The sequence below is a fragment of the Quercus robur genome, chromosome 4 (genome assembly GCF_932294415.1).
Source record: "Quercus robur chromosome 4, dhQueRobu3.1, whole genome shotgun sequence".
NCBI classification, from domain to species: Eukaryota; Viridiplantae; Streptophyta; class Magnoliopsida; order Fagales; family Fagaceae; genus Quercus; species Quercus robur.
In genome coordinates, this window is record NC_065537.1 from 65,034,569 (window position 1) to 65,106,136 (window position 71,568).

The window sequence follows — 71,568 nt, forward strand, 5'->3', positions numbered from 1 at the left end:
TCATTTTCTTTGGCCTGACGTCCTTACCTTTACTTGGAGCAGTGGCAGCACTTATTGTCTCCATTGCACCTTTCTTGATGGGCACTCCAGAAGAAGCGCCAATAATGAGACTATCACCCAACCAAGTCTCAGGAAAGTCCTGTCCATAAGCCACCCAACCTCCCCTGGAGGCATGCCACTCTGCGAACCCAGTCTTGCTGCTTGCAGTAGCAAAAACAATCCCAGCAGTAGGAAGGGATAAACGTCTATTGGATGTCGGAGCAGAAACAATGCTAGGATTCGGGGCTTCCCAAACTGTACTAGAGCCAACATAATCAACAAAAGACTTTTGTACTCTTCTCCAATAACTGGTATAGCCGCTAGAAGCAAAGACTCCTCTCTGGGAGTTAGGCACTGCAAATTGGGGGCTCCTCCGCGACCAATAAGAAAAGGCCTGCAGCCTCAGGAAAGGATCCAAGGAAGGAAGGGATGGCACCACGTCCTTAAAGACGGGAGGGATGTCTTGGTCAAAACCAAATTGTCGGAGCACCCGGTGTGCTGAATAGTGAGTATATTTTGCGCCACTTGAAGAAGGCACAGGAAGCCAGGAGGGGCTAATGCAGGCAAGATAAGCCAGACTGCCCTCATCACCACGGCGCAGGTCAAAGGTATTACCTGTAGAAGATAAAAAAGAAGACAACACAGAATCACACGCGAAGCCAGGACCAAATTCACGAGGGGATCTCCAATGTAAGCTCCCTGCTTGATCAAACAACTCCACAAGATTAAGGCCACCGCCTTTCAAGCTAATCCAACGAAAAATGATGGGAAAGGCATCAGTAGAATTGCCACAAAGACCCTTCACTATGTCAGGGGATCCTTGGAACTTGTCCTTTACAAATTTCAAATTCCTGCACTTGGCCAAAGTAGCTGCAGAACGGTCCCACATGAAAATCTGAAGAATGGCACAGTGAAGAGATGAAGTGATCACGTAACAAGAATCACCCTCAGTCTCATCTCCATGAAGCTGGTCCAACTGAGAGTAAACATGACCCAAAAACAGAGGGGCCAAAGGATACTGGGTGCCTTGAGCCAACTTGATTGCCAACGGAAAAAACGAAGACTTAACTCCATACCCAGGGAATTCACTAAACAAAAACTTACTAAGCCAAAAAGCCAGAAAACCGGCCCACCTCACTTCTTTATCCTTCTCACGAGAAAGGGTCATCACCCATCTCCCCATCCTAGATGGCTTACCACCAGAAGAGGCAGCGCGACCACCAAAATGACCAAACAATTTATCCTCTACCACGAGATCCTCACCAGAAAGGCTAATATCAAACGGGCTCTCTTCACCAAACACCGGGAGTAGGAAATTATTAACCACATCTTCCAAGGTGATCGTCAATTCACCAGCAGAAAAGAAAAAAGTATGAAGAGAAGGGCACCAACGACGTACCAGATGCCTGAGCCCTTTGGCGTCTCTGAAGCCCTCAAGGTTTCTGGAAATAGCCACTACCTTCAGGATACCGGCGCGCTCCAAGCGACCCACAAACTCAGCATCAGACAGTTCCTTGTCTACCCATATAGGCCAACCCTGAATCTTTCCTGGAACAAAATCAAAGAAAATAGGAACCGCTTCTCGGATTCCTTGCCTAATCTGGAGATCGAAAATCTCTCTAGGGTCAGGAACCTGGGCGGAACCAGCGAAACCCGCTTGGCCAGAAAACATCCAGACATGAGGGGATGGAGGAGCCTCACCATGAGATATATGAGGGAAAAACAAACTGGGAGAATACCAAGGATCTCGTAAAGGGAAGGCCGGACGTTCGGTAACCTCGTGAGAATCACTCGAAGCAAAACCAGAAGAACCTTCACCCTCAGAAGGACTGGGAGTACGCTCTCTCCTCTTTCGGGAAGAAGAAGAAGCCATCGGAACAACACGTACAATGAGAAGAAAGGAGATTGAAAGTGCGAAAAAGGGAAGACTAGAGTAACAGAGAAGAAGAGAAACTTAAAGAATGAAAAAAGCTCAGAGAAGCAAAGTGATAAGATGAAACGGCTACAATAAAGGCGCAAGTAGCAGTTGGGGAAAACAGTTTATGGAAAGACGCACCAGTTGCAAAAAATTTAATTTGAAGAAGGGATTAATCAGTAGTTATTAATGAGAAGCAATGGGAAACGAGAAAAGTAGGTAAAGGAGTTTTACCTCAAATACTCAACTGACACGTCCCGTGTAAAGAGGAAGCTGCAAAAAGTAATAATTATAAGAGAACGCAACACGCAAAAAGGAGGTGACCAAAAGCAGCAGAAAAGGGCCGGGATCCCGAGTAAAAAGGAAAGGGAACCAATAGAAGTAGAGAAAAGGGGGATCCCACGAAAATCTTAGGAAACCTAAATCACTCACGCGTGGGCTTCAGGCAACCCACGAGCTCAGGGGGCTAAATGTTGAGGTCCGAAAAATCATAGTAAAAATAAGCCCAAAAAAAGAATAAGTTAAGCCCAGCCCGGAAGGAAAATTCAAACTAAGCCTAAAGTAATTATACAGGAGAACCATGAGGGAATAAAAGAAAGGCCAAGAGGATCCCGAAGCCCAGAAAAGAGAAGCATCCAAAGAAAAAAAAGAGAGAGAAGACCACGGCAAAGTATAAAGGATCCTCAGGAACCATCAATAGGCGTGGATCCCTTCAGGCACAAAGAAAAGAGGAAGACTGAGACAGCTCGATGGAAAAAAAGACAGAAAAAAGAAAACAAGAAAATGAAAGAAGAAAAAGAGCGCGAGCGACCTCTCATGGCACAGACAGAAGAGGCCTCGGGGAACCAAGACAGGGAAGAAGAATGATAACAAACGATCTTTAAAAAGGCAGAACAGGTATCCGCCAAAATAGGAAAGATAGAAGGCGCCAGAAGTGAGAATGCCGAGAAGGGCATACCTCAGCACTCCCAAAGAAGATGGCCAACCAGAAGCTTTCAAAGGAATCAGAACTGAGAGAAGGAAAGAATGAGAAGAAACGGAAAAGGGACTTACCGAGACAACAGGGACAAGACATACTCTGTTCGCAAAAGAACAAAACAGGGGAACCAATGGTTCCCCGGGAAGCCCAGAAAACTCCATTATAAAAGGAGGGGATGGGTTGCGAAGAAGGGGGCAGCGAAATAGTGAGAAAGAAAGAAGAAATTCTCTAGAAAAAGAACTATCAGAGAAAATCAAGAGTGAAGAGAAAATATTAAGGGAAAACAAAATATTGCTTCCCGGTATCCTGTAAGAGCCACTATTGCATATACTCGGATTCAACGAGAATCAGACTTTGCAAGTTTTGAAGGCTGATATAGTCATTCAAGACTGCAATTTTTGAGCTTGATTGAACCTTGTAGCACGTCCTAGTGAGCTTTCTGTAATCAAACAGACAACGTATTAATGAAAATTTGCTTCATATTTCCCAGGATCCCCACAGCACTAATTTTTTATCGCTTAGTTAATCCTGTTTCTTTCCTCCTGAATCTGCCTTGTTAATTTTTGGCATTCTACGATATCCTTGCTTGTTATCTTGTTTGTATTTTCAAGAGTATTCTCTGTATTTCACTTGATTCTTAAACAGCTCATTAGCTGCGGTGAGTCAAGGCCCGGTCCGCCAAATCCTCCTTTTCATTTAGGCCTAGGATCCTTGGGCCTAAGTGTCATGAAAAAGGGACCCTCACAACTTGATTATCCAAAAATCGAGTTTTAAACCATAACTCGATTTTTAGAAAGTCGAGTTTCAAAAGAGAGGCATTTCCCTAATTAGTTTGGGATATGAGACAAAACGCTGGATTGTTTTTTAAAAAAGGGCAGAAGCCAATTTTCTCCCTTGTTTGTTCAACTTTTTCCCTTTAAGCTTTCTCCAAAATCCTCAAATTATTCTTAAGTTTCCACACTTTCATCCACTACTAAAAGCTTTAGAAGAGAATTGCTTGTCCATAATCAGTAACGTGTAAAAGGTAATTGCAATGAGCTTTCTATATATGGTAGTCATAGTTTTGATTTTTGCACAATAAAGATTATAAACATTGGTGAGTGACATCCAATCAAACAAAACTTTATTTCCTTTTCTAGGTACTTGGGCCTGTATATGGATATTATGTTTTTTTTTCTTTATTTTTTAATAATTTCAAATTAAATTGATCAAATACAATATCATATATGATTCTATTAGTGTAATGTTTAATAATTATTTGTTTCTCAGCAAATTAAATAATAATAATTATTATTTGTAATTGATTGCATTCTATGATTGCTTTTTTTTTTTTCCTTCTTCTTAATAATCTTCAACTCATAAGTTTTATGTGTTTAATTCTGTTAATTATTTTTTGATAAATTATGTAGAGATATGTTTTATTTATTCAAATAAACTAGCTTATAACCATGTATATGCAAAAATGATAGACTCTTTGTGATCTTGGTTATCTATATAAACATTTAATTATTTGTTTAATTGCATTTCATGATTGCTTTTGAAAAAATTAGGCACATAAATTTATGGATTGAAGATTGATAAATGTTTGTTTTATTTATTCAAATAAATTAGCTTATAATCTTTGTATACGTAGATGTCCAGTACACATACATATGAGTAATAGATTCTTTGTGATCTCGGTCGTTTTGGCTATATCTATAAGAAGAAGGAAAAAAATAATAATAATTATCACAATTTTTTGTTTAATACAAAAAATTGCTGGCACTGCTATGTAAGTTGTGCGTTTAATACAATACGGCCAAATCAATTAAACCTTCCTAACATCATCATATTCAAATAACTATGTGTTAATACTAAATCTATGAATGAACAGTATCTGGATTTTAATAATGTAATGTATACAAGTACAAAAAATGGAAAAAATAATATTTAATTTCCCTTCCTTTTAAATCATTTGGATTTTCTAGCTCCAAATCAAATGGGATATATATTCCTGACAAACCCATGAGTTCTGAGTTATTCAAAAATTATATTCATTCTTGGATCCCAAAAACTCTTTGGCTCATTGTACTTGTAAGAAAATTTTGTAGAAAGAAAATGAGTTAAAGGAGATCGATAATATATCATACCAATGCTAGAGCAATGTTACCAGCTAACTCAGTTAACCCCCACATTATTATACATTTATTCTTCTTTGTCTCAAGCACGATATGCCAAAATAAAATATAAATCCCACCTAAGTTTTGCGATTTCCAAAGGATTCTCCATCACTCAAAAAGACAGCTGGTAACACTCAAACTATACTTTTCATGTTTCTCAAAAAAAAAAAAAAAACTATACTTTTCATCATTATTGCAGCAAGCACCCCACTAGTGGGTTTTGTAGCTCAAGACCAGCTTGAGCTATTAAAGCCTAAAGCTATCTCTTTTTCACTCTCAACTTTAGAACTTTATTATGATACCCATCCCTAACCTTTTTATTATTAAAGAACCATCACTGAGCTTTGTTCTAAAAGTATCTAGCAACCCATCACTTGGTTTCATTTGGTGATCACATGCCACTCCAACTTGAGTTAACAGATAAGTTATTATTATTTTGATAATAAAAAAAAAGGGACTTCTATGTGTGGTCAATATCCTCGCACCACTTAAACTCTGGCATTGCGTTGTGGTGTGGAATTGCCTAAATACTAGGCTTGCAATTACTCAAAAGTCGAATCCATAACTCTCAGACTCATAAGTGTGATGGGCCATAAGGGTTTCCTAACACTAGATTACCTTTTCACAAGGTAACGAAAAAGTTATCTCATGTATTATTTATATATGCATTTTCATTTTCATTTTCATTGCGTATAAGTTTTACAATCATGTGAAATACATAGTGACGAGAAAAATACATATATTTGATATATTAGTTGGTAGTTTGTACAATGCACGCGGAAAATTTAATATAATATAATGTTTTCCTCTTTCATTTTTTTGTTTAAATATGAAATTTAATAGTTATAATAATTAATGACAGATGTTTATTGTAATCATTTATGTCTAAATTTGAAATTTGATAATTATATTAACAAGTAACCACCACTAAGCCTCGTTCTAAAAGTGTCTAAGACCTATCATTCGGCTTCATTTATTGCTCACATGCCTCAACCGCATTTTAGAAAACCCCAACAAAAGATAATCGAGAAGTGGTCTCAAATATCATATTGGCATATTCATTTTCATCCCATCATGTAAGTCCTACAATTGTGTAAAATATTCCAAGCATTGCAACATGAAAGATTTGTATATTTGATAGAAAGAAGTTAACGGATGCTCTAAAAGCATTGACTTAGGAAATATTTTTAAAATCTTTTTATGGGAATAAATAAATACAACTAATTTTTATGATAGTTTTTTTATACTTTTCATGAAAGTTGTATCAAAATTATATATAAAATAATTATTTGGAGTTAACTAACCAAAAAAAGAAGAAGACATTCTTCAAGTAATTTCTCACCGATTATCTCACGTGATCACTCTCTCTCTCTCTCTCTCTCTCTCTACCTTTTTACAAAATGACTAGAGACATAAAAACACAAATTACTACAACTACACACATACATTTCAGGCATTCTTCTCGGAATATTTTGTAAGTTCTCTCTTTCTCTCTCGCTATTTTTGTCTCAACAACTTGGTAAACTCGCTCTCCACACTTTCTGCGCAATTCTTACCCTTACTGTTTTTCTTTATTTTCTTTTGTTCTTTCTTGATGAATACTACGTTGAAGGAAGGCTGAATCTTTGATTCTGGAGAAGAAATCATGGTTTTGGAGAACATGTTCAATTTACAAGGTGCAATACGTAAGTTATAGTAAATTCATTTTTCCCAGGAAAACAAGTTCCACGCAGAGAAAACACACACAACACATGTACAACACAAAACACAAGCATGAGAAAAAGAGAGTATGATCACATATGCTTTGTTATAAAATTCTTGCTTTTATGGTTGAAATCATCATATTTTTATTGTTTTACACAGCTGAAGATGCAAACATGAAAATATGATCTTTGTTACCTTTTAATTTCCTCTATTTCAACGTATTAAGTGAGGAAGGAGGAATTTGAACCCGAATATTCCTTACGAGAGAACTGGAAAGTGCCATTTATTAGTTGTAAAAGTAATCATGTTGATCTTAAACACTTTAGTTTATAGTGTAAATGGTTTAATCAAAATCATTTTTCTTAAAGTAAAGACTAAAGAGATAAGAAAAATCCCACAAACAAACGGTTTGTTCTTTGTAGTTTGGTAGAGTTTCTTTTATTTTTTAGTTTTCTTAACTCTTTAGTCTTTAGCAACTTTGCCGAAGGCTCAAATTTTAACTTCTGTTTTGTTTTGTTTCTAAAGCAAATTGTTTTAGTTTATTATCTCATATGTGGTGACAACTAGCCAGAATCTTTTTAACTCTCTCCTACCCTCCTCCTAGGTCGATACTGTCTAAGCTAATACTTGTCTTGTATGTATGAATGAAGAATGTAAATTGTAAAATATGCACTTCTACTAAAAAATTGATTGGACTTGTTCAAGTCTTTGTCTATATGATTAAAATGACTAAAGGCGGCATTGCCTTTTTAATTGAGTCTTTGTCTATGTATATGATTAATCTGACTAATTCATTAACTTTTCGCAAGTCTTTGTCTCTATATGATTAATTTGACTAAGTGCATTACCTTGTAATTTCCATAGACATTTTAATTATTAAAAAAAAAAAAAAAAAAACATTTTGTTGGTTTTACCAATCACCACCTACCTCTCTTCCTAGAAGGAGAGGAGAGGGAGACAAATTTAATTATGTGGACCTGTGCATGCATGGACAAATGAGTCTTTTCACAGTCACAAGATGCTTTCGTATTTATGTGGCACCTGCATGGAATTATCTACTGTCTATAATAATTAGCCTGGAAGAGTTTTGTTTGATCAGGCTTTATTGGTGAACTAAAACACATTGTTTGTATCTGGGGATTTTTGTCATGGGTGAGTATTTTTTTTTTTTGGTTGAAAACGGTGTGTTTGGATTTTGGGTGAGAAAAACAAATTTTATATGAACGGGTAATGAAGAGGGATAAAAGAATATTTGTTTATGCAGATCAGAGCCAAGAGAGAGAGATAGAGAAAGAGATGAACGTAGGTGAGAGGGAAGAAGGGAGAGGACGAAAATGACAAGAGCATAAATGGCTTTTTATCTGTTTCTACTTAAGAGAGAGAGAGGGAGAGAGTGGTGACAAAATTTTTCCTGATATGTGAAGAAAACAGCAGTATTTTCTGTAGGGTAACACTTGTTGCACGTAAACAGTATGTGTATGTATATACTTACAGTCCAACATAACTAAAATCGTGACTTTAAGTTACGATTTCAGTTATTTCGGGCAGTGTGAGTGTGTGATGCATGTTGTGTGCAATAAACATTGCCCTTCTGTGTAAGGGTTGCAAAGAACATCTCTTTTAAATGGGGTGTTCCATATTTGTTGAGTTGATCACTCTCCTACGAGAGGGATGTATGCAATCGTTGCACAAAATAATAAACCGTGGAGAAGAGGTTGAATGTATTTGCAAGGTTGGGAAGGGGAAATGTGTCAAAATTAATTCTTATTAGTACTAAGTGAGAAGGGTGCAGTTAAAAAATAGAATTTTCTGTCTTTTAGGCACAAATCATATCTAGCAAGTAGCAACAAAAGGATGCCCCATGTTGGTAAATAAAAAATGGTTAACCCAGGTTTAGTTGTCAAAATTTCCCAGTATAGTTGTTATTCAGCGTTGTGGGTCAAGAAGAAGAGGTGTCCATATCGTTTTTATGTTTGGATTCTTTGGAATAGTTTTTGGAGTACTTTTTAGAAGTAAGTATAATTTATAGGAATCTTTTTAAAAAAGAAATTTTATGTCAATGAAAAGTTACATGTTACATATATACAAACCTCAATGAATGAAGTTTCCTTTCATAAACTGTTTAGGGGAAGTGTCATTTTAGAAAACCTCAAGGAGGTTGGTGTTAGAGTTTAATTAACTAAGTTTATTACTATAGGGATGTAAATATGTAAAAAGTAATTATTTATACTAACATATTTTAGAAGAGATTTCAAATTAAACCTTATAATATAAAATTAAACACTGAATTTTAAAAACTGTTATAAATTAGAGATAGACTTCCTGAAGACCATAAAAAGGGAAGAACTTGGAGGAAAAAAATAAAAAGAAAGAGGAAGAACTTAGGACCCAAACTAGTAATCTCATATTGAAACTTTAAAGGCTCTTTAGAGGATGTGAATATAAGCACAACTCAGAATTGCTCATTTTACCAACTTTTGTTACCATCAGGTTTCTCACAAAATGCCCACATAATGGTAACCATCCTAGAGTGTAACCCAAAGTCATTTATAAGATGCACTAGCACTGAACAACTACTTCTATCTTCCTAATAGGAACATACCCTACCAAAAAATTAAGCAAATACTAGTCAACTGCCATCTGCTACTAAGCTGGGGTAAATTATTCTGCATAGCATGACAAAACAATAAATTTTATTCTCATTGATGAAACTGTTGTAGACTTCACATATAATCTTTATCATTCTACCCAAGTTTGATATTAGCCATTGCCATGAGTCTTAGCATACCAGTGGAAGAATTTGAGATTCCCTCTCTTGAAAGTTGAGAGGGAATTTGCAGACTAGTATAGTGAGGAGAAAGAATATCATAAGTTAACATGCGGTTGAAAGAAAATTGCAAACTAGCATCTCAATTTCAGTCTAAAACTCGAGGGTTAAAAACTCAATTCCCAGTTGATGAGTTGAAATATGATGCCAAATAGATCTCGAGTCTAACAGACTCGAGTTCTAAAAAGTAAAACCGAGTCTCTAAGACTCGAGTTTTAGACACTTGAGATACTAGTTTCCCACATTGTTTTGAAACATGACAACTAACTAAATGGTTTGATATTTAAGGTTATTTGGAAAAAAAATTCTGAAATTTGAAACCTGTTTCATGACATTTGACAGAAAAGATTCTTCAATTTTGGACAGAATGGCTGCAACTAGACTCGCCTTGTTTGTGGGAGCATGCCAGCATCGTTGTGCAACTCGGTTTCTATGCAATAATTTTAGTACATCTAGCACGAAATTTTCCAGGCCTGATATGCAAAAACAGAAGAAAGGTTATGGATAGAGGCATAGACAAGTACCTCATCAGAATAAAAGTCAGCACTGCATATATAGCCAGCATAATTTGTTCCTGTTTACTACTGGGAATTCACTTCTTAATGCTAATGATGCTGCTAAATGGTAGTGGAACTCAATGCAACTCTAAAGCTCGAGCTTTTTCCTCAGAAATTATGCAAGTGCTATCATGGGCAATCACACTTGTTACTGTATACATAATCCCCAATAAAAAGAACATCAAGTTCCCCTGGTTACTAAGAGCATGGTGGCTTTGCAGCTTCCTGTTGTCCATTATTTGCACAGCTCTTGATACCCATTTCAGAGTTATAAACCATGGCAAACTTGGAGTACGAGATTATGCAGACTTCCTTGGCCTGCTTGCTTCTACATGCCTCTTAGTCATTTCAATCCGAGGGAAGACAGGTATCATCTTCAGTGTCCCCAATGGCATTGCCGAACCACTTCTCAATGGAAAAACTGATGAACATTCAGAATACAAGAGGATATCTTTATATGGCAAAGCTACTCTTGTCCAACTTGTTACCTTCTCTTGGATGAATCCACTTTTTGCTGTTGGGTTTAAGAAACCCCTCGAACAGGAGGAAATTCCCGATGTTGATATCAAGGACTCAGCAAGATTTCTCTCCCATTCCTTCAACGAGAGTCTAAAACAAGTTAAGGAGAGAGATGGGACTACAAATCCATCCATCTATAAGGCAATTTATTTGTATACCAGGAAGAAAGCAGCAATCAATGCATTATTTGCAGTGATAAGCGCTGCAGCATCCTATGTTGGCCCATACCTCATTAATGACTTTGTACGTTTCTTAACTGAGAGGAGCACCAGGAGTTTAGAGAGTGGGTACCTTCTGGCCCTAGGCTTTTTAGGTGCCAAAACCGTTGAGACAATCACACAAAGGCAATGGATTTTTGGGGCACGCCTGCTAGGCCTTCACCTTAGAGTTGCTCTTATATCTCGCATATACAAAAAAGGCTTACTCCTGTCAAGTCAATCCCGCCAGAACCACACTAGTGGAGAGATCATCAACTATATGAGTGTAGATATCCAAAGAATCACAGACTTCATTTGGTACTTAAACATAATATGGATGTTGCCTGTACAAATATCCTTAGCAATCTACATTCTACATACAAATCTAGGTTTGGGGTCATTCGCTGCATTAGCTGCAACTTTAATAGTCATGGGTTGCAATATACCCCTTACAAGAGTCCAGAAGAGATATCAATCTAAGATCATGGAAGCCAAGGACAATAGGATGAAATCCACTTCAGAAGTTCTTCGAAACATGAAGGCTCTTAAACTTCAAGCTTGGGACATTGAATTCCTTCAAAGGTTAGAAAGCTTGAGGAAAATAGAGTATGGTTGGTTATGGAAATCACTAAGGCTGTCAGCACTTTCAGCTCTTATCTTCTGGGGATCACCCGCATTTATCTCTGTGGTAACTTTTGGGGCATGTATGCTAATGGGGATTGAACTCACAGCTGGAAGAGTCTTATCTGCATTGGCCACCTTCCGAATGCTACAAGACCCTATATTCAATCTGCCTGACTTACTGTCTGTGATTGCACAGGCAAAAGTCTCAGCTGATAGAATTAGTTCCTACCTCCAGCAGGATGAAATTCAAAAGGATGCCATTGAGTATATTCCAAAACATCAAACAGAGTATGACATTGAGATTGACAGTGGAAGATTCAGCTGGGATCTTGAGTCAAGGAATCCAACTCTGGAAGGAATACAGTTAAAAGTGAAGAGGGGAATGAAGGTGGCAATATGCGGGACTGTGGGAGCAGGGAAGTCAAGCCTGCTCTCATGTGTGCTTGGAGAAATACAAAAGCTGTCAGGGACAGTGAAGATCAGTGGTACAAAGGCTTATGTGCCTCAGTCTCCATGGATACTGACAGGAAATATCAGGGAGAATATTCTCTTTGGGAATAAGTATGACAGTGCTAAGTATAACAGAACAGTCAAAGCATGTGCTTTGACAAAGGATTTTGAACTTTTCTCCTGTGGTGATCTAACAGAGATCGGTGAAAGAGGGATAAATATGAGTGGTGGCCAGAAGCAAAGGATACAGATTGCTCGTGCAGCATACCAAGATGCTGATATATATCTACTTGATGATCCTTTCAGTGCAGTTGATGCTCATACAGGCACCCAACTCTTTGAGGTTAGTAAATCATGTCAGTGACTAGAATATGAGAATGTATTTCTTAATTAGGCCCTATAATAAGCAGCCTATCCACTCTCCTACTTTGAAGCAACAGTTTAAGAAGTCAACATTGCTTATTGTTTCATATACCTTTTGCAGGAATGCCTGATGGGGATTCTTAAAGAGAAGACTATACTTTTTGTTACTCACCAAGTTGAGTTTCTTCCAGCAGCAGACCTAATTCTGGTAAGCATGACATGACAGCTCTCTCTGTTATTTAGTCATTTAAGTAGATAATAGAATATGACATTATGTGCAGTAACTAAAATACAATTTTTTTTTTAGGATAGTTTTAAGAGGTTGAAAAAAAATATATGGTAGGAAAAAAAGCATATGCTATGATTCTAGGATTACTTGATAATCTGAGAATTTTCCTGATAGTTAAGAATTGGGACTTCCAAAATCTAAAGACTTTGCTACAATGCTGAGGATTGTGGTTCTTCAGACTGCAACTAACATAAATTTAACAGGTGATGCAAAATGGAAGAATTGCACAAGCCGGACGATTCGAAGAACTTATGAAGCAAAAAATAGGATTTGAGGTTTTGGTTGGTGCTCATAGCCAGGCTCTAGACTCTATCCTCTCAGTTGAAAATTCAAGTAGAACATCCCAAAGCCCTACAGCTGATGATGAATTGAACACAGATTCAACTTCAAATGCAGAACTTCTACACACACAACATGACTCTGAGCATAATCTCTCTCTTGAAATTACAGAAATAGGAGGTAAATTGGTGCAAGATGAAGAAAGAGAGAAAGGAAGCATCGGAAAAGAAGTTTACTGGTCTTATTTGACCGTTGTGAAAGGTGGGGCCCTAGTTCCATTCATCCTTTTGGCACAGTCATCATTCCAAATATTACAGGTAGCAAGTAACTACTGGATGGCATGGGCTTCTCCTCCCACAAGTGAGACAGAACCAAAAGTGGCAATGGACTTCATATTGCTTGTTTATGTAGTACTAGCTGTTGGAAGTTCACTTTGTGTTTTGGCGCGAGCTGTACTAGTAGCGAAAGCAGGACTTTGGACAGCAGAAAAGCTATTCACAAACATGTTGCATAGTATATTCCGAGCACCAATGGCATTTTTTGATTCAACCCCATTTGGAAGAATCTTAAATCGGGTAAGTTCGAATTTGTCAAAGTTTATGTTGATTTCAATTGAATTTATACATTGGTGTTACTATTAGTATTATCAATATGGCTGAATCTATTTAATTTGTACATATATCACAAATTTCTTATAAAAAAAATAACACTAAGATGTACCAGACAAAAAAAAAATTGCATTTGCAATTAACGAATACTCCTTGCAAGGGTTATACAAAAACTAGAATAAGGAAATTCAAACATTTTCAGGTCAGTTGAAGTTAAATATGATGTTAATAACATGTAGAATTTTAGAGGATAAGGATCCCATAGAAAAAAAAATATTTTAATGAAGGGAAAAACCTATTGACTTCAACTAAGGCCAGGATGACTTTGACAAAATGAAATTCATTTCAAAGTTCCTGTCCTCTCCAATCACACCCTGGCAGAATGCCTAACATTACGTAAGAAGGAAATTTTAGAGAATCCTCTATCTTCAGAGTAACCATCCCATGAAAGATAAGAAAATATGCCAATAATAAGTAGCTGGATTGGCGAGATACCCTAGCCCTTCAGACAAAAGTTCAAGTCGAAAGCCAAAGTTTTAACTCATGACTTCAAAACCAGATGTCAGAATATAATAGCATGCAAGAGGAAATAAACTAAACATTAAAAAATAAAAAATCACAAGATTCAAGTTATCTTTCTTTGCTCCTCACATAAAGATATAATTGTAAAGGTTCTTTCAAGAGGGCTGACAGCCTAAAGTTACCTCTGCAGGCATCTACAGATCAAAGTGTGTTAGACTTGGAATTGGCAAACAAATTAGGTTGGTGTGCTTTCTCAATAATACAGCTTCTAGGGACTATTGCAGTGATGTCGCAGGTGGCATGGGAAGTATTTGTCATTTTCATTCCAGTAACTGCAATCTGCATATGGTATCAGGTTAGAGACTTCTTTCACCCTCTGTAAATACTATCTAGAGATGATTGATTAATGTGTAAAACATAGAGGGCAATAACAATTTTGACTTCTAAAGCATTTGAAAACTCATCATGTTGACAAGAACTGTGTTGACACAAAAAAAAAAAATCTCTTGAAAACACAATAACTCAATGAACCATTGAATTAAATTCTAATGCTACAAAAAGCAAAGGAATGTGTATTTACTGTTAAGTAGCTTCAGAACAGCACGCCCCTCCCCAACTCTGTGTATGAATGAATTGCTCCCATATTATGGATGCTGATCAATAATTAATTATGATTACTTCAGCAATATTACATACCAACAGCAAGAGAACTGGCCCGCTTAGCCGGTATAGAACGAGCACCAATCCTCCACCACTTTGCAGAATCACTATCAGGAGCTGCAACAATCCGTGCTTTTGATCAAGAAGACCGTTTTATTGACGGAAACATTGGTCTTGTTGACAACCACTCAAGGCCATGGTTTCATAATATGTCAGCAATGGAATGGCTTTCTTTCAGACTGAATTTGCTATCTAATTTTGTGTTTGCCTTCTCATTGGTATTACTGGTGACCCTTCCTGAAGGAATTATCAATCCAAGTGAGTATCACAAATGTTTTTAAAAACTCAGCATTATAATGACCTCAAAGTAGAATTCATTATTAATCATTTGCTGCCTAGACTAAGGGATAGAAAATCTCCTGGGAAAGAGAAATCAGGACTTACTGCATACAACTATGCATTGCATCAGATGCTTTCTCGATTAGTGGCCCATTTTCTTACAAGCAAAATAAGTTACTTTAAAAGATTTCAAAAGAAAACTCTAGTCATAAAGAGAGTACTTATCTGGAATTGGACTCTTTACAGGCATTGCAGGGTTGGCAGTGACATATGGAATAAATTTGAATGTTTTGCAAGCTTCAATTATATGGAACATATGCAATGCAGAAAATAAGATGATATCAGTTGAAAGAATTCTTCAGTACTCGAACCTAACAAGCGAAGCGCCACTTGTGATTGAAGAGAGCAGACCACCAAATAACTGGCCAGAAGTTGGAACAATATGCTTCAAAAATTTGCAGGTGAGCCTCTATTATCAAAATACTTTTATGAACACTTCATTTTTTTCCATCCATAGTACACATAATTACAAGAAGTAACAATATTGTGTCCATTGCCTCAAAGTGGATGTAATGAAAGTCCTCAGCCTAACATAACAAGTTGTTGCAACATACAACTGACTTGACTGTATTGCAGGTCCGTTATGCTGAACATTTACCATCTGTCCTGAAAAACATTACTTGCACATTTCCGGGAAGGAAGAAAGTTGGTGTTGTAGGAAGGACAGGGAGTGGTAAATCAACCCTCATACAGGCCATTTTCAGGGTTGTTGAGCCCAGAGAGGGAAGCATTATAGTTGATGATGTGGATATTTGCAAGATAGGACTTCATGACTTAAGATCAAGGCTTAGCATCATACCACAGGACCCAGCTATGTTTGAGGGAACCGTTAGAACAAACTTAGACCCACTACAGCAGTATTCTGACAGTGAAATATGGGAGGTAAATATTCTTTTCAAACAAAACCTCTTATAGGGAAATATTGGTGGTCAAACCTTGTATCCAATTAATACTACCAAGAACCGAACCCCATTCAAGAAGGGTAGTAGATTATGTGTCAAAGACCAAAAAGGAAAATGCAAAATTTCCATACCAAGTTACATGAGATCATTTTATCATTTATAAATCTAAATTACCTAGAAGTACAGAGTCATCATTACCATTTTTTTCTATCCAACATATGCTCATTTAAATTCCAAAATTTTCAGGCTCTGGATAAATGTCAACTAGGTCATTTAGTGCATGATAAGGAAGAGAAGTTGGATTCCACAGGTCAGGTTCATCAACTTGTTGTATTGACATAATTGATTGAATGCCCTTTTCTTTACTGTCAGTAACATGCATGCATCTAACAGTGGTTGAAAACGGAGAAAACTGGAGTGTGGGCCAAAGACAATTATTTTGCCTTGGAAGAGCCTTGCTGAAGAAGAGTAGCATTCTTGTACTGGATGAAGCGACAGCCTCAGTTGATTCTGCAACTGATGGAGTATTACAGAAGATCATTAGTCAAGAGTTCACAAATCGGACAGTTGTCACTATAGCCCACAGAATCCACACGGTTATAGATAGTGATCTTGTTTTGGTCCTCAGTGAAGGCAAGTATCTCTCTCTGTCTCTCTTTCACACAGACACACACGTGTTAAAATTTATCATGAAAGTATTGAAAGAAAGACTGAAGGACTCTTGCTTGAACAGGAAGAATTGCAGAATATGACACGCCAGGAAAGCTACTAGAACGACCAGATTCGTTCTTCTCTAAACTCATAAAGGAGTATTCCTCAAGATCACAAAATTTCAACAACTTAGCAAATACTCATAATTAAATCCCGCTTCAAAGATTCCTCAGATGTTAAATTTGGTGGAGCAAGACAGATTGAGTGTATCAGTAACAGCAACTTGCATAAATAGATTGAATATTCTCCCGGTCATGAATTAGGAGGACAAGTGATGCAAAAGAGTATTTAAAGAGAAGATTATTCTAATTTTGTTTTGTTTTGTTTTTCAATTCAATTGTATTTTTCTTGATCAATTGTATTTTATTTAGGTCCTAGTATTTAATTGGGTCGATTAGTATTTTTATTTATAGCTAAGTTTATTTTTGTAATAAGTCATTTAGTGTATCCTATGGTAATTAGAATTAGAATTTCTCTTAGAATTTAGTACTCCTAGTCTCCTGTTAGATGAGGATTATTTTGATGTAATAAAATCTCCATGGTCTGTGTTGACTATGACCAACCCTAAGTACCGACTTCTAGTAATTTTTTTTATGCTTGATGCTATTTTCCAAGCAGGACTAAGTGCTGATTCCTAAGCTCTCTATATTTATTTCCCTATCTTTTAATTTTATTGCTGCATTGTTCTGGCTTAACCAAATGGCAATGCATCAACAAGGATCAACTGCCTTAGGTGTTAGTAATTCTATAACTATAAATTGTACGATTAACAAAACAGCACGAGTGAAGGCATTCCTGTTATTCTTCTATTTGTAATGTAGCATTCCCAAACACCAGAAAATATGCAAGAACATGTTAGATTATTAAGTAATAGCATAAATTTAACTATTGTTTTGTCTAAAATGGTTTATTTATTTATTTATATTTGCCCATTAAGCTAATTTTGCAAACATATTAGTTATATGGCCAATTTTGGAACTCAGAGACTTGAGTTTCATGGAGAAAATCATGAGAATATATATATATATATATTTTTTTTCAAGTTTCTAGTGAAACTCAAGTTTTAGAGACTCGAGTTTTTCACATTCGAACTCAAGTCTCAGATACTCAAGTTCTAAAAGTAGTCACATGACTTATATGTTTGCAAATTAGCCTAATGGGCAAAAAAGGCAGGCTAAATTAAACGAGTACTAATAAATAAAAAACAAGAGTCTTGTGGTTCAGTGTCATTTTACTGGTCTCACTTATGGGAAGAGCCCCAAGATTTGAATCCTCATTCCCCCACTTAAGCAAAAATACAAGAGTGAATAATATGACTACTAATAGTAGTTTTTTGAAAGCAAGTTGCATCTTCCTATAATCATGTGTTACTATGACCTTATAGCTCCAAATATGATCCACATTTCCATCACTGATTAAAAAAACGCTACTAAATCAAAATCTAAAGAAGGAAAAGTAAATGACAGAACATGAAAAATTAACACAAGAATTACAATCTGGGTTATGTAAAAAGAGAGAGAGAGAGAGAGAGATTGTACCTCTTTTTTTTTTTTTTTTGAAGCTCAGCTCTTCCCTTACTGTATGAAAAATGAAAGTCCAAAAGATATAAGAATTAGCTCGTATTATAAAGGGCATAGTTAAACGACACGTCGTTTTCTGATTTTTTTGTAAAAAGAAAAATGCAATTTGCGGCGGAATTGTTAAAACTCAAAAACTCATAACAGAAAAAAGCATTGTTTTGATAGGGGGATTAGAAAGAATGGCAGGGAGAGCGGTGGGCTCAATAGCAGCCGCCGTCCGATTAGAGGCGGCGAAATCCAACGGCTCACCAGGTGGTCCTCCTCCTCCTCCACGTAATCCGAAACCCTCGCCGCACTTGCCTTATCTCTCCTTCACTAAGCCATCTTTGGTCGTCACAACTGAGGCAAGTTCTCTTATCCTAACGCCCTGTTTTCTGTGCTGCTTATAAACAAAAATAAATAGTACTTGTTTTGAAATTCAAGTTTCAAGTTGTTAACCAAACAGTATATATATATATTAAAAAAAAAGAAAAAGTGAGATGGCTCATATTAAATTTATTTTTGAACTGAGCAAATATATGAATGATTATTTAGTTAATGTGCCACATACCCGATGTATCCCTGATCTTTCGAGACTATAACCTTAGTTGAGTAGTTCCAGTTATCTCAACTAGTAAAAATCTGGAGAGATTAAGTACTTTTTCTTACCTACTCTCCTTGTCTGGAGTATGGCTCTGTCGCATTTTTCTTGTTTTTCCCTAATCGTTGTAAATTTGGTTCTTGATTGTTGCTCCCATAATACATCTCCAATGTACTCTGGTTGGCTAGTTTTTTTATTAATAAACTTTTTTTGTTATCTATAAAAAAAAAATTAAAAAGAGAGAGATTTGAAGTTAGGAGCAGACGCCATAGGTTAAACATCTGTAACCAATTATGTCATTATCTACCGCCCTTGCAGTCACTTCTCCTTTCTAAGTATATCAAAGCAGTAGCCATATCTGACTGTTACCTTGTTTACCCAATCCAAACTGAGATGACAATAACATCCTGTACTAACTTGCAAATTCATGGAAACAGTTATGCCCTTACTTAGCTCGTGGAGTACCGGGAAATCTTTCACTTTGGGGGTTTTTTGGAGTATTGAATTTCAAATTATCTAGACATTTCCCATAAAGGTGTAATTTATTGACACTTGAAAAGTATTCATTTCTTGATAATTGATGAACACAAATGCTCTACCTCTTAATGGAGTTTAAGAGTAGGTTATTATGTTGCTCAATCACAATGAGATATATAAAGGATAAATGTTTTGATAAATTCAATAAGTTACAACGGGGGAGGGAGAATTTGAACCTTAGATGCCTCTATTAGAAATACCAGAAGATGCTAGTTGAGCTACAAGGCTCTTGGTAGAATTTGTAAATTAACGTAAATTTTCACCTATATTAGGTAATTGCCCTATGTAGTTTGGGATTGCGGGAGTGTAAAGTTCTACTCTGTTATATCTTGGACAGACGTGCAATATGTGTACAATTTCCTTGTCCTCAAGTTTTATAAGAACTACTTTTGATCTCAATAAATACCTTAGTTCCTACAATTTCAAGAGCTTATGTTATGACAAATTCAATGTTTATTGTAGAATATTGACTAGGAAGTTTCTAATACATGCCTCTTAATATCTCAATTCTTGTTGAAAAGGTGTTTTCCGTGATTCATTGTATTGAATGCCTCTTGGCTATTGCCTTAAGTTATGTTACTAATCTATTAGATACATCTTGGTTGTTGCAGTCAAATGTTCGGAAAGAAAAAAGAAAGAAGCCAGATCCACCTTGTGTAGTCTGCCAAGGGAGCGGAAGGGTCGATTGCCACCATTGTTGTGGAAGAGGTCTCTCTCTCATGCACAAACACGTACATTAATTCAGTTATAGGTCCATTTCTATGAGGTCAAACATTAACTCATCTTGTCTTTGAACAAGGACAATTCCAAAATTCTCATTTAAACATCTCGATTCCCTGATTTTAATTTGACATGAGAAATGCTGACTTGGCTCAGCTAGTGTTGCTTAGGTGCCTGTGCGGCTGTGCCTATAAACAGTGGTATGCTTAGCTTTTATTTTTTCTTCAGACTAGAGTTTGTTGGAATTAGTCCATAAAGACACCATTTGATCTCAACTAGGGACTAGAACATAGATCTGCATTGTTATGCCATTATGCTTTATTAGTTCTTGGCATCTCAAATTATAGATAGTGAACATTTTTAATTGGAACCTGAATTCTCATAGCATAACAAGCACCTTGAGTTTTTTGAAATTTAAGTTGCATAAATCATGTCAAAAGTGTGCCATTGAGTTTTTACATCTCAACACATCAGCAATTTATTTTTTTCATTATTTTTTTTTCCCTAAGCAGCTAATATTATACTCTTTTCTTTGGATATTGCAGGAAGGACAAACCATGTTCGTTTAGCAATGCTTCCTAAAGGGGAATGGCCAAAATGGTGACATATGGAACTCTTTTTATGAGTGCATTTGATGATTACTTCATCCAATTTTGGCCTTCCATCAACTGTCTTGAATCACTATTGCAGGTGCAGGACTTGTGGCGGAAGTGGTCTCGGCTACTGCTCCCGCTGCCTTGGGACAGGAGAGTATAGGTATATAATGGGCTTCCATTTTATGAAGACGGATAATGATGACACCCAAGATCAGAAAAAGTGTGAGGTCCAAGGTGACCAGAAACGCCGTAGTGCAGCAGATTTACTTCTAAATGAAGAAGAATAACCAAATTGATTTCACAAAATCTGATGACTAAATAGACAGTTTTATTCCAGCTTTTCTTTCCAAAAGGAAGTTCAATTTCAAGCTTGTAAAGTTATGTTTGTAACCTTGCTGTAGATATATGCATTATCATAAAATTTTCCAGAATTCAAGAAGCCCATTTCATAGCATGAGTGAAGAGAATTTTGCACAGAAAAATGTGTGCTATTTCTATTGATATAATTACAACTTGAGAAACATTTTGCCCTCTTCTCTCTTTAATGCAAATCTCTCAACTGACCAGTTGAGCACCAGATAAATCCATAAAAATCCTTCGCTTCGCGATGTATCTATTTCAATTTTTTTCTTGTTATAAATGTAGTTTTGCAAGAAAATTCCATCGTAATGAGTGTAAATTTTTTTCCATGCATCAATTTCTTGAGCTTATAAAATTTATTACCATCAATTTTGGTGATTACTTCTTCATCTTAATTGCCAAATTTACAAGGCTAAAGAAATGATTTTTTATTACCTAGCAGTTGGAAACTATTGCTACTTGTGGCTTGCATATTATCCTTCAGTTGCAGACAACTGAAAAATTGCACATTGCAATCTCCCCTTTAACTGATGCATGGATAAGGAATCCGTTAGTCCATTTTGCTCTTTACAGCTGCAATTAGACCTGAGACTAGGGCTGTCCAACGGGTTCAGGACCCGTTCAAACCGCCCGAATCCGACCGACCCGAAGCCCAACGGGTCGGCCTGAAGCTCTTGGCAGGTCGGGTTCAGTTCCTTCTCTCAGGAAACCCGAATATTCGGTTCGGGTTGCGGGTTAAGGGTTTAAAAACCCGTACAAACTGACCCGACCGAAGTTTTAAAAGAAAAAAAAAAATTCTGATCCAGGGGCAGATCACGTGAACTGAGGAGTCAGTGGACTGATAATTGACAAGACTGAGCACTGTTGTTTGACTTGTTTCTGCCTCATTGAGAACCACACGGCACCTGTGCACCACAAATTTCTTTCCACTCAAAAAGTAAACATCAAATCACCAGCTGCCCAAAGTAACTAAGTCTTTAGAACGGCTAAAAAATTAAAACTAAACTCTAAGTCTCAACTCAAAAGCCTAAAATTGGAACTAAAACTCTAAAAACCTAAACTTTCCCTTCATTCTTCAGTCCGGCCTTCTCTCTCTCTCTCTCTCTGTAAAGTCTCAAAAGCCTAAAACTAAAAGCCTAAAATTGGAACTAAAAATCTAAAAGCCTAAACTTTCCAAAAGCCTAAACTTTCCCTTCATTCTTCACTAACACTTCAGAGTCCGGCCTTCTCTCTCTCACTCTCCAAGTCTCTTCACTCTTCTCTAGTCTTCGGCCTTCTCACTAACTCTCTTCCGTCTTCACTTTCCTCTAGTTCTCTTCAGGCTTCACTCTCTCTCTCTCTCTCTCTCTATCTCTCTCTACCAGCCGGTCCAGCCCCAAATGGCTAGTCGGCTACCCTTCAAATCAAACTCAGATTTGATCTTTCCCATGCCTCTGTTCATGAATCATAATTTAGGGTTTCAAGACTCAACTTGGCTACACTTCTCAAAATCAAAATCAAAATCAGATTTTCCCTCATATCTCTCTCTTATAAATTGGACTTTTCCCGAGTGTTCTACGTTCTCTCTGCTCTCTAGTCTCTAGTGATTTCAAAATCTCTTATTTTTATTTTGAAACAAACAAATCCCTTTACTCCTTAACACTCAGCCTCTCAGACTCGGCTTCCTAGTCTTAGATCAGGTAAAGTTTCTTCCTTCCTATTTCATCCCTCTTTTTTCTGTATTTTGTGTTTGTGATTCGGCAAATAAAGAGGAAAGCTTGATGATTTTCAGTCCTTTGTAGTTTGTATGGTATAATCCGTTCTTCATTGATGCTAGAAATTGCTAAGCTTTATTTTATTTTATTTGTTAATGTTGTGATCTGCTACTTAATTGCATTGAAACTCTTGTTTGCAATTAGATTGTTAAATGCATTATAAGGAATCTAATTTTCATTTCACCTTGTACAAATATGTGTTCTTTAATGTTGTGATCTGCTACTGAGTGTTATTTTCATTCGGCAAATATGTGTTATTTCCTCTTTTTTTGCCCAATCTGGGTTTATCATTTTGTTAGTGCTCTGTGTGTGATTTGTTAGTGCTCCCTGGGTTTATCATTTTCTTGCTTTGACTCATTATGGTAGTGCTCTGAGTGTGATTTGTATCTGCCCTATTTTATTCCTTGTTTGTTTTTTTTTTTAATGATCAATATACTTGTATCTTCACTGTAAAAAAAGAATATGAACCCCTATTTTAACAAGATGAAATCCAAACACATTTTTATTTTCTTATCTGCCTGTTTTATTCTTTGTTTTGTTTCGTTTTCTATGATCAATGTACTTGCATCTTCACTGTATAAAAAGAAGAAGATGAGCCTCTATTTTAAAAAGATGAAATCCACATTCTTATTTTCTTATGTGATTATATTTTATTACTCGTTTGATTCATTTTGCTTTCTTAACTTAAAATTTTGAAATGTTAATTTTATACAGGAGTTGAAATCCTAGGCTTTTTGCTTCCTTTTCAAGGTTAAATCCCTGATAGCTGAGAGTTCTTTGAGGTATCCTTTCTTTCTCTTTTAACTTCTTGTTATTGTTTGTGTGTTACTTTTATGGTTGTTTGCTAATCTATAAATTTGATGTTTATAGGTTATGGAACCCTCAAGTGATGCATCCCCTTCCCAAGCAACACCTACTGCCGCAACAACTGAACCTGTTGCCCAAGCTACCCAAGCTGTACCTACTGCCCATGCTGAGGTTCCCCCACTTCCACCTAAAGGTAAAGGCAATGTCTGTACTAATAGGAAAAAGTCTATTGCCTGGAACCATTTTGAAAAAGTAGATATTGGTGATGGTCATTTTAAGGCTGTTTGTAATTACTGTCAAAAAACTTATCTAGTTGATAGTAAGGGGCATGGTACTGCTAATTTGTTGAATCATACACCAATCTGTGTTAAAAACCCTAATAGAAAGATACTTAGTGGACAACAAACCTTAATGTTTGAACCTAAAATGGATGGGGAGGAAGGGTTTCAGCTGGCACCGACAGCCTTTACTGTTGAGGTTTCTAGAAAGGCACTTGCTGAAATGGTTATAATAGATGAGTTGCCTTTTAGGTTTGTTGAAGGGTATGGGTTTCAAAGATATGCAACAACCTTACAACCTAAGTTGCGAATTAGGGATATCCCATCTCGTCAAACTATAGCTAGGGATGTGATTAGCATTTATGGAGTTGAGAGAGAGAAACTAAGGGGGGCTTTGAAGGGTCGTAGGGTGTGTCTTACTACGGACACATGGACGAGTATTCAAAATCTGTGTTATATGTCCCTTACAAGTCATTTTATTGATGATGATTGGAAGTTACATAAGAGAATTTTGAATTTTTGTCAAGTTGATGACCATAAGGGAGAGACTATAGGTAGAAAGATTGAGTTGTGTTTGTGTGAGTGGGGTATTAATGGCATATTCACTTTAACAGTGGACAATGCTAGCTCAAATGATGCCACTATTAAGTTTTTGGAGAATGTAACTAAAGATTGGGAGGGGACTGTTTTAGAACATGAGTTCTTACACATGAGGTGTTGTGCACATATCCTAAATTTGATTGTGGGGGATGGTATGAGAGAAATTGATGCATCCATTGCAAAGGTGCGTGAAGCTGTGAGGTATGTGAAGTCCTCACCAAATAGGAATCAAACTTTTGTGAGTTTTGTGGAGAGATTAGGTATTGAGTCTAAGTCTCTTCTTTGTCTAGATGTACCAACTAGGTGGAACTCTACCTATCTCATGTTAGAAACCGCACAAAAATTTGAAAAAGTGTTCATACGTATGGACTTTGAGGATGATAGTTATTCTTCATACTTTATGAACAAGGAGAATAGTGGTGGTATGAGATCTCCTAGTAGTATTGATTTTCAAAATTGTAGGATATTTGTGGGGTTTTTGAAGCTTTTTTACAATGCCACAAAAAAGTTTTCAGGTTCTTTGTATGTTACTGCCAACACCTTTTTTGATGAGATGTTTGTCATTCAAGAGAATATTTCCAATTTAAGTAAATCACAAAACCACCTCTTGAAAAACATGGCAACTAAAATGAAATCTAAGTTTGATAAGTATTGGGGGAAAGGGGATAAAATGAATCATCTCTTGTATGTGGCTGTGATTCTTGATCCAAGAAAGAAGTTGAGGTTTTTGAAGTTCTGTTTTTCTGAAATTTATGGAAATGAAGTGGCTGATGTGATGGTTGAATTGGTGAGGGGTGCCTTGGTCAAGTTGTATGATTTTTATTCTCGTGTTGATTCTTATTCTCGTGTTGATTCATCAAATGTACAAGTAGCAAGTGAGAGGGAGAGGACACACATAGAAGGTGAGTCAATAGGTTGTAGTGATCCATATGTGATGGTTAATTCTAGGTTTGAACGGTTTTTGGAGGCTGAGCAGTCCATAGGGTGTAGCAATGAGATTGACAAATATTTGGCTGAAAATTGTGAAAGTAGAAGAGGGGATGTGAAATTTGAGATATTAGGGTGGTGGAAGGCCAATTCAGATAGATATCAAGTGCTGTCCAAATTGGCTAGGGATGTGCTGGCTGTACCTGTTTCTACTGTTGCATCTGAGTCAGCGTTTAGTACCGGAGGATGCATACTTGATCCATTTCGGAGTTCACTCTCCCCACTTATGGTTCAAAATCTGGTTTGTGCACAAGACTGGCTTCAAGCCTTGGTTCCAATTTCTTTTCGCAAATCAAAAGATGAGGTAGAGGTCTTGGAAGATGAATTTCATGATTTAGGTAATATGTTAACTTCCAAACTTTGTCTATTAAGTGCTATTAAATGTGTCTTATGCAAATGAAATTTAATCTAATAGTCTTCATTTCTTTTTCTTTTCTAGTTATACGTCAAGCAGCAAGAGGTGGTGGAAGTTCAAGCTCAAGCAAAGGTATCTCAATTAACATTGATGACTAATCAAAAACTGGGTAAGTTTCTGCCCTTATATTGAGTTTGGTTCTGCTTTCTCTATTGTTTTTTGTTATAACTATTCTGTATTTGTTGGTCTTGTCCTTATATTTTTTATTGATAAATATCTTTTTGCCCATTTTCTTGTAGGAGGAAGGACACACATTTTGTATAGGAGGCAGATTTTTGGATGCAATTTGGAAGTTTTTTTGGACAGTACTTTTCTAACTGATAATTGATAAATTAACTCTTGCTTATAGGAAAGAAAACTTATTAAGTTTAATAGGCTTTCTTTTCTATAAGTCATGGACTAAACTCTATATAGTAGTTGCTCTTTAAATGTTTTAGAAAAGCTATTTTTTGGAAGTTTGTAACTAATTATAGCTAGCTACTGCTTTACACACTTTCTGCCTTCTTTAACTCTATGGAAATATTGCAAGAGATGCTCTTATTATCTTTTGTTACCACACTTGTGATGTGATTGTGATTGAATTATTTGTTAAAATTTGTTTGCTGGTTTGCTGGTTTGTTGCCATACTTGTGGTGTGGCTGTGATTGAATTATTTGTCAGAATTTGTTTGCTGGCTTGTGTTAGTTGTGTTACATAACTTACATGTATGAGTGGTTGGCACAACTTGGTAGGTTTAATAGGCTGCCCAGGTTTACATGTAAGTTATGTATTGTGAAGTTTTAACAGGGGGTTTACATGTTAATGCCTATAAAATTTTGGGCCTCCTCTTGTGCTTTTGCTGCCCAGGTCCTATAATGTTATAGGCATTTTGAAAAATTTTCTTTGTATTGTGAGAAGTTTTAACAGGGGTTTACATGTTAATGCCTATAAAATTTTGGGCCTCCTCTTGTGCTTTTGCTGCCCAGTCCTATAATGTTATAGGCATTTTGAAAAATTTTCTTTGTATTGTGAAGTTTTAACAGGTGGTTAGAAAGTAATATCATGTGTTTTTTATGTGCTTGCAAATTGCAATTACCCAGGTTGTGTTGTTATATATTTACTGTATTTTTTTGTCATTAGATGTGAGCTAGAAAATTAAATTTGGACTGAAGGGCTAGAGACCCAAAGGTTTCAAAGTTGTGTAATGGGCCAATTTGAAATAAAGGAGGTGAAAAAAGGCCCATTTGATATATATATATATATATATATATATGATTTAATGATATAAATCTTTGTTAAAAGTAGTAAGCCCATTAATTTGGGCCCAAAAGGCCTGTCAAAAGTTGAATTAAAAAAAAAATTATGCAAATTCACAATTTTAGCCCAATTTCGGCACAAACCCGCCTAACCGACCAAACTGACCTGTTCAACTGTTGACCCGAACCGTCGGGTTTGATCCATTATTGGGTCGGTTTCGGGTCAAATTTTTTATAACCCGATCCAGTCGGGTCGAGTTCGAGTCAGGCCCAAACCCGAGCCGACCCGACCCATGGACAGCCCTACCTGAGACATCAATTTTTCAAACAATGTACCGAATTGAAAATTTGTGTACATTAAATATAAAGAATTATGTACTTTTTGTCAAAAAAAAAATGTATGCTTTGAATATACAAAATTGTGTACATTTTTTGATAAATTATGTGTACTGAATGCACAAAATTGAAAATTTGTGTATGTTAAATGTACAACAAAATTGTGTACATTGTTTGAAAAATTAGAAACATTGAAAGTATAAAATTGAAAATTTGTGACTTTGAATATACAAAATTGTATACATTTATTGAAAATTGTTTACGTTAAGTGTGCAGAATTGTGTACTTTCTTTGAAAATTTATATATATTTAATATATATTGAATATATATAAATGTATACATTCTTTGACAAATAGTGTACATTGAATGCACACAATTAAAAAATTGTGAACATTTAACATATAGAATTGTGTATATTTTTAAAAATTTTGTGAATATTGAATATACATAATTGTATATCTTTTTTGAAAATTAGTGTACTTTGAATATATAGAATAGTGTACCTTCTTTGAAAAATTGTGTACGTTGAGCATACAAAATTGAAAAATTGAGTACGTCGAATGTATGAAATTATGTATATTCTTTGAAATTTATCTACTTTGAATGTATAAAATTCCGTACATTCTTAGACAAATTGTGCATATTGAATATATACAATTGTATACATTCTTTAAAAGATTGTTGTTGAGGTCCAAAAAAATCACAATGTGGTACCAAAGCCCAAAATAACACAAAGGATTGAAATCTAGGAAAGTAAAACATTTGGGCTTTCAATAAAGAAAAAGGAAGAGAGGTATAAACACATTAAGGGTCCATAAGGAGAGACCCAAATCCACAAATGGGCAAGCTTCAAACCTCATGAAGCAAGGGAAAGAAAAAGCTCGTCCCAGCCCTCAAAGGTCAAAAAAATCGCTGGGGAGCTCAGGAAAAGAACTGGGCCAAGATACCTAGGGATTCCTAGGAGCCTGGGATCCTCGAGACATGTAGCAAATCTAGGTTGGGATTAAGACAGTTCAAGGGGGCATGCCTAGAAACACAATGAACAATAACAAATATGTCCATGTTAGCCACCTAATGATGCAGAAAATGGATCAAAAGGCTTGGAAACCAACAACTCATAAGTAAGGATTTGGTACCTCGGAGAATCTAGAAAGAAGAACCATGAAGGAAGATGGCTGGGAATTTTTCAGTCCGACAGAAAGAAATCAGCTCACTTGGGAAAAATGACAAAAGGGAAAGCAACTAAAAGGTGGATCTGAAAAAAAGTGAAATCTAGAAGTCTTGGAAAAAGAAAGAACAAAGGTCAACTTTTTAGGACACCTTGAAATGGGAAAGTTAGCTAGAGGCTTTTTGAAGAAGGGACCTCAAAAGAAGAAAATAATGAAGAATGAAGAAGGGACCAGCCACTAATACTGCTGACACAACATTGGTTCTAGAACCCAAAGGAATAAATTGAGGGAATTAATGGTACCCTAGAAACCCTAGGATGACACTATAAAAGGGGAAGCAACCAATAGTGAATGACATTTTTTTTAGCAACAGTGAATTGGAATAAAATACTGAAAACTCTGTTAGAATTCAAAAAATGAGAGAAAAGAGAGGGAAAACAACGTCTGGGATCCTCAACCAGCTGCTAGAGAACACACTTGGATTCAAGTGAATTTAAACTTTACAAGTCTTAGAAGCCTGAAGAGCCATCAAAGTCTGTAATCTTTTAACTTATTTGAACCTTGTAACACGTCCTAGTGAACATAATGTATCACAAAAATTAAGAAAAATAATGAAGTATTTCACGTTATTTTAAGGACCCCTAAAGTTTTACTTTTCTCCTTTATTATTTTCGTTCTTTGCTGTTCCTTGCTATTTAATGTGTATATTTTTTGCATGTTAGTATGTATGTGTTGTAGGATTCGCGTTTTGTGCACCACTTGGTTCGAAATCAGCCAAATTTAGCTGCGGTAAACCAAACTCAGTCCCTTAAAACAATAAGCATCAGGGCCAGGATCCTTGCTTCCTTACTTGGGCCCACATGCTTTTTTTTTTTTTTTTTTTTTTTAAAAAAAAAAAAACCCACACAATTGTATATTTTGAATATGTAAAATGATGTAAATTGAAAGTATATAATTGAAAAATTATGTACATTCTTTTGAAAGATTATATATATAGAATATACAAAATTGCATATATTCTTTGAAAATTTGTGTAAGTTAAATGTACATTTTTTTTGAAAGATTTTTTATATAAATATACAAAATTATATATGTTATTTGAAATTTGTATTTATTATTATTATTATTTTTTTCAATTTCTGGTGCCAAAGATCATGAAAACTTTATTTATTCATTTTCTAATATTAATATATATATTAGTTTGTTTACTTTGTTACGTTATCTGAAATTCGGGTTACATTTGACCCGACCCAAATCACCAGTTTAATTCTCCAAATTCCAAGACCATAAACAAAAGTTAGAAACTTAGAATTAAAATCTCTCACTCCGGATACTACTACTAATACTCAAAGCTCTAGGGTTTCTCTCACTCCATTTCCTTCTCCCCGCTCAATCTTTGGCGGGAACCCTCCTCACCTAAAAACAAAAAAAAAAAACCCAAAACCCCCAAATCTCCTCTTCATAAAAACAAAAAACAAGAGACAATTCACAATTCCAACACAAAAAACTCAGAGAGAGAGAGAGGGAAAGAGAGAAGAAGAAAATGGGGAAAGACGAAGAGGAGATGAGGGGAGAGATAGAGGAGAGGCTGATAAACGAGGAGTACAAGATCTGGAAAAAGAACACGCCTTTTCTCTACGATCTGGTCATCACGCACGCCTTGGAGTGGCCTTCCCTTACCGTCGAGTGGTTGCCTGACCGCGAGGAACCGCCCGGGAAGGACTATTCCGTCCAGAAGATGATTCTCGGCACTCATACTTCCGAGAATGAGCCCAATTACCTCATGCTTGCTCAGCTCCAGCTCCCGTTAGACGACGCCGAGAACGACGCCCGCCATTACGACGATGACCGCTCTGATTTCGGCGGTTTTGGCTGCGCTAATGGGAAGGCAAGCGCCTCTCCTTTTTTGTCTTTTTTTTTTTTTATAATTTATTAATTAATTATTATTATTTAATTTCTTATTATTTGCTTCGTTAGCTTAACTTTGATGCAGCTCAATTTGGTTGACATTGTAGTATTTGGTAATTTTGTATCATTATAGTTGAGGGAAAATTATAATTTTGGTAAAAAGCCTATGTATATAGCCTAGTTTAGATTTACTGATAAAATTGAATTCTGCCTACACCAAAAAAAGAAATCCATTGGTTGTAAAGAGTGATAATTATGTATCAAAACATTGTAGTTTCAAATTCTGACAAGTCTATGTCGATATAGCTCGACTTGGTTGACATGGTAGTATTTGGTAATTTTATATCATTATAGTTGAATGGTAGATTTTGTCATGAATTTAATTAATAATTACTTAATTACTCATGATTGGGGCGATCTACAAGTGCTTTTGTTTATACACTATATTGTTGGTATTATTATTATTCAAATTCTTATTACTGCTTTGTTAGCTCAACTGATAGAGTTTCTTATTGTCTAATAAAAGTCTTGAAATTGAATCTTGCTGGTACACAACACTCTGACTTTTAGTTGAGTGTCTATATATATAGCCTAGTTTTAGATTTACTGATAAAATCTCTTTTCATCAAATGGAAACCCATTGGTTGTAAAGTGCAATAATCATGTAACAATCGTTACCGTTTCAAAGTCTAATGAGTCTATGTAGATGCAGCTCGATTTGTTTGACATTGTAGTATTTGGTAATTAATATCATTATAGTTGAGGGAAAATTACTCCATTCTCTCTCAAATGAAAAGCAGTGAACTCTAGAAGCTAGGGCTTTGTTCACATTTGGGCACAAACACTATTCCGTTCTCAACGGAAACCCACCTTTGAGATTGAATGTTGACTTATCTTATTGCCATGTTCAATCTAAGACAGCGCTGATAGCTTGTAGTGAACAGCCCCCTTATGAAACCAACTGAAAGCTGCCTTTGGTACTTAAGTAGTTAAGGTTTAGAACCCTTGCAACTATGATGGAATGCCGTTTACTTGTTGCCAAACCCTTTGCCTTTCTTTTGAATCAAAGTAGGTTGCAACTGTTATATTTTAGTCGGTCAGGGGAAGCTGCTGTTTATACAAAAGCTCAGCTTCCTTGTCTTGCTACTGGCAAAGCTTCTACTTTGCTTGCTTCTCTCGCACTTACCTGCGCGAAGGCTTAAAGTCCTTTTCGCTAAGTCCATGGTTGTAACCGCAAAAAAGGGATCGAGTTTAATTGAACGATTACTTCTTTATTTTCACTTCGAAAGTTTCGACAAATACTATCAAGGAATAGATGTTCTGAATCAATCAATGAAATTAATTTTTTTTTAAAACAGCATAAAAAAGAAGTGAAATGGGGTTTTTTCAAACGTAGTAAAAGGGTGATTTATTTAATTATTAAGACCCACTATTATGTGAGAGGAAGTGGTATTGCTCTTGGAGTATTGAATAATTACTCAATTGCTCATGGGTTGAGGAGATCTGCAGGTGCATTTCTTTATATATTATATTGTTGGAATTGGTTAGTTATTTTGTGGTTGTTTAAATTGGAATTTTTTTTTTTTTTGCTTGCAGGTGCAAATAATTCAGCAAATAAATCATGATGGGGAGGTTAATCGTGCACGATATATGCCTCAAAACCCATTTATTATTGCTACTAAGACAGTTAGTGCAGAAGTTTATGTTTTTGATTATAGCAAACACCCATCTAAGCCTCCGCTAGATGGTGCATGCAGTCCCGACTTAAGATTGAGAGGCCATAACACTGAAGGATATGGTTTGTCGTGGAGTAAGTTCAAGCAGGGTCATTTACTGAGTGGCTCTGATGATGCTCAGATATGCTTGTGGGATATTAATGCAAATCCTAAGAACAAGACCCTTGATGCCACACAAATTTTTAAGGTGATTCTTTCATTTCTATGTGAATTGTTCAACAAAAAAAAAAAAGAATTAGCTAGCTAAGCCTGTGTGCACCCCTGCTTGTAAAATTAGTTTGACTAAATCTTTTTAAGGGTTTAAAGCATGATTTGGACCTGCACCATATTCACATGAAGCTGATTATCTCATGCTTTGGTACATTTTCAATTTAGAAGCTTTTTATTGACAGACTGGAAGTATATTATATGATGGCTGCAAAGAACTGTGTTGGTACTTTGAAGTTGGACAACTTCTTAGACAGAAAATATCTTATATCTTTTACTTCTTTTCAAATTTTAGTCAAACATCTGTAGTAAAATTTTTACAGCTAATGCTTTGTGATTTCTAACTTTGACATTGGTTTGGAATTGTTGCTATATTAGGTTCATGAAGGTGTTGTAGAAGATGTAGCATGGCATCTGAGGCATGAATACTTATTTGGCTCTGTTGGCGATGATCAGCACCTGCTTATATGGGATCTTCGGACTCCATCAGTGAGCAAGCCTGTCCAATCTGTTATTGCTCATCAAAGTGAGGTATATATTGCAAATACTCTCCCTCTCTCTCTCTCACACACACACACACACAAATGTGGGCAAATTGTTACTGGTGGTCTATGTTGCTACATTCTAGTTTACTAAATAATTTTGGGCTTCAAGGCCAAAGTATGAACTAGTTGATTGCTTTATGCAATTGTTAGGAAAGGGTGGGGTGGCAAATGGGTGGGTTAGAATAGTTCATAGATGGGTAAGGTATATAAATACCCATTTAAATTAATGAATAATAACCATAGCCAACCCAACTGGTTTATTTAGGCCAATTCCCTACCCACACATACCAAATTTTATATGCAGACATGAATAGAATAGATAATTATAAAACTGGATATTTGGGAAACCAGGTTTGGTTGAAATACTATTGAGGGTTTGTGCTTCCGGCACAGTGGTGTATGATAAACCGTGTTCTAAGCTGAAAAGAACACATTGGAGAAAGCTTAATGAGTCGATGCATTTTTATTTTTGTAATTTCCTTTCTTTATATATATATTTGATAAGTAATGCAATTCTTATTGATATAAAAAAAAGTCACCCAAATATATACAGAGTATACAACAAGGGACCATATAATCAATTACACAAATTACTTGGATCTATCAAATCAATAATAGAACATAAAGGTAGACTAGGCAAAACTGACATCCAATCCAACAAAGTTCTAAAGAAAATGAATTTGAGATTAGGCATAGTTCTCTTTGTCCTCGAAACTCCGATTGTTCCTCTCCCTCATATTCACCACATCAAACAATGCAATCCTTTCTTTGAAATTACACCCAAAAGACTAAAGGGGAATTGTGTTTATTGGATCAGATTTTGTCCTAGTCTCATTGAAAATGAAAAAGGGCTTCATAGTTTGGGCCACATTGATCTGTGTTTTTAGGAAACAGCAGGTTGGGTGGCATCTCCTAGCAAAAACAGAAGAAAAAGGTTAGCAACCTAGGGCAATACAAAATTGTACAGCGTTTTGGTCTGCAGCTTACTTCGCCAGTTCTCTTTCAGATATTAAGAGCCATAGAATCTCCAAGCTATGCAGTATGTCATACTGCAATGATGTCATTTTCTCCTCAAAGATGCTTTCAATCTAAAAGCATTTCACAAAGATCCCCAGCCCCATCATTGTAAGTGAATAACCAAATTTAAAATATAGGGGTGCCAGTTTGGGTTGGACCTAGGAGTAGAGGGGGAAAGGTTGAAAAACTTCATGCCAAAGGGTTAGAGACAACTGAAAGCCGAAATCCAGGAGAGTGGGGTAGTTGGGCAGGGGAAATTCTATGTTTTGGGGGGAACACAGCCATTTACCTGCTCTATATAAATGGGTAACAAATGTTCAGTATCCCTTTGTAGCCATTTCATAAATGGTCTACCTATTACCCATTTATAGATGGTGGTGAAGGGTAGGTAAATTTGTACAGGTAACAATTGCCACCACAGAAAAGTGCTTATGACTAATGTAGGGGCAATGTTACACCTATATTAGAAATTTATATGCAAAATTAGGCTTCATTGTCACTATGAAGTCATTCTATCATGAATTTGAAAGTGTTGGCTTAGACCCATAACCTACCTCACATCAATGTCTCTCTCCATATGACCTTAGGGAGCAGGCACTTTGGTGTGGACACCAGATTTATGTTGATTGTTCCATTGGTCCAGATTATGGGATTTGAATTGTTATCGAAATTGTTTTCATTTTGTGGTTGAGGGATTTGATTGCTGTCTTAATTATGATTTGATTTCCCTTAAGATAGCAATCAAATATCTAGGTCCAGATTATGATTTGATTTGATTGTAGCTCCCAGAGGAAACATTATTGGCATGTTTAGTTTGATTGATAATAAGGAATTCAAAATTTTTCTCTCTAGCTTGATGGTGATTCCAACTTTCAAGAAGCCTTAGGTAGTGGAGTCTAGGGTTATTCTGTGTTTTCCTTTCTTGCTCTTGCAACCTGTGTGCATCACACTTCTATAGTATTCCAAGGAGACAAATTTTTTCTGTCCTTATTGCTTGAATTTTAACTCAGCTCATGTTGTGATGTGATATTTGATTTCATCTAATCATACTATCTGTCTTGTGGAGGATGGCATAATGAGGAGGGGGTGGACGTAAGTTATTCAAGAGAGCAAGAAAAACTATTGTTCTTAATCCCTATCCTGTATTATGAATATCTGCATGATGGTGATACATAAGAAAGCTTTTATTATCTTGGGATGGTTGAGATACTTAATTTGTCTATGCTTTGTAATAGATTTGTATACAGCAACATCCCTTCTATGTTCTTTTGATGCTTTTAGTGCTTAAAGTCCGATAATTTTTGTTATATATATGAAATATACTTGGATATTCTTCAGAAAATATGCTGTTTTCTTTTTTATGTTTTTTGGTCAGTTGATGAAAATGTATTATTTTCATGATATTGTGTCAGGTAAACTGCCTAGCTTTCAATCCCTTTAATGAATGGGTTGTTGCAACGGGGTCTACTGATAAAACTGTTAAGTTGTTTGATCTTCGCAAGATTACCACTGCACTTCACACCTTTGACTGTCACAAGTAAGAATTCTCATCTGATATTGTGGATTCAACTATATGGATATATTTTTTGTCCTTGAACTATGTAGACGTTTTTTTAGCATGGGTTATTTGTATGTGTGACTATTCTTAAATTGCATATTTTGCTATGATGTAAAACAGGGAGGAGGTTTTCCAAGTTGGCTGGAATCCAAAGAATGAGACCATATTAGCATCTTGTTGTCTTGGTAGGAGACTTATGGTGTGGGATCTTAGCAGGTATTTGCTGAACCAACTAGTTATTGTCTTTGTTGAGGATTGTGTTTGAATCGGTATTTATTCATGTGTGAGTATTGAATCTAATTATCCTCTTTGCTTTTCTTAATTAGATTTAAATTGTGTTTGAATTCATTATAATTTATTCCACAGTGACAGTGTGAGTTTGCATGGGACTCATGTTGGCTTTCAGCTCATTATTTAGTGGCTGCTAGGAAAATATTACTGGACAAGTCATCCTAAGAGAATGCTTTTAGATTTGTCTGTTAGTGGATATGCATAAGTCATTAAGTGTATGAAAGAAGTGAGTCTCTCTAATGGTTACTGAAGTTGATGGAGAAGATGGTGTAACCTCACAAACTCCCTTTTCTGCAGTGATTACAATATTCAATCTAGGGAAGAAACTAGGAGTGTGGCAATGCACAATAAAAATAGGCATTACCTATAAAACTGTGCTTGTTTCAGTGTTTAGTGGCGTATATTTTGCTCACAGCTGATCACAATCCTAGAAAAAAGGAGGGTTATAGGTTGAAGGCCAGCATGACATTTAGCCACTTCAAATGGATTGGATTAGAAGAATACATGTGGCCAATTGAGGATCTATAGTTGATACTTTAAGTTCTAGAACTAAGGCTTTTTTGGTGTTGTTGCAGGATTGATGAAGAGCAAACACCAGAGGATGCTGAAGATGGACCGCCAGAGTTGCTTTTTATTCATGGCGGTCACACGAGTAAAATATCTGATTTTTCGTGGAACCCATGTGAAGATTGGGTTGTTGCTAGTGTAGCTGAAGACAACATACTTCAAATCTGGCAAATGGCAGAGAACATCTATCATGATGAAGATGATTTACCAGAAGAATCCACAAAGGCTGCTTAGTGTAATTTCCTAGTATTGACTTAAGACAAGTAGCCTGAAAAAGAAATAGGAAAGGAGCAACTAGGTATTTTCCTTATTTATTTGTTATTGGTTTCCCGTGTCTCTCCTTGTAGTCTATCTGTGAGATTTTGTGTTTTAGTTCTCTGTTAAACTGAACTGTCCATGTATCATCCGTGCATAGTTCTCCTAATTATTTGCCAGACTCAGCTTCGTTTAGGGACTGCATATGTGACTATTTTCATCAATTATGATTATAATGAAAAATGTTTTTGATTCATTAAAAAGAAAATGTTAAGATCTGTTCTGATCAAAAAATATTTAACTGCCAAATGTAACAATTGAGGAAAAAAGGAAAAATTCAACTGACAATGAATATTTTTGTACTCAAAAGCCTAGTTTGGGGTGTAACTGGGCCCAAAAAATAGAAGAATGAGATGCATTTCAACTTGTACAATAAATTTTGTGTGATGGAATTTAGTATGCAATTTGTAAAATGTTATATATCTGCTCCAATTCAACTTGTCGTATCAATTGAAAATCCATTCAACTCTACTCAATGCACTTATTAACAGAATTTCTCACTGCCCCTGATGTTTCCCTTTCTTCTTTAACTTTCATTTTTCTCATTCTTTTCTTTGAACTTAGAAGTTCCTTCTCGTTCCTTTCTCTGAGCTTAGAAGAGACCTATCTCTAGGAAGGGTACTGGGTATTTAGAGGGCTACGAACACAGCCTAGTTGACAGCCATGAGGGCCAACAGTTGGGCTTGAAAGTGGGCTTCGAGGCGAATGAGGGGTGCTTGGATTTAACTAGGGTTGCATTGATGTATGGAACTCAGTGATCCAAGTCAACCCGATGCGGTTGCCAGATTGAATCCAAGAGATGATGAAGCAGATGAAAGAGTTGGGTTGAGGCTCAAGTTGGATTCTAAGTTTTGATGGAATCTTTCTCTAATGGGAAGTAGTTGTTAATATATTGCATACTTCCAAGATAGTAGTTGTAATTGCATTCTTCCAAGAGAGTAGTAGTAATTGCATACTTCCAACAGAGGTTTAGAATAAGAGTTTTTTGTATTGCTTTGGAAATTTTTGTGTTATTTTCTTTCTTGTTTTGAACTAGTAAACAAATATATTTTCGATGTAATGGAATTTTGGGTTGCTGCTAGCTTGGTGTATACTTTGTGTTTTCTCTCTTTATGATATCAATGTAATGGAATTTTGAGTTGCTGCTAGTTGGCATTTTTGTGCCTTTCTTGCATTTGACAAATTTTCTTGATGAACAGAAAGTTTAAAAAATTATTCCTCATATATGATTATATTGAGGTGCAACATTGAGGCCAAAATCAGAAAAGTCTAGATAACAATGCATTCTTGATGAACAGAAAGTTTAAATCATTCTCAGATGTAGTTTCATGATCTTCCCTATTCTCTTCCCCATCTCCTTCTACATTCTCACAAGGCATGGCAACTACAAGTAACATTTCATCATTCTCTACATAAAAGACGATTCTATCAGTAAGCCATCCAACATGTAACTCATTCATATAGACCACTTCCTCATCTCCAATAACAAATCTAAAACCTTGCTCTAAATTACCCCTAGGGATCAAGTAATGAAACTTTGTAATAGTAGGTGCCTTTAATTGAACACACATGCCATGTATTTCAAAGTAGCTCAAACCGTTAGGATCACAATCTTTGACTAAATTCAATTTCCCACCTTAATGTGGTAGTTTTGGTTCCCACACAAGAGTACCACCACTATGAATCTCAAGTGTAAATAACAAATCAACGGTCTTCAAATAAATAAACTCTCTTGGGTTGTGTTTGAATACTTGAATTTGGATGAAATGCCTTAATTCCAAATCTATAAATTTTAAAATTCCTTGTTTGGACGTGTTTTATACCTTTAATGATTTGAAATTATAAATTTAATTTCTATTGAAGTAGGCCTTAAAGATTTCTAAAATTTCAAGGATTTAGAAGGTATTTCAAATCTAAAGATTTCAAGGTTTAAAATTTTTGGTGGATTTGTCAATTCCAAATCCTTGACATTTTTTAAACTATCCAAATAAGCTATTGATTAAAATCCAAATCCGCACCACTAGTTTCACCTCATAGATAGATTAACAACATAGACAATGATAGTAGAAAAAGCAATAATGTATACCATGTTAAAGACTAGCAGACAATTGAAACTTATAAGCACAAAGCAGCTAGAGGACTAACAGAAAATTGAAGCTTATAAGCACAAAGCAGCTTGAGGACAAACCTTAAAAATTAGGGCTGGGGAGATATAGAACATCAGGGAGACAGGGACCACAATCAAGACATGCAAGCACAGCAAAAAGATTCCAAAAAAACAACTCCAAACCCTAAAAATTCCAAGACAAAAGCGCAGCTTTTACAAAGCAAAAGCATTCTTCAGTACCATAGTCATCAAGGTATCCGGCCCTTAAGGTGTGTTTGGTAGAGTGGATTTTAAGGAGGATGGAAAAAAAAAATTGAGATAAAATGAGGAGAGAAAACTTTTTGGAGGGTGTTTGGTTGGAAGGGGAAGAGAGGAAAATAATGGTGGGGTCCAAGTGTTTTCTCCTCAAGCCCACTAAAAAGTTTTCTCTCCAAAATGAGGAGAAAACTAAATGAGAGAAGTGTGATTATTAAATGACAAAAATGTTCATGTGCACTTGCACATGGTCTTCGTACTTTGCTTTTTATTTTATTTTATTTTTAGTTCCAGTTTGAATGTTGCCTTGTCTTTTTTTTTTTTTTTTTGATTTTCTAAGGCCGTGGGTGCTTTGTTTCGTTCTCATTTATTTATTTATTTTTTTCTTGGGGCTATGGGTGCTTTGTTTTTGTGTTTTTTTTTTTTCTTGGACATGATTTTTTTTTAATAATAAATTTGGACATGTTTATCATTTTTTTTTAATTGGACACCATTTTTTAAAAGGGTATATGAGTATTTTATACAAACTCACTTTTTTCATCTCTCTACTTTTCCATTCCCAACCAAACAAAAATGAGGGAAATTAAAATCTTTCTTATCCTCTCACTTTTTCATCCTCCCACCATTTTTTATTCTCTCACTTTTCCATCTTCTCACCATTTTCTATCCTCTCACTTTTCCACCCTTCCAACCAAACGGACCCTTAGACATTAGGGTTATAAGGTTAAGAAAGAAAATGAAAAAAATATAATTTCTTTTGAAATCTTTACCCAAATTTTAAAAATAAAAAATTACAAACAAGATCACCAATTTCACATGTAACCCACATCAATTTTCACACAATTTAAAACCCTAGGTAAGGAACATGCTATGCTATAGTGTCATAAACAACAATGGGATCTAGGATCTTGCTACTCACCAACAGAAATCCCAAAATCTTTTGTTAAAGAAACAATCTTAACACTTCAATCAAACGAATTTTTTAAGAATAATCTTTGATCAAACATAAATTTCTAAATAATGAGAGTTCTTCTAGAGTGTAAAGTGGTGGGCTTTGCTTGTAGTGTTGGGTTGCTTCTTGCTACACTAGGCCCAAGTTTTCTGGTTAAGAGAGTTGGGACCGGTCCAACTACAACTCAATTTGGTCCGGCTTGTGCGCAAACTATGCCTTGTTTTCCAAGAACATGCTTGTGGCAGGTAGAGCTGTTTCAGATAAGTTGTGGCAGACAGACATGGTAATAATAACAAAATAAAATATCCTAACTACTTAATAGAAAATGACCAAATGATCCCTATTCAAGAAACATAATCACAGTAATAATAATCACTTTTACAAAAAGAACAAAGGGAACAAATGGTAATATATGTGGGTTAATCAGAAGAGAAAGAAGTCAGATTAAATCTGGTTCGTAGGAGCAAAACCAAAGAGGAAAGAACGTTTCTTCTCAACGCAATTAATCTCCCAGGAAAGTCCTGCTGTAGAAATTAACTACCTTGAGGGAAACAGACCTGAATGGTTGATGCACAAAGGGCCGTTCTAACTCTCTATCTATTTTCTTTTTGGTTTTTCTCTTTTCTTTCTTTCCCTCACACTCGTTTCTTTCTGTTTCCTGGTATATCTTTTTGAATTCCTATTCCTTCGTTATGGTTCCCCTCCTCTGTCCTTCTTTTGTTCACGGCAAGGGTCTCTTTTTATAGTGCCTGCCGTGATTGAATTTTACTGTTTTAGTCCTTAACATTCTTTGTCTGGTCTGGGTGTATTTACCGACCACTACTGGTCCGTCTGTGTGCCACCCCCCCCATCACAAGACAAAGAAGGGTATTTTGTTTGTTTGTCTGCCGTGACACCCTTTCTTACTATGGTTTGGGTTTTTTCTCTCTCCCTATCCCTCATGGCATGCACCTAGTGGTTCCAACTCAGCTTGCTTCTTTTGGGTAGTATGTTATCCCAGCAAGACACTTCCCCCAAAAGAGCCTGAGCAGGAACCTCAAAAATAGATTTTTTCCTTTTCCCCACCGCCAAACCATGCTCTCTTACCTCTGACCCACAACCTCATCATGCCCTGTATTGGCTGGGTACAGGTTGGTGGTGCCTGGGCCTTGTGCGTGCCTCCCTTCCATGTGTGTCCAAAATCTGCTTGCTGCTCATTCGTCTGCCGTGGTCTGGAGGCTTACTTGCATAGTTTGCCGCCCATTTTCTTAGATCTTTTATGTGAGCTGCTTTTCGATTTCCTACTCGCCTTAGGAGCTAGGCTTTATTTGATACTGGACCTTACATTTCTTCCGACCCATTTCTTGATTGCCCTCATTTCCTACCATATTACTTTGTCATTCCTGCTATAATGACTCAATCCTACTGGGCCTCTTTAGGCCAGCCGTTTACTCTTTCCCCCAGTGGCTTGGCATGGCCATTGGTTCTCCTACTTATGGGCTCCTATGTCCCTTTTGTTTTTCTCTTGGGCATCCTTGGTCCATTTGCTTTCTTTGGGCTTCCTTGACCCTTTTACTAACTTTGCATTCCCATGGGTTTTTACTAACTTCATTGGGCTTCCCTAGCCCAATTACCTTATTCTCATCCTTGGGGTTCATGGGTTTGCCATTAACCCCTTACTTTCTTTGTTTGCATTACTTTAAGCTTGCAGTGGCCCATTCTCACTTTTCTATATCATATGCTGCTCATGGGTATACTATTTCTCTCTTTTTGGGCTTCTTTAAACCCATTTGCCTCTTCAAGGCCTATTTGTTTATTTCATGGGCCTGTGATCCATTATTCCTGCCGTTTGGGCCTAATGGTTTTGCCATCTGTTTGCCAACTCTTTGCTGCCCTTGTTGCTGGGCTTTCTTCTTTCTTCTTGGATTCTCAAAAATGACCCTCAACATAGAGAAGAACCTAGAGTTCTTTTAACGTTTTGATGTGTTTTAATTGTTTGTTTAGTGGTAAACAGTAAAGTGGGTTATGACTACATAACGAAATTAACCTCAAGTTGATAAACATTCTTAATCACATATAGACAAAGTGTAATAGCCCCAAATTAGAAGTGGGACAAAAAATTGTTTCGGGTCCAAAATATATTAAAAAATTGCTCTTGATTTGAAGAGGAAGATACGAACACCCTCCCACTACATTCTGTAGTTTAAAACAAATGTCTTTAGTATTTTATTATTATACACTTCAAAATGTTAAACAGTGGCATTTTTATTTTTTGTATTAAGCCCATGTGAGGGAGCGCCAGCGGCCCTTCTCCATTTAGATCTCTCATATAATGATTATTTTAGTATTTTGCACAATAATCGTCCCCTTACTTTAATGTAAAACAGACAACATAAGAGCATCTCCAACAGTCAATGCATAGTCAAAATATAGAGAATATTTTACACTGTTCATGCTCTATATGCTCCTGTTCATGCTCCAGCAGCTTAGCTATATCCAGAAATTTTTTTTTGCTAATGAACAGTAACCCATCAAGTCTGATGGGTTACTGTTCATTCTTCAATTCATTTTTTTCTATTATAATAATTTGGTATTGAATAAAAAATTGTTAGAAGATGTGTAGTTGTTAAAAAAAGAATAAATAACGAATGAAGAAATAATATTTAAATAAGATAGAGAATGGGATAGAGAATCTGTTGGAAAGTGTATTTGAAAAAGTGAGTAGATAAAGGTAAAAGTCACTGTTTATTCTCCAAACAGTACAAAAATTTGATGAATTTGCTAGAGATGCTCTAAACTTTACTAGAATGGAGAGATCATTAGAAGTCAATACGCAAAAAATCCTGGAAGTAGAAAAGTATTAGTAGAAATTATCAGAGACAATGTTGAAATTGCATGAAAATTGGTGACATAATGGGAATCGTTGCAAGGATCAAAACTCGTTGCCTCTAGCCACGACTGATGTCACTTTTCAAGAAAATTCCTTAGTTTACACCCTTAATTAATTGTTTTTGCTATGTATAGTAATTTTTATTCTTGTTATAACTTTTAATTTAAAATTCAAAGTAATGTCATGTCTCTAGGACGTCTCCTAGAAATCGTAGGATTTTATTTTGTAATTTTCTTAATTTTATATATTAGGTAATTTTCCCAATTTCGTGCCTAATGCAAATTAGAGTTTTTAGGTGTTTTCTAAAGGCCTTAGGAATGCAGTTGTTAGCCCTAGGGTTCTTTTATATCTATTTAATTAAGAGCATTGTAGCCTCAAAGGCAATGCATATTTCAATTTTATAAAAATTCAGAGACCTTTTTTCTTTATTTCTAATGGATTCCAGGAGCTCTTTTTGTGGATTCAAGAAACTCCTTATGGATTCAAGGGCTATTTTCTTAAAGACATGCGTATTCTGTTTATTGTGGTTTTTTGCCTGCATCATACTTTTTTTACTAGTTGCTAAAATGACCATATACTTCCCCCCACCCCTTTTTTCTATCAATACCTTGCTAGAATCATTTGTTGAAGCCTAATAGTATTGCCATCAGAATTACATAAATTAGCCACAAAATATAGCATGGATGGGTTTTTCTTTCTCCTTTTTTTTCCTTTTCTTTTCATAATCTTCAATTTTATTCAAACTGAAAAGAAAGAACTACAGTCTACCTCACAAGCAGTCCATAAGACCTTTGGAAGACTGAGTTTATTAAAACAAAAAGACTCAAATGACCTAAGGGAGAATTTAGCAGCTGCATGAGCAACCGAGTTACATTCTCTTTTGACCCAACAGACAAGACAGCTAAGAAAAGATTCTTCGACACATAAAATCTTGCTAATTATATTGGCAATAGACCAGTCAGGGGAGCAGTCAAAGGAAGCAAGAGGATCAAGCAAGCTTTCACATCACACTGATGGGTGGGTTTTTCTTGATTCCACTTCCACCCGCTCAAATAGAACCTAAGTTTAGGTATTCGAAGTATTGTTGTTTCACACTTTCAGATATGAAATGTTTCACATGATGTCCATAATTTCACATGAAGTGTCTACATCTAACACATGATGTGGAAGAGTGTAAACATTGTTAGATGTGAAATAGTCCAAGCACTTGAGACACTTTGTTCTTAAGTTAACCAGCCTTTTAATTAACTCTAATAATAAGCATCCAGGGATGCGATCAGAACTAAGATAAACTTGAAAAGAGCACTCTTTAATCCTAATTCCGCGACGACATGAACATGTTTTATTTTTGCTTCCACTCTCCTTTTGTCCTTAAACAGAAGAAGAGGGACATTTCTTGATTCTGGCCAAGCAATTATCTACTGGCCTTGTATGTGGTAAGTACATTGCTGGGGATCCAGGATTAAGCCGTTCAAGCCTGTACCATGATAAAACAAAAAGAAAGGTTAGAAGATGAAGAAATACTTGGCAAATGCTTGTACATGCATACTACTAGATCACACAGTAAAAATTCTCCCTTGTTTTTTTTCGTAATTCCTGTTTCACACAGTGACACACTGCGTGCAAACAAAAATGCTTGTGCATGTATATTGCTAAATTACACACAGAAAAATGTTTTTTTTCGGTTTTGACCTGAAGCAATTTAATAGGACATCTAGAGATCTATTTTTCTGATTTCTGAACTCATACATCTAGAATTGAGTACATATGCTGGAGGTGTATGAGATGCTACACTTTCTGGTATGAGCACTTTAATGCAGTCGATGAGTTTGATAATCCTAGTGGTTAGATTGGTTCCTTAAATTCCAAACTTTTGAAGCTTTCTTCTATCATCTCAGCCACCAAACAACATTTTGTTTCATTCTCAAGCCTTTAAAGACAGATTTTATTTTGTCCATAACTAATCCTCTGTTTCTGTTAAATTAAAGAACAATCATTAACATGTTACGTAGGAATTTAAAGTAGCATTAAAGAAGGTAAACTAACTGGTAATTAAGGAGAAAATGGTGAAGGAAAATAGAAATTTCCAGCTTAGCAAGATCATTTCCCGGGCACAATCTACTTCCTGCTCCAAAAGGAAGGAAGGCTCCTGCTTTGGGTGTAAAATTCTGCATTCAATATAAAGCAAATCAGGATACTTATGAAAGCACATTCTTAAACACATATCATGCATGCTACAAAAGATATGTATCTGTATATTTGAAGAGGGTGAGGTGGGGGGGGGGGGGGGTGTGGGAAGATGATGCTTTACTTACATCCCATCTGGAAGGCTTAAATTCCTTTGGATTCTCATAAATTTCAGGATCTAGGTGAACACTCCTAAACCACACTAGGACTCTCCAACCTTTGGGAATGGTATAACCTGAAAAACTTCTCATTAATAAATCATAACATATTGTGTAGTCGCTACAAATGAACACATGTTCATAGTGGAGGTGCTGCACTATCCTCTATCCAATTCTGTATGATAGACTATTACAAATATTTATTGGCATAACAAGAAAATAATATTAGTCTATGTGATGAATGCACAAGTCATCTTTATACATCTATAGTCATATTTTTCTTTCTATATTCACTTGTTATGCAAGCACAAGATCTCATAGCCATATCTTACGAAAAAGAATGAAAATCCACTGCATAGACTGACCTGCTAAATTGACATCTTTTTTTGCCTCTCGGAAAACTGTCAGGGAAAATGTTATCACACGAAGTGTTTCGTCAATCACCTGCCAAAGTTTTGAAATCATAAGATGAAAAGGAGGAAAACGACTTGGTGCATACCAAGGGAAAATGAATTTTATCACATGGATGTTGTACCTTAGAAAGATATTCCATTTCTCGAATTTCTTTCAGTGTCAACCCCTTCTGCTCTAGTGGCCTCTTCCTTACGATTTCCTCTTGCTCTTTCTGCAGTTGTGTGGAAACAGAATTTGAGGAAAAAAAAAAAAAAAATCAAAACTCAAGCCACAATGAGTAGAACTCCGATAAAAAAAAGATAAGGGTGGAGAAAAAAAAATTTAAAAAGATTAATTGAGCTAGAGAAATCAGTGAAATGCTTGTAACACTCCATGTGGTGTTTTTCTTGTTTTCTTGGGACATCAAATTTCCAATCCATTCATCCTCTCAACAGCTCGTCCAGGCAAACTGAGAAAAAACTTGACCCGGTTTAATATTTTGACAGCATAACCCAAGTGCTGGTGTTTCCCATCCGGTTGCCACAGCTTCAGATCACCACCCTATAATCTTGGATACTTGTTTGGAAAAGCAGCATTATGCCAGACCTTTCATATTTTTAATTGCCTGGATTTGGGATTGCTCTTGCAAAGGGGTTGTAAAAAAGGCTTGGAATTTTAGCTTTGCAGGATTGCCAAGTCTCATTTTAATGGATAACTTCAAGTGGCAAGGAAAGAGCTCAGCGATTGGAACAAGCAAAGTTTTGGGTTATGCCAATTTAAAATCAAGGAACTCATGAATAAAATTCAAGAACTCAACAAAAAAAAAAAAAAAAATTGCATATTCATGCCAATGGAGTTCCTAATGGAAAGTTTAAGACTTTCTCCAAAATCGATTCCAATCTTTTGACTTATACATCTCTGATTCCTAAGAGAGCTGTTCCTACTCATCTCCAATTTTGTCTCCTACAGTCCTTAGTGACACATGCAGTACATGATCATGCAATGAATTGCTACAAACTTGCCCATTTTAGTTAATCAAAAGACTGTGCTATGATGCAGTAAACACAATTTCTCAATGTTGACAAGGTCATAAGTGGAATGCAGGTGGACGTAAAGTCTAATATGAAAATCATGAGTGATGAGTTAAGGTTGCACTTGACTTGCCAAAGTGGTGTAAACTCTCAGAGTCACCAACTTTTCAGACATTGATTTTAAGAACTAGATGTTGATGCTAATGAGCAATATTTAAACACTAATACCTTTGCCTTTTGAAGATATTCTGGGTGCTGGTTTAGGAAAATGGTAGCCCACATTGCGGTATGTCCTGATGACTCATGACCTGCATTCAAGTACATCACTAGAATATCTATGATGTCCTCATCAGTCAATTTTCTACCATTTTCGTCTTCAACATCTATCAAAGCGTCCATCATATCTTTCTTCTTTGTGGGAACAGAAACCTTCTTTTGATTTCTTCTATCCTCCACAACAGATTGAAATGTAGCCACAAGATTCTTTCGAGCCTGAAATAGCCATAAGTCAATTTGAGTTACTACACAAAACACAACAATTGGCTTCACAAGTAAGCCAAATTTTCATATCTATTTATTCACTCCAATGTTTAATCATGTTCCATTTTTTATCCATGGTTCAAACATGTGCGTGTGATCATACATATGCATAAACTTGTCTACCATGGAAAACACAAAATTAAGCCCAAGATTACACAAAATTAAGCCCAAGATTATCTTTGAATCCTATTGTGTTTATTTTGGATTGGCTGAAAATAGAACTGAAAAATGTTACTTGGACTCACCTTGAGTGCTTTATGATAAGCAAATCCTGGAATATTAATTGCCATGGCTCTAACTCCATAATTAAGTGTTGTATATTCCCTCTCCAAGGCCGTCATTACGTGCTCACTCTCTGAGCTAAGAAAAATGTACATAATTATCCTAAAAGTAAGCTTCCTCAGTTCAGTCAAGAACTCAATTTCTCCCATTGTTGTCCATTTGTCCAAGGAAGATGTTACAATTTCTTCAATGTATTTAGTGTACATTGACAATGCCTCATAACCATTGACTGGAGCAGCTGTTAGCCGCCGGAGACGCTTATGCTCTTCAAAAGAAATGCCAATAAATGACTTCTTTCCAATGAGTGCAACAGTGGACTTAGGCCAACCAGGTTTAAAGCAATCATCATCTGTCAATACTCTTCTGCATGCTTCAGGTGAGGTAACTATGACACTCGGATTCCCAAACATGAAGACCTTATAGATTCCAGTTTGTCCAAATCTGCATATTGTTGATAGAAACGTGGTTGTGTCATTTTTTGAACTGAAAATGACTACATTTGACAATTTCTACAGACTTTTTAACTTTTAAAAGACAATCCAAATCTTCAAGCAAAGTTAACCATGCTACTAAAAGGCGGGGCATGAAGCAATCTACCAATCACATCGAATTTAGTATCCATGTGAAAATATCAACTAATAATTCTAATAGTGCCATGATTATAATCAACCATTATTATAGATTTTCCTGCCTCAAAATTATGAGTACCAAATAGATTATCAGGCCATAATCATGTTTTTTTGTTTGTTTGTTTGGTTTAATCAATCCTTGCTCCTAGTTCAGATTCACTTTAGGAGATTTAACTTAAGAGTTGTGGTATGGACTATAGGTGGTGCCTACTTGACACTAAGGGTACCAATGTGTGAATCTTGGATGTATATTCTTTTTCTGCTAGGGTATATATTTTGGCTAAATCTTGTTACATAATCCTCATTGCACATTCCCTATACAATCTGTGAAATTATGTATCAAAAACACGATCTCAGCCCACGTGGCAGTGTGTGTACGATGAATATGCAATAACTTGTATGATAATCATTACCCACAAATTTTTAACATCTCAAAGATGTATTATATTTTCCATGCATCTTCTTGTTCATGAACTGTCAAACACTCTTGAAGCAAAGGTAGAATGACTTGATTTATATGAGGATAGAGCTGTAAAAGAGATATGATTCTCTTTTTCTTTTTGTAAATAGGAAGATCAGCTGTGATGATCCTATTTACCCATTTAGGAATAAAAAATAAAGTTGATCAAATGGATTTGATCCATAACCTGAACTCAATCTTAGGTCCAATGATTTTAGAATGCTACAGATAGTTTCGTAATTGTCATTGAACCGAATCACTTCACTTTTATGCAGATATGATTGTCTTTGATTTTATGCTTCCATTAAAAGTGCATTATTTACTTTTCAACTTTAAAAATGGAGGAGCAGTTAGGTAAAAAAAAAAAAGACTGTTTAGCACTAAAATGTTAAATGGTTGAGAAATTTGTTGCCCAGTTTTTCTTTTTGTGCCTCTTTTTCTCTCTACCACTTAATGGAAAAAGCATGTGTTAAATTGATGGCCATTAAACTAAAATTAGAAGGAAAAAGAAAAAAAGAAAAAAGCATGTCGGTCCTCCTCTCCTATTTTTAGCGTTACAAAATGATTGCACTTTCCTAACTTAGTAGAGTAGGTCAAGTTTATGAGACAACATGGGGCCTAGATGATAAGTTAGAGCAACTATTATTAGTAAAGGCTTCCACTATACAACTATTCCACCAACTTACCAAGTTATGCAAACATCAAGAACTTCATTCCAAAATCAAGAAAAATCTACTTTACCAAATTCCCATATCTCAATTAACAGAGAAAAATATATTATCCCATCAGATCCAAACTCTCCAAATTCCATGAATTCTAGGAGTTCTTTCATTGTGGTGAAGTGTTGTTTCTTACACCCTCTTCATTATGTTTTTGGTCTTAACTCCCCTCTTGTATTGCACACTTCTAGAAGCACCCAATTTTATTGAACATTTTTTACAAGCACATCAAATTTTTAAGTGTAAATGGGGTACGCCAAACACTATATTCACACATTTTATATCTCAAATCTTTTCATAATACCTTTTGATTACATTTTTAAAAACATATCAAATTTGAAAGTGCATGTAAATGGGGTATACCAAACACTACATTCACACATATCATATCTGAAATCTTTTCATAATACCATTTGATTACGACAACAAGGGGTAGAGAATTGGAACTCAAATTCTTTCATGAAATAATAGGTAATGAATAAAAGAGGGTCCATATAATGTTTGACAATTTTTCATTATACTTTAAGAATAAAGTATGTGAAACTTTGGGCGTTTCAATATAAAATGGGCCCATCACGAGATAGCCACCTGATGACGTAGACTAAAAATGCAAGAAGCGGTTTGAAATTAACGGCTGAAAAAGGCCCAAAACAAAAATTTTGGGGGTTGAATCAAAATTTGGCATTTACACACAAACCAGACGGTGAAATTTGGAGCATTCCATCGTCGATGATGGCGCTCCGCCACATCATAGATTTGACCATATTTTTAATGCAAAGTATATATATATAAAATCTATGTTTTTTACAAGGTAGAATATACTAAGAAATTGATAAATAGTGTACTTATAATAAGACAGTGAAAATGACAAAAATAAGCCAGCACTCCCTCTAGGATGAACCGTTTTGGACCTTTTGGTGTCGTGTTGTGATCCATAGGTGCATGGGATAAAGAGTTAGGGCCCGTTTGGATTGTGGGAGACGGAGGTTTCCAGATAACTTTACTCTACTTTTCTCCTCCTTCCTTCTCCCTTAATCAAAACGATCCCTAAAAACTCCCTAATACTACCTATCTTCCTTCTCCCTTAATCAAAACGATCCCTAAAAACTCCCTAACACTACCTATAAACTATATGCTGGAGCATTTGATAACTCAAAAATGTTGACACTCTGACATAGCACGTCAGATTATTAGTAATAGATAAAAAAAAGATAACCTTTAGACTATATGCAGGAACATTTGGTAATTCAAAAATGTTAACACTCTAACATAGCCCGTCAGATTATTAGTAATAGATAAAAAGATAACCTTAATGATAGACCCAAATAAAAACAAGTGAAAACTTGCTAACACAAATAAGTGGCACGACTCGTTCAAACTGTATGATATAACATATTCCAACTACTAAGTACACAATTGCCCTCATATGTTTATGGTGCAGTATTGCACTACTACTAGCACTGTAGCATAGAACTCATTAAGGAGAGAGAGAGAGAGAGAGAGAGATGGCAAAGCAGTTTAATTGGGTACATGTTAGCCTGAATAACGATAAACTAGAACATGACTTAATACTCCAGGGGAGAGTTGCTATCTTTCTCCATATCCGTAGTGGGTCTTATCATGAATTTAATTAGCCGTACTCGTTTTATCAAAGAAAAATGATAAGAATACTGGCCAGAAAGAGAGAGAGAGACCTGGAAACAAGGGAGGCAACGAAAGAGTCAGGGTCTTTGGACTTGAAGGCAGAGAGGAAGGACCACATGTTCCCTATGAAGGGCCAACCCATATCACCTGGAGGAAGAGAGTACTGCTTTTCTCCCAATTGGGTTTCGTACAGCCACCAGTTTGCATTCTTCACAACCCATCTCAGGACCACCAAAACTCCAAATATGCCCAGCAAGACGTTGCAGATAGAACCCAACTCCATTAATACTTAGCTAGCTCGCTTCTTCTTCTACTTTTTTGTTTTTTTTTTTTTTTTTTTGTGAGTAAACTTATATAGCTAGCACAACCAGTACTACTAACTATCAGCACCAATATTTTCAGGTACTCTCCGAGCGAGTGAGGACTCACAAGCAAGCACACGTACCCCTCTCAGCTTCTTTGTTTCTGCAAATTCCCTCTCTGTTTCTTTCCGTATGTGAGTCTCAAGTAAATATATATACTGTATTATAGACTGAATAAAATTTAAAAAAAAAAAATTCTAGAATATTAAATCCGTAGAAGGACTGTGTAGAAAAAGAAAAGAAAAATACAAACACTAAAATACAGAAAAAATTCATAATTCTTTTCCTTGCCGGCTGCGGGCTAAGGTGTCATGTCGTGACTGAATACAAATATGTTGTATTACTTTTTATATTTCACTTTATATTTTATTAATCACAACCTACTTTATATTTGTTTAACATTTTTTATAAAATAACCAAAAGTTTAAAATAGATAAAAAAAACCAAACACATATTAGTAAAACATAAAATAAAACATAAAAAGTTATACAAAAGATTTGTATTCGTTACGATTGGTGTGCAATAAAAGTGAAGTCAATAATTATTCTTCATGTAAGTTATGTTGCGTGCAATTGTAAAAAAAATTATGAAATTTGTTGGGTGTGAACAATTGTTAATTGAAAAAAGAAAAAAAAGAAAAAAAGGGAGGCTAGGAATGATTCACAATGGGCATTCGTCAAGTTCTACAAATTGAGAGATCAGGCCGGCATTTTGTTTTTTGGGCGGGTTATTTGCTTTTTGTCCTTTTGGAAATGGTTCTAAGCCGCCGTTATATATCAATATACTTTAAAGTTTGATTAATGTGTGCCCTTGAAATACATATTAAGTCATTTATTTTTGGAAATATTTTTTCAGAAATTGAAAAAGCTGTCAATACTTTTTCAATTCCCAAGAATTCTTTTTGTAAAAATGATTAATTATTTTGTGTCATTAAGGCACACATTAGCAAAATCCTATACTTTATAGTCACAACAAGATTAACACAATATTTGCAACTATGTAGTGAACACGTTGTTAATGGTAAATAATGATTTTTTTTTTTTTTTGAGAGTCAAAAAGGGTGGCTCACATGTGTGATCACAACCGACCACACCCCACAGATACATCGCCTGTGGGTACCACCAGCACATAATGGTAAATAATGAATTGATGTTAAAGGTAAAGTGAGAGCACATATTAAGTCATCTATTTTTGGAAATATTTTTTGAGAAATTGAAAAAGCTGTCAATACTTTTTCAATTTTCAAGAATTTTTTTTTTTCTAAAAATGATTAATTATTGTGTGTCCTTAAGGCACACGTTAGCAAAATCCTATACTTAATAGTCACAACAAGATTAACAAAATACTTACAACTATGTAGTGAACACGGTGTTAATGGTAAATACTAAATTTTTTTTTAGAGTAAAAAAAGGTGGCTTATGTGTGTTATCACAGCTGACCACACTCCACAGATACATTGCCTGTGGGTACCACCAACACATAATGGTAAATAATGAATTGATGTTAAAGGTAAAGTGCAAACCAGTTGCAATAAAAACGTATCAATTTAAATTTTGACACAAAAATTGTGTTGACAGTGCACTAAAAAAAAAAAAAAAAAAAGTGTAAATAAACTTTCTGCATCTCTCACTCTCATTGCTCAGAGCTGGCACACGATTTGATGTATTTTTGTTTTTCGTAACAGTACGCACATATAACAAAGCAAACAAAAGAAGTAAATACATCCATAAGAATCGGGAAGACAAATTTCTTTTTTTTTGGGTAAGCTGGGAAGACAAATTTCGATACAATAAAAAGCAACCATGTGTGTATTTGGGGTTAACCGTATTATATTAGTACGCTGCATATCTATACAATATGTGGGAATATATAAATATTATGTAATAGGATATAAGTAAAAATTACTTCAAGTATTGTCTATTTAAAAAAAAAAAAAATTCTTCAATATTTTTTATCTTTTTATCTTTACAAATATATCATTCTATTTTTTTTTTTAAGGTGAATGATATTCTTCTAACTTCTACATAGTGTGTTATATTGGCCTAATATACAACTAAATTCTATAAGTTTCAAATTTATTATTCAATTTCTCCCCTTTTAAAGAATAGAGAGATTATCATAATAATAAAAACTCATCACCAAATTATAATGTTATTTTAACTAAAATTAAAATGTAACCAAAGGAATAAACGATAGATTTTATAATAATTTATTTCTTAAACAATTGGTAGGCATATTTAAATTCATAACCATATAGATTGTGTTTTGATATAAACTCAAATTCCTATTTCCAAAAAAAAAACTAAGTATTAATCCAAACCAAAATTCAACCAAAGTTAAGAGAGAGAGAGAGAGAGAGAGAGAAGACTTTATGATAGGAAATTTAAAAAACACAATACCAACACACGTATACTTAAAAAAGAGAGAGAGAGAGAGAGAGAGAGAGAGAGAAGGTGTTTTTTGGGAAATATATGATATGAATTGAATGAGAGAAATGATATCAAATTTATACAAAATAAAATGGGGAGAAAAAGAGTCAAAATCTAAGAAAGAGGAAATGATGAAGGGAGTGTAACAGAAAAGTAAAGAGTAGTTAGAAGTTAGAAGAGGCAAAAAGGAAGGGGAAATGTTGGAAGAATTGTAACAATAGGTGTGGACTAATAGGGAGTTGAATAGTTTTTATTTATTTTTAGAATAGGGAGAATAAAAGTTTAAAAATAGAAAAGAAGAGGTAGAAAATAAGTGGATAATGTGGTCGTTAATATGGCTCAGCAGAAGTATAACAACAAGCTTGAGGACGACCCGGCAAAAATATATGTCCAAGTCCATTTAAAATGCCTGTAAAATACGACACTCTCTTACTAATCCGTATCTTCAAAACAAACTTGTCCAAAAAATTTAATTAAATTAAAAAAAAAATAATGACACTAGACAAAAAAAAGAGCCTTATCACATGTGCAAAGTGCGTGTGATGACGCTAGTGTATATATTTTACTTTAAAAAAAAACTAGTGTGTATATATATATATATATATATATACACGTAAAAAATGTTCTAACTAGAATAATTAAGGGGCGGTTATCAAAAAAAAAAAATTTGAGGGGCGGATCTTTTTTTTTTTTTTTAATGAGTAGTACTAAAAATGCAAATAGCCGCTTGAATGATTTTACTTTATTATAAAAAAATAAAAAACCTAACGTATAGCCTTTTCATGCATGCTATGCAAGTGTCATACATGCGTGGCACTTACATAACATGCATTGCATTTTAAGCAGGTGTCATACATGCGCTACTGTCATACATACAGCAATATGATGACTTACAAATGGTTCAACAAAACGGCAACGGCGATTGGGTTCGATCGGGTGTTGTTATCATCATCTCTTTCCTCTGTTTTTTGTTCTGAGTTTTCTGAGAAGCTATTTTTGAAATTCAAATTTGAAGATCTTTTCCACCATTTGTATCCTATACTCTGTTTGAGGTTCTTTTTTAGCTGTCTATATATTCTGTCAAAGTCCATTGTAATAATATGTACTTGTTTAGAATTCAGATCAATATAAATCTAGTAAAAAAGTCTTGTAGTTCAACTAGCTAGCTCCTTTTAATGTGTTTATGACATTCAAAATTCAAATCCCTTTCTTCCGTGATAATTATTAACTTTTTTTTATTTAATAAAAGATCAAAACATATATCTAAAAAAACAGAGAAAACAATGGGCTTTCAAAAATGTGACTTTCTAATGTAAGTGTCTGATGTTAAGTTTAAAAGCCATTTCTTTGGCCCAAAAAAAAAAAGTTTTAAAAACCACATGTCATATGTAATGCACATGATTATCTTAGTTAAGTGAGTTACATAATTATCTTAGTTAAGCGAGTTATGTGTATTATACATAACAAGAACTAATATTATCTTCTGATTGATGGTTAGAGCCTTAGGCTCATAGGCGGAGTGAGGGGAGGCCATGGCCTCCTGGATTTTCCAAAAATGCCCCCTCCCTCTCTATTTAATGTTAAAATTTTAAAATATTGAGTAAATTTTAGCTAATGTCCCCTTTCAAATTTTTTTTTTTTAAAGTATAAATGCTCTTTAATTTATTGTTGTCTCCTTTATTTTCTTTTTAATATTGAGCTATTGGAATATTTGGCTTGGCCTTCCTTGAGAAAATTTTCTGCCTCCGCCACTACTTGGGCTCTTAACATGTTTGGAGTCAAACTTTGTCCAAACTATAGGAAAAGGTTTGACTTTGACCACTAATAAAAAAATGACCTATGTTTCATCATGTGCAATATATATAATTTACTGGTTTAGTTAAGTGAACTATGTGCATTATACATGACAAGTACTAATAACATTTTCAGGGTGCATTTCAAACATGCAAGGAAAGATTATATAAAACAAATAAATTCAAAAGAAAACATATTATAGCAAAGTTGATTATGTAACATGTGAAAAAAAAATCAATTTGATAAAAATAATAATTTTGCCCAATCTGGTTTCGGGGTGAATTTTCTTTGTAACCCATGGGTGCCCCATTTATTAAAAACTATGAAGTGCAACTCTACAACTAATCTAGTGAAAAAGTTATTATTAGGGGAAAAACGAGTATTACTTTACAATTATGGGAATGTGTTAAACATTCAAACTCGCTCGACTTTGACCTAGCCTCCATTATGTGTTGATTCGTCATGTTTAAATAAATACATTATTAAAAGAGCCATAATCCTAAATCTAAACATACACAATACATACAATGCATTTAATAAATTAACACACAAAACATATCAAGTATCACATAACAACATAACATGAAACATATTAAAACCAAATCAAACATATTATTATTAAAAAGGAAAAGCTAACCATTAAATCAAACATGCAAGAAAAGATTCCATAAAACAAATAAATTCAAAAGAAAACATATTATAGCAAAGTTTATTAAATAAAATAAAAGAAATAATTAATTAACCTAAAAATGGCCAAACAGAATCATATAACATGTGAAAAAGAATCAATTTGATAAAAATAAGAATTTTGCCCAATTTGGGTTCGAGGTGTGTACGTAGACTCGACCTTGCATATGCAGCCTCAATGATGATTACACGGCCTTGGCACGTAATCATGATTATTACATATCAGATTAAATCAATTGCATATGTAAGTCTAAACCAAAGAGAAGTACAAAGGAAACACCAAAACTAAATAAAAACGACATCATGAACATATTAAAGTCATCAAACAAATATCACATTATTTAACCAAATCAAATAATAATATTCAAGCTAACATCAAACAAGAAGCATGTTAATCTAATATAAGAATGAAATAAAAATACAAAATCATTAAGAACTAAATTTAATCAACTCATAACAGATTAGAACATATCATATTAAGCCTAAAATCACCTTGTCAAATAAATATACTAAATCAAATAAACAATATCATATTATTCAAGTAAAAGAAAAGTCATGAAAGATGACTTACCTTGCTTGAAGATTACAGATTTGAAGTTCATTTTACCGACCCCTCAGTGCCTACAACACAAAGATTAGATTGAGAGAACAAAGAGAATTAAAGAATACAATAGAATTTAGTAATCACAACTTAAGAACAAACTTAAATTGAAAAAATGTTTTAAAATGAAATTGAGAGCAAGTTTATGCCTTATGTATGGACTAGAGAGAAGTTTTTTAATACAGAAAAATATGCAAAGGTGCTGTGTAAGAGACTAGAAGAGAGAATTAGGGTTTTAGAAACATGGAGGCACTCTCTCTAGTTAGGTTTTTGAATGCAAGCATAAGGTGAGTATATATATGAGTAAACTATGGTTTTCGGAGCCTTTTAGAAGGTTTTGGACGTTCCTAAGGGTCTAAGGGCAGCCCAACCCGAAGATTGAAGCTTTGGGGCCATAAATACGAAAAAATTAGGTTCTAAAAGTGAGGCTGTATATGTTCGATGAATAACCTTTATTCCAATGGTATCTAAGAATTTTCTTCTAATCTAAGAGGTCATATATTCTCTCTTAAGACATCGAAAAGATTATTCACTTTACACTAGTGCTAACTAGTATTCCCTATCAATCGAGTCAGATTATACTAATTGTGGTAGGGAATGTCAATGTATATAATGCGTGTCCCATGAGTTTAAGTGTCAATTCGTATTAAACAAACAGGAAAAAAAATGTCCTCCAAAAAGATGATATGATCTCTACATGGAGGAATCATTTCTAATTTCAAGATTTGATGCTTACAAAGGTATGAATGCTTTACATGGTGCTACCGTTGCCGTATACCTTTCATTGCTTCCACTGCCTTCCACTAACTAAAATACCTTACAAATTTTTCACTCATAAAATGCCTTTGACCTTTTCTTGTAGTTTTTTACAGACAAAGGGTGTGCTTAGTTTCAAGCTCAAAAAATTATTAATGGCAGTGTATATAAAGCTTTAATCTTTCAGAGGTAATAATGGGTTAAGAACTATAAGTCAGTATGTATTAATCCGTGGGCCTCTCAACAAACTTCCAACTCTCTCAACCCTTAATCAGTGGCGAAGCCAAGATTTGAGTTGAGGGAGGGCAAAATATGTATATGATATATGCACATCGTGTGAATATATAATGTTGGAAACCAATTTTGAAATTTTAAAAATATTCATTTAGATACTAAGTGATATTTTAATGTAATTATGTAAACACCTTCACAAAAAGAAAGCATATTCAATTATTCATCATATTCTACTTATCTAGTAAATTTATGTTACATTTTATTATTTGTACACAGATTTTTATAAAGTTGAGTAAATTATTACAAAAAATTGAGATCATATTATCATTTTTAGATTATCTTAAAGCAAATAATAATGTTTTGCTTCCCTAATATGTTGTATATATATTTAGTTTCTAAACCATAATGGAAATTAACTATTTTTAAATTTTTAATATATAATTAACTATATGAGCAAGAAAATTTCACAAAAGAAAAAGATTAAAAAAAATTCAAATATTATAATAGCTAAGTACGAAGGGGCTCTATCAAGGTTCATGATGGATTGTGGCTTTCCAAGCAGTGCACTTTGATATATCTATGTTGGTATGCAAGAGTGCATTTTGGAAGGGATTGATTAGGGCTTTTTTGCTAAGGTAGGGTAGGGACTCACTAAAACTTATGTGTAAGGCATGCTAGTGGATGACTTATAGTTGCTTATTGGTTCATTTAGAAGGTAGAGTTATGCTCTATTTCAAGACCAAAGAAATAGAGTGGAGTTTTAGTTGGCTAAATTATCATTAAGTGTGAGTGAGTAAAAATTTTGGTTAGATAAAATTTCTCCCAGGTTAAGGAAGATAGTCCAAGCTGATGTATTACTTTGATCCAGATTGCTATTTCTCTCTAAAGAAAAAGTAGGCAAGGGTTTTTAATGAGTATTAGCTAAGTACTAAGGGTTTTTTTTTTTTTTTTTTGGGTTGGCCAGGGGGGCAACTACCCCCCTCCACCACCCCCCCCCCCCCCCCCCCCCCCTTGCTCCACCTCTGCCCTCAGGTGGATGCTTAGGGTAAAATTTGTGAGAAATGAGTGTATTTATAATAAGAAGGGGAAAGGTATAGAAAAGAATTTGAATAACTAAGTGTCCATTTAGGAACAGTTTATTTAGTTTTTTGTTGAAAACTTTTTTTCTGAAAGTGTGCTAAAATATACTTGTACTTGAAAAAAAATTTGAAAAAGTGAAAAAAGTGGAAAAAAAATAAGGTTTTAAAAAACTGTACAAAAAAACTAAAAACTGAGCTTATAAGCTGACATCAAACACACTCTATGTCCTCATGTTCTGGGCATTTCACAGGTCATTATTCCGTGAATGTCCTATGAAAGCCTTCCTCAACTGATTTTAAAATGAAGTCACTTGCCATTTCACTGGTGCCAATGTCTTGGAAGTGTCCCACAAAAATGTTGATCCAGTAGTACTTCAATGGACTTCTAAACCCAACCCAATTACAAATAAGACCCACGAATACAATGAATAAAGGTTGAATTACAAAGAAATTGACAGGGATTAAAGCTAATACAAATTCAAAGAAATTACAACTTAGCAATAAAGAATGCACTCCTTTGTAGACAAGTATTTAACAAGAAATAAACTTTCCTTCTATGCTAAGAAAATCCAAACCAAGTTAAATTAGGAATTTGAGACAATTTTTAACAAAACATGCTCTAAAATATAAATGAAATCAATTTGAAATGAAATTGGGTCTAGCACTAACCCATGTGAAAGATAGATAAAGCATTACATTCAAGGAACCAATGATTTTCATACTCTATTGAAATAGTTTTCAGGTAATTAAGAGCTAGAATTATAGAGCTGGGGTAAATCATAATTCAAATCTTGTCAATGTTTAGGGGAAAAGAAAAATATTCGTCCTCATCATTAGAACCACTCTTAAGGTGGTATTGATATATATTCTTTGTTGAAAATTTGCTGATTTACATTTCTTTTGCATACAAATAGTACTTCAAAACAAATGATTAATTAGAAAGAATGACAGCAGATTTTTATTTTATTTTTTTCCGTAAGCCATAACACTTGGGACCCTAGAAAAGGCATTATATATAGGTCATTTTTCATTTGTTCCCCAAAGTGACAACACGCAAACATGGATTCATTGTAGTTCAAATCCTTCCCCGAATCATGTTTTATCCATAAAACCTAGTGATTTTGATTGATTGGTTATTCAACCGCGCCCAAAGTTTAGCCATACACAAGCTGGATTGAGATCAGGTGCAATATTGCACCTGATGCAATTATAATGAATGATTGAGATTGAAAATTGGAAAAACCAACTTTTAATCTCAACCATTAAATAAAAAAAAATTAAAAAGAAGTAAACAATTAAAATTAAAAAGTTAAGAATGTAAAACTTTTTGCAAAGGAATGGGTTAATTGCATGGTGCAATTGTCCCGGATCTCAATCCTGTAAAAGCTCTCTCCAGCTCCTTAATACCATGGCCATCAAAGACCATCCCTTGATGATGCATGCATGACTATCTTGAGTCACTAGCATGGATTTTCTCTTGTTATATTTTTTGCAATGATCATTCAAATTTTCTTATCGTATATAATCTGAATTTCACATCATAATTTTTTCAGTGAGGTCATACAGGTTCATAACAAGTTTTACCAATATATATATATGTGTGTATGTATTTTGAATGAAAATAATTATTTTGAATCTTTGATGAATGAGTGAAAAGAATTTTATGCCCACAAGGACGGCAAGTATCAGCCAATGGCATAATAATCAAGCGAGTAAGGTGAGCAAGGCAGGTCCACCCCGAGCTTAATTTCTCAGACAATGTGTCCCCCAAGATAGGATAATGAGATTTTGGTTGCAGGGAAATCAGAAGACATTAGCCTCAAGTTTTAGAAAGAAGATCAATAATTTGGGGAGGGGGATTTGGACGTCTTAAAATTTTATTTGTTTATTTATTTTTTTAAATAATTATAATATACTATTAATTCTGCGGCTTAAATCTTTTTCTTTTTATACTCCTAAACGTTTTGTGTATGAGGAGATATTAATTAAACTACAAGGTACAAGACTCTTGGCTTTTAGAAATTTACTTGATGTATTTGTACATTTATTTGGGTTAATTTTATCACTTTTAAAATCAAATTCACCAATTGCACGCAATGCTTATGTGAAAATAAAAATACAAAATATTGTTAAATAGACCATAGAAATATTAGATAAAAGTATGACATAAAGGTAACATTATTTAATACTTTAATAACATACTCTCTCCTCTTGTATAATTAATGGTTTGTAAATTTTATTTAAAAACTTTAACATGAAGTATAAAGCTTATAAGTAGTCACTCGGAGAGAGAGAGAGAAGTGAAATAATAAAATATGATCTCCTTTTTGCTGGGAAACATGCAAAAGAACATTGCCCAGCAATGAACTTTCGAACCCAATAGAAGATTCTAACTTCTAACTCAAATCCTCCCCACCTTTTTCTTCTCAAAATTATTTAGAAAATAAAATTGAAAAAACTAAAATGTAGAGGGAAAAAAAAAGGGTTATTGGAAGTCTATCTGGAAGACAATGAAGCTTTAGTATCTGGCATTCTGGCCATGGCCATCACCCATCACATCTGATCTACTTCATCGAGCTGTAAGTACAGTGACAATGTAGTGGGAACCCAAGAGATCATATGATGTGATTGACATCTCAGTCTGTCACCATTTTCCACCGACCCATTAAAAACAAAACAACAGTACTGCTCAGAATTATTGAGAAAAATATGCTCCAGAACCAGAATCCAGATAGAAGAAACTTTATCAAGGAGTACAATATATATTTTATCCCTATTCCATAGTCGGCACCAATATCATTTCAAGCAAAATCAGCCATGTTTGCTCAGTTGGGGATGGCAAGAGTTGGTTTTATGCTATAAACCTATAACATATATGTGTTCTTTTTAAATGAGTATGCATTTTATCACTGGCCTTTATAGATAACCAGGCGCGACATCGTGGGGTGAGTATGCGACTATACATTCAAGAATGATTTAATAACATTTGTTTTACATTTTGTTCTTACAATTTTTTATATATCTTTTCTATATCTTAAGTTTCACTGAAAAAAAAAAAAATTTAATATCCTATTATATAAAGATAGTTCTTAGAGAAAATAAAGAATTAAATGTTTTATTCAAGCAAAAAAAACAAAAATTGTTGTTACCTTTCAAACCGTGTTATGAATTTAATTTCTTTATATAGTAGCTTATTATTTTTCATAACAATGTGTATAAGTAATAAAAATTGGGAAAAAATTATATGATAAATTGGGTAATTTTTGGAGAAGCGCGTTTCTGTGGGTCCCACAAACCTCTTTTTTCAGCAAAATTTTCATTAAAAATAAGTCTCATGGCACTATTCATACATTTAAAATTTATTTTGCTACAATATTTTTAATTTTCAATTTTCAGCAAATAAGTAGTATTCAAACACACCCTTAATATTTACATGAGTGGTATTTTATTCTAAATATTAGTCTTTTTTTTTTTTTTTTTTTGAGAAAAAAGACTGCTAACATAGATAAAAATTAGCCAAAATCAGCAAAGAGTACATAGATGTGGAGGAACACCCTCCATCCACACCAAATAACTACTAACATGTCTTATATGTTTAGCTAAATTATAAGTGACAAAATTGCTTAGTCTATAGGTATGAGAAAAGGAAATAGAGCTAAAAGCAACAATAGGAAGTTTTGTTGTTGAAATCAAATGGCCAAAGGTAGCAAAGGAAGCATCTTCACGTTGCAAGACTTTTATGATAACTTCAGAGTCCCCCTCAACAATAACGGAATTTAAACCCATGTCCAAAGCGAAAGAAATGGCTTTGGCGGCTGCTAATGCTTCGACCTCATCTGAAGACTGAGGTAGATGAACCTTCTCTACTATTGATGCTATAACCCGCCCCCAATGATCATGAAAAATCACCCTTAAGCCTGCTACATTGATATCCTGGAACAGAGCACCGTCAAAATTTAATTTAAAAGAAGAAACCGGCGGAGGAATCCAATAGACTTGAGGTATAACTGGAGCTGAAGGTAAAGAGAGAATTTGCTAAAAATCCTAAAAAGCCTGAGAAGCCTGGAAAAATAATTGGGCAAGTGGGTAAGTAGGATGCTTGAGCCGAACTTGGTTTCTCCTAAACCAAATGGATCAACATATCATGGTGTGTGGGTTCTTTTTTTTTAAAAAAAGCAGCACACAGGCTCAAGTAAGGAAGTGGGGATTCTAGGTCTGATGCTTTATATTTTAAGGGACTGAGCTTGATTCATTGCAGCTAAACAAGGTTGATTTCAAACCAAGTGGTGCACAGGGCATGAATCCTACAACACATACATATAGAGAATATAAGTATTGAATAATAGGGAACAGCAAGGAACAAAATAATGAGAAAGAGGAAAGTACAATAGGATGTTAATGATCCTTAAAATAATGTAAAATGCTTCATTATTTCCTTAATTATTCAATACATTATGCTAACTAGGACATATTACGAGGTCCAAATAAGTTCAAAAATCACAAACTTAGATGACTCTTCAGGCCTCTAAGACTTGCAAAGTTTGAATCCATGTGAATCCAAGTATAGGTTCTCTAGTGGTTGTTCTGAGGATCCCAGATGGTGTTTTCCCTTCCTTTTCTCTTTTTTTGAATTCTGGAAGAGTTTTCTCAAGTATTTTTACTTCAATTGACTGTGGCTAAATGTCCTTCACTGTTGGCTACTTACTCTTTTATAGTGATACCCTAGGGTTCTTGGGGTACCATTGATTCCCTCCATTTGCTCCCTTGGGTACTAGAACCAATGTTGTGTCAGCAACATTGGTGGCTGATCCCTTCCTCATTCCTCATTATTTTTTTCTTTTGAGCTTCCTTCTTCAAAAGCTTCTAGTTGACTTTCTCGTTCTGGGGGGTCCTAGAAGGCTAACCTTTGTTCTTACCTTCTCCAAGGCTTCTAGATTCCACCTTTTTAGATCCACCTTTTGGTTGCTTTCCCTTTTGTCATTTTTCCCAAGTGAGCTGATTCCCTTTTGCCAGGCTGAAAGATTCCCAGCCACCTTCCTTGGTTATTTTTTTTTTCCCTTCCTGGGTTCCCCAAGGTACCAGACCCTTACTCATGAATTGTTGGTTCCCAAGCCTTCTGATTCATTTTCTGCATCATTGGGTAACTGATAGGGACACATCTATTCTGGTTCCTTGTGTTTCTTGGCATGCCCCCTTGAATCGTCTTAATCCCAACCTGACCCTGCTACACATCCCGAGGATCCCAGGCTCCTGGGAATCCCCAAGTATCCTGGCCTAGTTCCGTTCTTCGACTCCCAGCAATTTTTCTGACCTTTTGAGGGTTGGACTGGGCTTTTTCTTTCCTTTGTTTTTATGAGGTGCGAAACTTTCCAATTCATTGATTTAGGCCCCTCCTTATGGACCTTTAACGGGTTTAGACCTCTCCTCCTTTTTTCTTTATTGGAAGCCCAAATGTCTTACTTTCCTGGATTTCAATCCTTTGAGTGGTTTTGAGCCTTGGTGCAATATTGTGATTTTTTGGACCTCAACATTTAGCCCCCCCCCCCCCCCCTCCCGAGCTCGTGGGTTGCCTGCAACCCATGCATGAGTAGACAAGACTTCTTGATTTATGTAGGAATTCATTCCCTGCAGTTTCAATCGGCTTCAGGATCCCCTTTCTCCTTTCCTTGGAATCTTGCTTCCCCATGATATCCTTTGGTATCCTGGTTTTTTACGTATTATACTTCTTTTTGCAACTTCCCCTATTTGCATGGAATGTGGCAGTTAAGTGTCTGAGTAAAACTTCCCCATCCACTTTTTATGTTCCCTGTAACTCCATTAATAACTGCCAATAACTCCATTTTTATGAAATTAAATATTGGCAACTAGTGCGTCTTTCAATACATCTTCTTCTCCAACTGCCCCCTACGCCATTATTGCCGTTACTTCAAACCATCTTTTCACTTCTAGAGATTTTTACTCTTAAGCTTATCTTCTTCCTTCCAACTTTTGTTTCTTTGTCCCTTCTTCTTTGTCCTTCACCCTTTAATTTCTTTGTTTTCCGCTACATTGTTGTTCCATGACTACTTCTTCCTCACAAAAAAGGAGGAAGCGTACTCTCAATCATTCTGAAGGTGAAATCTCTTCTGGGTCTACACAGGGTGAGGTGTAGGAGGTTATGAAGCGCCCAGCCTTCCCTTTACAGGATCCCTGGTACACCCCCAGCCTGTTCTTCCCTCAGGTGTCCCACGGTAAAGCTCCTCCCTCCCCTCATACTTGGGTGTTTTCTAGCCAATCTAGGTTTGCCAGTTCCGCCCAGGTTCCAGATCCAAGGGAAATTTTAGATCTGTAAATTAGGCGAGAATCTCACGAGGCTATTCCCATCTTCTTCGATTTCGTCTCGAGGAAGATTACTGGTTGGTCCAATTGGGTGGACAAGAAGCCTTCTGATGGTGAATTTGTGAGTTGTTTGGAGTGTGCCAGGATCCTGAAATTAGTAGCTATTTCTAGGAATCTAGAAAGTTTTAGGGACGCCAAAGGCCTTAGACACTTGGTGCGACGCTAGTGCCCTTCTCTCCACACATTCTTCTTTTCTGTTGGCGAGCTTACCATCACTTTGGAGGACGTGGTTAATAATTTCCTCCTTCAAAGTGATGGTACCTAGTCTCAGCTCCTGAAGCCAATCCTGGCAATCCTGGCACAAACCTGATGTTGGAGACTCTCCCCAAGAAGCTTTTGAGCTCATTTACTATTGTAGGCCTTTTCATTGTTGCAATGGCTGTGGCTTTTGCTGGATCCACGCTTATGCCTCTGTGATGTACTAGGAACCCAAGAAATTTTCCAACAGATATCCTAAAGGCACACTTCATGGGGTTCATGCGTAGTTCGTACTTCTTACACCTTTCAAAAACTTGCTCAAGTATCTGAAGGTATCCCGTTCTAGTTTTTGATTGCACCATAATATCATCCACATAGTCTTCCATCTCCTTATGCATCATGTCATGGAAGATGGCTGTCATGGTACGCGAGTACATGGCTCCTACATTTTTGAGGCCAAAGGGCATCACAGTGTAATAAAAATTCCCAATTGGAGTCTTGAATGTTGTCTTCTCCGCATCTTTGGTAGCCATACGAATTTGGTTGTACCCACTATACCCATCCATGAATGAAAACATAGAGCTTTCTACAACCGAGTCCACAAGGAGGTCGATGTTAGGCAAAGGGAACTCATCTTTTGGACATGCCTTGTTCAAGTTGCATAAGTCCACACAGCAACAGATTTGGCCATTCTTTTTCTTCACGAGTACTATGAAAGCCACTTGGGGTGCTGGATAGCTTGATAAAACCAGCTGCTAGTAGTTTCTTGACTTCTTGAGTTATCTAAGCTTCTACATCAGTGTGAAAGGCCCTAGCTGGTTGGACTACTGGCTTGACTCCCGGGTCCACGTTGAGAGAATGGACCACCAGTCCCGAGTCCAGACTAGGCATCTCATCATAGGTACATGCAAACACATCCATGTATTTCTGGAGTAAGGTCACTAATTGCTCATTTTCTTGTGTTGCCAACTAACTACTAATGAAAACAAGCTTCTGGGATCCCAGCTTGGCTCCCAAGTTTATTTCTCTTAGTTCCTCCTCAGGCTGAATTTGGGTCTCCTCAACTGGTTCCCCTGGCATTTCTTCTTGGGCCGTCATGCAATTTGGTGGTCCGGGATCCTCCTGTATGACGCATTTAGGCCCCGCACGCTTTCACAAACGATTATTCAGTCTTCCTTCGGGTTCTCGCACTACAGTACATTCTGGGGATCTTGAGGTGCTGGGTTCCCGCTTTTGCCTTTTCCTTTTCAAGAGGTTTCTCAGGTCACGTGTACCTCCTCCCTCTTCTTCTACCAGGATAGGTGCTCCTGGGGTCCCGGACGTGGGAGTCTCATCATCTGGTTCCAATTCATCATAAAACATTGTTTCCACAAAGTTTACCTCTCCCTGGCTGAAAGGGTTATGGTTGGCAGGGATTCTTACGGGCCTCCCATTCAACCTTCCTTTAACACATTGATGGTACGTAGATGAAATAAGGCGGTGCTTATGGAGCCATGGGCGTCCCAACAGTGCATGGTAGGAAACCTTTGAATTGATCACATGAAATCTTGTCAGGGCCATTATTGGTCCCATTCTTAAGGCCAACTGCACATATCCTTCAGTTGATTCTGTTGATCCTCCAAATTCTATTATCTCCATAGGAGCCCCCAAGATCCTCCTGCCAATCAGGCCTATGGCTTCTAGGGTACTCAAGGCTATGAGGTTAAGCGATGCCCCTGTGTCTACTAATGCTCTTCTAACTTGGACATCATTTATGGTGGCCATTAGATAAAGGGGTCTACGATGGTCTGGATGCTCAACCTCCATTTCCTCATCAGTAAAGGTTATTTCATTGGTTGTCTCCAAGTAAGTTCGACTAGCATGGGATTCTGCTATGAAACATTCTATTCCTGAATCTGCTACTATACTCATGAGGAACTCTATGGCCACCCTTCTTGCTTCTGGTCCAAATCCTAGCTGGTTGAATAGCGACCTGAACTTGGGATTCTTCTGGAAAGTCTTGACTGTGCTTGGGTGGAAGGATCCTTCAAATTCTTATGCTTTTGTTGGGTTCCCATGGATCACTACAGCCACCACCCCCTTCCTTTTATGGTTGGGCAGGGGGTTCCTTTGCACTTCTGTCTTCTTTTGAGTGAGCTCTAGGGTTCCTTCTCTTAGCTTTTTGTGAAAGAGCCTACGGAGGATCCAGCAGTCCTTAGTAGAGTGCTAGACATAATTATGAATCCTGTAGAACAAGGGGTTCTTTTTTTCTTCCATTGTCGGTGGCCTGGACACGGTAAAAGGCCTAACAATTCCATCCCCAAACCATTTGTCTAGGACATGGTTCAATTCCTCCGTGGTACATGGGATTATTGGTGGTTCCTTGAACACTTTCCCATCGGGCCTCTTCCTTTTTCTCCCACTGATGCTGTCATGGCTTGGGGTATTGGCACCCTCTTTGTTCTCATAGTTTGTGTTGTCCTTCTAGTTCTTTGTAATAGGTCAGCAAACTGAGTGATGCATAAATTTTCAAGGTTGAGCCTGTAATCAAAGAGCATGTTGAAGATGCAGGTCTCCACGAGTTCCTTTTCTTCATGGTCTCCATAACAGTTTAGAGAAATATCTTCAAATCTTTTGATGAATTGGGCAAGATCTTCTCCAGGCCTTTGTCTTACCATCTAAAGGCTTTGGAAAGTGAACTTGTCCTCACTAGGGTAATACTTTGCACAGAACCTCTCCATCATTTCGTCCCAAATCTTAATGGACCCAGGTCTCAGCGTGGTGTACCAAGTATATGCTCTGTCCACTAGGGACTTAGCAAACTCCCTTAGGCACAGTTCTCTGTCTCCTGCATAGGGGCACATAGTGTGGATAAATCTACTCATGTGTTCCGTAGCACTTCCATTTCTTCCGTCAAAAGGATGGAACTTCGGAGGTTCATATTTTTTGGGATATGGCTTGCTAAGGAGTTCTGGTGGGAATGGGGGATCCCGAGAAAATTGCTTGGGGATCCTTGAGAGTTTTTCCCTTTCTTGCTCTAAAAGAGCATTAACATCCGCCAGCGTCAGTTACTGGGGGTTGCCACCCCCTCTTACTGCTGACCCACCCTTTGATTGGGCTCTGTCCTAGTTGAACACAGGGGGGACATTGTCCCTGATTTCCTGTGTCCTGCCTTCTTTGAGAAGGTGAATTTCTTGCTGCAAATCTTTCAACATTTCTGCCATTCGAGCCACAGGATCTGGCTCTTGTCTTGCGCGTCTTTGGCTTGATACAATTTCCTGTTCTACCAGAGGCACGTCATTCCTCTGTCTAGAGGCCACTTCATTTTCTCCTACGGGCTCAGAGGCCGCAGGTGGCACATTGGTTCCTTTGCTGTTCCTTTGCCTTGGAGCCATGCTCTGCGAAGAGACTGCTTCTTCCCTCTCCTTTACCTAGTCCTTAGTGGAGTCGCCAAAATGTGTGAGTCCTTTTTTTTTTTTATGACAAATTCCATGCCCAAATTAAAGTAAGGACCCTAGGCCCAGTTGTTGTGGTTTGAAGGGATTGGGCTTGATTCACCATAGCTAAATGGCTATTTACAAACCAAGTGATGCACAGAGCGGGGATCCTACAAGAAATACATGCTAGCAAGCAAGAATATATTGGAATAGCAAGCAAACGTGAAAGAAGACAACAAATGTAATAACAGAGGACACGAATAAATGTTAAAGATCCTCAAGTCAATATTAAATATGTCGTTGTCTTTTTTCAAATACAAATTACAAAATGCTCACTAAGACATGTTAAAAGGTCCAAATAAGCTTAAAAATTATAGCTTAAACGATTATTCAAGCCTCTAAGACTTACAAAGTTTGAATCCCTTTGAATCCAAGTATGTTCTATAGTGGTTGTCTGGGATACCTGGAAATGTCTCTCTCTCCTTTTCTACTCTTTTGAGTTCTAGCCGAGTTTTCTTCTACCTCTTCCGTTATGATCCCTCCCCTTTTTATAGTGTCATTCCAAGGACCCCGGGTCCTATTGATTCCCCTCCCTTGCTCCCCTGGGTACCAGAGCCCATTATGTGCCTATCACCCAAAAGACTGATTTTTTCCCTGTTCCTCATAATTTCCTCCTTTTGGTGCTGTTTCTTTGAAAGCCTATGGCTAACTTTCTATTCCAGGGCGTGCTTAGGGGGCAGTTCTTGATTTCTTGTTTCTTTCCAAGCTTCTCACCCTTTCAGACTCAGCTTTTGGTCGTTCTCTTTTTTTGTCATTTTTCCCAAATGGGCAGAATTCATTCCTACTGGGTCGAAGGTTTTCCCTGCTACTTCCCCTTATAGCTTCTCATTCTGGGTTCCCTAAGGTACCATCCCTTTGCTCATGAATGGCTATCCTACGCCTTCAGCTTTCTTGTTGCATCACTGGTCGCTTGAAAAAGACATATCTACCCTTCGTTTCTTGTGCCTTTTTGCTATTCCCCTTTGAGCCGTCTTAATCCTGTCTTACACGTCCCGGGGATCCCGAACTTTTGATAGCCTCCGAGATCCCGCCTTAGTTCTTCTCATTAGACTCTCTCCAATTCTCTAGTCTAGGCAAGCTGGGCCTTCTCTCTTTCTTCCCTTTATTTTATGAGTTCTAAGGCCTATCCAATGTGGGTTTTGGGCTTATCATCCTTTTCCCTTGTGGTAAGCTTAATCTTTTTCATATTCACTTTTTCATGGCCCATTGTGTTATTTCTTTGGGCCTTGGTGTTGTGATTTTTTGGACCTCAACAACACTCTTGTTAATGGGTCAACAATGATGGAAATATTCCACCTGTGCATAAGTCCCTCCACTTGCCAGGTCTGATGGCACTTTGAGTTTAGGCCATTATTCTAGCATGTCTAATCTTGTACTAGGGGGTGGGTCCCCTTGCTCTGTCACTGCAATGATTCCCTTGTAACTTGAACCCTGTATTGAAATCCGTGCTCAAATTACAGACTCCCCTAAAACATTAATTCTCCTTGGCACTACTTCTCTTCCTTGGGGAGCAAGATTGATCTATTTAGATCTTAACATAGTCACATACAATGATCCAGTTCAGGCCCTTCACATGTGGGTCGGGCTACAAATCCATGGGCCTCAGCCCTCAGCTCAAGTTCGGTCTAGGTCGAACTTTATCCACCCACAATGGGTGTTTGGGGACATAAGTATGTTACCAATGTTAAATTCTGGCCCCACCATTGCTCTTACAGCTATCCATATTATGGATAATTATTGTGCCATTAGACTTTTTACTACTAATACTTCCACTGTAAAATTTTATTGAGGATTCCATGTATATAGAACACATCTTCTTGACTATCCTTTTCTTGTATATGGCCATAGGCTTGAGCCTCCTTTGGTGTGTAGCCTTACAGCCTCCATTTTCTAATAGTTTTATTTTTTACTCAAATACTCTACTCCGTTTTTTAATTGGCTTGGCATTTACATGTTTTTTTTTTTTTTTTTTCATACATACATAAGTACATACATATCATGCTAAGTGGTTTCCATAATTATTTTTTAATATAAATTTTAAGGAGAGAAAATTATTTATTGTTGAATACAAAAAAAAAAATACAAAATTAATAAATTAATAAAATCTTTGCTTAGGTGGAAGGTTAAATAGATGATTAATTTAAAGTTTTGATTAGGTGGAAGGCTAAATTTTGGTAGGAGGATAAAATTAGGTGGAAAATTAAATAGATAAATTAATTTAAAGCTTTGATTAGGTAGAAGGCTAAAGAGTGTTTGTGAGAGTGCCTTTTTTCTGTGACACTCAGGCCCAAGGATCCCGGGCCTAAATAAAAGATTTTGGTGAATCGGGCCTTGACTCACCGCAGCTAACAAGCTGTTTAAGAATCAAGTAATATACAGGGGATGCTCCTGACAATAAAAAAAAAATGACAAGCAAGGATATTCATATTGAAGAATGCCAAAAAAAACAACAAGGTAAATTCAAAAGGAAAGAAGCAGGATTAACAGAGTGATACAAAATTAATGCTAAGGGGATCCTGGGATTAATAAGGCATATTTCATTAATA

The 71,568-nt window shown here is 35.9% G+C and overlaps 4 protein-coding genes across 13 annotated transcripts; 3 read left to right on the top strand and 1 right to left on the bottom strand.

Annotated features, from left to right (window-relative positions):
* The first annotated feature begins 6,470 nt into the window (after positions 1 to 6,470).
* On the top strand, positions 6,471 to 17,327 carry LOC126723371 (putative ABC transporter C family member 15). 9 transcript variants are annotated; one of them, XM_050426748.1, is made up of 12 exons: positions 6,471 to 6,566; positions 6,709 to 6,777; positions 9,966 to 12,313; positions 12,455 to 12,541; positions 12,826 to 13,476; positions 14,222 to 14,386; positions 14,715 to 15,009; positions 15,277 to 15,491; positions 15,667 to 15,972; positions 16,239 to 16,302; positions 16,386 to 16,629; positions 16,730 to 17,327. In XM_050426748.1, the coding sequence occupies exons 2-12, from the start codon at positions 6,738 to 6,740 to the stop codon at positions 16,851 to 16,853; spliced, it is 4,539 nt and encodes a 1,512-aa protein (XP_050282705.1). In that variant the 5' UTR covers positions 6,471 to 6,566; positions 6,709 to 6,737; the 3' UTR covers positions 16,854 to 17,327. The 9 variants fall into 9 exon arrangements, with proteins under 9 accessions (XP_050282705.1, XP_050282706.1, XP_050282711.1 ...); XM_050426749.1 differs by having other exon boundaries at positions 6,480 to 6,566; positions 6,705 to 6,777; XM_050426754.1 differs by having other exon boundaries at positions 6,482 to 6,566; positions 9,990 to 12,313.
* A 1,068-nt stretch (positions 17,328 to 18,395) lies between these two features.
* LOC126723372 (uncharacterized) lies at positions 18,396 to 21,246 on the top strand. Its single transcript, XM_050426757.1, has 4 exons — positions 18,396 to 18,627; positions 20,012 to 20,108; positions 20,666 to 20,720; positions 20,811 to 21,246. Exons 1-4 carry the CDS (start codon positions 18,463 to 18,465, stop codon positions 21,001 to 21,003), a joined length of 510 nt encoding a protein of 169 aa, XP_050282714.1. The 5' UTR covers positions 18,396 to 18,462; the 3' UTR covers positions 21,004 to 21,246.
* Positions 21,247 to 29,952: 8,706 nt separating this feature from the next.
* On the top strand, positions 29,953 to 36,937 carry LOC126723373 (WD-40 repeat-containing protein MSI1). Its single transcript, XM_050426758.1, has 6 exons — positions 29,953 to 30,546; positions 32,163 to 32,489; positions 32,888 to 33,040; positions 35,484 to 35,608; positions 35,750 to 35,845; positions 36,496 to 36,937. Exons 1-6 carry the CDS (start codon positions 30,202 to 30,204, stop codon positions 36,719 to 36,721), a joined length of 1,272 nt encoding a protein of 423 aa, XP_050282715.1. The 5' UTR covers positions 29,953 to 30,201; the 3' UTR covers positions 36,722 to 36,937.
* A 6,731-nt stretch (positions 36,938 to 43,668) lies between these two features.
* LOC126723374 (ent-kaurenoic acid oxidase 1-like) lies at positions 43,669 to 56,923 on the bottom strand. 2 transcript variants are annotated; one of them, XM_050426759.1, is made up of 9 exons: positions 56,872 to 56,923; positions 51,079 to 51,506; positions 47,540 to 48,017; positions 46,983 to 47,246; positions 45,866 to 45,955; positions 45,696 to 45,774; positions 45,301 to 45,407; positions 45,032 to 45,153; positions 43,671 to 44,462 (listed from the first exon to the last, which is right to left on the bottom strand). In XM_050426759.1, the coding sequence occupies exons 2-9, from the start codon at positions 51,309 to 51,311 to the stop codon at positions 44,357 to 44,359; spliced, it is 1,479 nt and encodes a 492-aa protein (XP_050282716.1). In that variant the 5' UTR covers positions 51,312 to 51,506; positions 56,872 to 56,923; the 3' UTR covers positions 43,671 to 44,356. The 2 variants fall into 2 exon arrangements, 1 of the variants encoding a protein (XP_050282716.1); XR_007654244.1 differs by lacking the exon at positions 45,301 to 45,407 and having other exon boundaries at positions 43,669 to 44,462.
* Between the last annotated feature and the right edge of the window lie 14,645 nt (positions 56,924 to 71,568).

Bases quoted from the DNA above. Each gene is read 5' to 3' on its own strand.
- LOC126723371 (XM_050426748.1), top strand. From the start codon at position 6,738: ATGGTTTTGGAGAACATGTTCAATTTACAAGGTGCAATAC. The intron at 12,314-12,454 runs GTTAGTAAATCA...TACCTTTTGCAG, and splicing joins CAGGCACCCAACTCTTTGAG to GAATGCCTGATGGGGATTCT. The intron at 16,303-16,385 runs GTCAGGTTCATC...TGCATCTAACAG, and splicing joins AGAGAAGTTGGATTCCACAG to TGGTTGAAAACGGAGAAAAC.
- LOC126723372 (XM_050426757.1), top strand. From the start codon at position 18,463: ATGGCAGGGAGAGCGGTGGGCTCAATAGCAGCCGCCGTCCGATTAGAG. The intron at 18,628-20,011 runs GCAAGTTCTCTT...TGGTTGTTGCAG, and splicing joins CTTTGGTCGTCACAACTGAG to TCAAATGTTCGGAAAGAAAA. The intron at 20,721-20,810 runs GTGACATATGGA...TCACTATTGCAG, and splicing joins AAAGGGGAATGGCCAAAATG to GTGCAGGACTTGTGGCGGAA.
- LOC126723373 (XM_050426758.1), top strand. From the start codon at position 30,202: ATGGGGAAAGACGAAGAGGAGATGAGGGGAGAGATAGAGGAGAGGCTG. The intron at 33,041-35,483 runs GTATATATTGCA...ATATTGTGTCAG, and splicing joins TTATTGCTCATCAAAGTGAG to GTAAACTGCCTAGCTTTCAA. The intron at 35,846-36,495 runs GTATTTGCTGAA...GTGTTGTTGCAG, and splicing joins ATGGTGTGGGATCTTAGCAG to GATTGATGAAGAGCAAACAC.
- LOC126723374 (XM_050426759.1), bottom strand. From the start codon at position 51,311: ATGGAGTTGGGTTCTATCTGCAACGTCTTGCTGGGCATATTTGGAGTT. The intron at 45,775-45,865 runs GTACAACATCCA...AAACTTTGGCAG, and splicing joins AAATGGAATATCTTTCTAAG to GTGATTGACGAAACACTTCG. The intron at 45,408-45,695 runs GTCAGTCTATGC...GAAGTTTTTCAG, and splicing joins AAAAGATGTCAATTTAGCAG to GTTATACCATTCCCAAAGGT.